This window comes from Cryptomeria japonica, chromosome 1 (genome assembly GCF_030272615.1).
Source record: "Cryptomeria japonica chromosome 1, Sugi_1.0, whole genome shotgun sequence".
Taxonomy (NCBI): domain Eukaryota; kingdom Viridiplantae; phylum Streptophyta; class Pinopsida; order Cupressales; family Cupressaceae; genus Cryptomeria; species Cryptomeria japonica.
The window spans coordinates 399,677,227-399,749,315 of NC_081405.1; positions in this window are offsets into that span (position 1 = coordinate 399,677,227).

Consider the following 72,089-nt stretch of genomic DNA (forward strand, 5'->3'; position numbering starts at 1 on the left):
TAGAAATTGTGCCTCTGTGGTGGATTCTTTCCTTCTTCCTTCAGGCAATGAGCCCTCCTTTTTCTAGCAGTTTTAGTTGGGCAATGAGCCCACCTATAGTGATAAATTTTGGTAGTGATCCATCTTGTAAAAATAACCTTAAGTGATGCCACCCTAATAGGTGTTTCATATTGAGAACTAACATTCTCCATAGTTTTTCCATTCTTGGGTTTTCCATGCCATATCTGGTGTTTCATATGTGTTTTCTTTCATGTTATTATATGTTAATGATTGAAATAATATTAAGTTTAAGTTTCTGGATCTATTTCCATGGGAAAAGTAGTATAAGCTCAATTGACAACTGATTCACCCCCCCCCAGTTGTTCGGGACATTCAATAATTGGTACCAAAACTTTAGTTCCTAGAAAGTGAGACTAACTGGTCAAGGAGATTTGATGGAACATAAATTGACCATTCCCACCTTTGAAGGATGTGACTATAGTTTTTAGAAAGTAAAGATGCAAGGATATTTGATTTCTCTGAGATACAAGACTTGGAAATCTATGGAGATTAAGTATTCAGAATCAGTAAATGGACCTACTACACTGAATGAGATTGAAGCCTATGAAGAAAATGAGAGAGAAATGTATTCTATCTTTAGAGCTTTATCCAAATCTAAATTGATTAAGGTTGTTTCTTTAGATATTTATTATGAAGGTTGGGAAAGAGTCAAGCTATCTGAGATGCAAGAAGGTGAAGGTGAAGGTGAAGGTGTAGAAAGCTATTTTCAAAAGTTTGATAGTGTTGTAAATGAGATAAGAGATCTTGGTGGTTTCTTAGATGAGAAGAATGTGATATTAAAGATCATAAGGACTTTACCTAAGAGTTACAGTGACAAGATTTCAGCTATTGAGGAGACCTATGATCCATAAAATTTCACTAGAGAATAGTTGATTGGAACCTTGACTACATTTGAGATGAGGAAGTTTGGCAAAGACAAAGCAAAATCATAAATGACCTTTAAACCGTCAAAAGATGTAGATGAATATTCAGATGAAGAGGAGAGCCTAGATGAAATGGAAGTAAACTTTGTAAGAAAGATGAAGAGAGGAATTGACAAGTATAAAGATATGTTACCTCTTAAATATTTCAAATATGGTATGATTGGTCATTATGCATCTAGATGTTTGGAAAGAGGATCAAAACAAAAGTATAAGGTAAATAAGGAAAATTCAATAAGCAAGCCTACTATGTTAGAGATGATGCCGGTATTTCAAATGATGAGTCAAATTATGAGGATGGTGATTGTTTGATCATGGTAGAGAAAAATGGACCTAAATCTAACAACTCTAAAGTTGTTGATACTGTTGCTTCAACATTGCATATTAGGAGAGATAGAAATGAATGATTGATAGTGGATGTTCAAATCATATGATTGGTGACAAAAGTAATTTTACAAAGCTTTAAAAATATGATGGTGGTTCTCTTAGGCTTGGAGATGATTAGACTACTCAAATTGTTGGAATTGGTTCTATTATCTTTGATGGAAAGCATATCACTGACAATGTTTACTATGTGAAAGGATTGCATCATAATCTCTTGAGTGTTGGACAAATGTGTGAAAATGGTTATAGTGTTATCTTTCATGATAGTGGTTGTGAGATCCGAAAGAGATCTTGAACTATTATTGTTGTGGGGAAAAAGATAGGTGGAAACATGTATCAATTGGGAGATACTATAGGATATTATTTATTATCACAGATCAATGAGAGTTGGCTATGGCACTGGAGGATGTGTCATATTAATTTTGACACTTTTGTGAAGATTAGTATGATAAAAATTTTGAGAGATTAGCCAAGACTAACTAAAATGGGCTATTGCAAAGAATGTCAAGTGGGAAAATAGACTAAAGGAACATTTAGGGTAAAGAGATAATCATCTACGATATTGTTGGATCTGATACACATAAACCTATGAATTTTGACCAAAACAAGGAGTTTGCAAGGTGAAAGGTATTCCATGCTCTTAATTGATTATCATTCTAGGATGACTTGGGTTGCATTTCTAAGAGAAAAGTCAGAAGTATTATAAAATTAAAGATATTTAAAGCTAGAGTTGAGAATGAAGTTGATAGAAGAGTTAAGTGTCTGAGATCTAATAGAGGTGGAGAATTTATTTATGATGAATTTGATACTATTTGTGAGAAATATGGAATTAGAAGACATTTATCAACTCCTCAGACACCTGAGTAAAATGGCATAGTTGAAAGGATGAACAAGACTATTCAAGAGGTGGTAAGAACCATGATTAAGGAAGCAAATCTATGGAAGGTTTAATAGAGATAAGCTATACACACTACTGTGTATACCCTTAACAATTTTTTAATCATAAAGAAGTTTGGGAAGACATTATAGGAGTTATGGCATGGAAGGTTCTTGTTTGTGAATTATTTCAAATTTTTTGGAAGTACATGTTATACCCAGAGAGATGAAGGAAATCTTGGAAAGTTTGAGAGAAAACTAGATGAAGGCATATTTCTTGGTTATTCTACTAAGATCAAATTTTACAGATGTTATAACAAGAGGTTTAATAAAATCATTGAGTGTGTAAATGTGAAGGTCGATGAGAGGATTTCAAAAGAAGCTATTATTCAAGTGGGGTATGAATCTAATGAAGAAGAAAAGGAAAAAGATGAAGATAAGTAGAAAGAAACTCGGGTTGCTCCAACAATTATATCTAAAAACCCAATAATTCTAAGAGTTAAATCATAGGAGATAAGAACATAGGTGTCATTACAAAAATAAAAGCAACTGAAGAACAAGTTCTTTTGTGTTTACTTTCTAAGTCCAAACCTAAGATAGTTGAAGAAGCCTGAAAAGTGTTGGGACCTCAAAAAAATTTGCCAAATTTTGATGGCCTATGGAAAAAATTTCTTATGACACTCAGAATCACCTCTACAAAATCCTCCTAAGTTTCCCACTTTGATGCCTATATTTTGGCACCAGTTAATCATCAGGCCAAATCAATACTTTTCTATGAGTGTTTTCATCTTTATGAAGCAATGTGTTAGTTGGCATGACCCCATGAATCCATTTGATGAGATTTCAAAGTCAATCTTTTACCCTAGAAAGATTTCTCCAGGACTTCATCTAGTTCCATCGAAAATGAACTCCTTATATGTAGGAAAATCATATCAGCATAGCAATAAAATCCGACTGGATGAAAATAAAGTCTTGCTGAAAGCCAAAGTTAAGCCAAAAAGGGATTATCAAAGGGACAACTCCCATGTCTCATAAAAAAATAAGTATTGGTGTGATAACAATGGTTTGTTAAAGCCAAAGGAGATCCTATCGAAAAGTATAGTCTCACCAAAAATTGACTCGTCGATGAGACATGTCTTCCATATTACCAAAGTAACAATTTAAGTATGATGGTGAAAGTCTACCATGGAGATAGGGAGTCTTGTCAAAGGTTGATGTCATACCAAAAGCAGTAGTGTCAGAGAAATACGTGAAGGTCATACCAAAATATTGGAGTTCAGTATAATAGTGAGTCTTGAACAAAGGAAAGATGGGTCTCATTGAAAGGGCATCTCACAGCGATATAATAAGTCACTTCTCGGGTGGACCAGTGAATGGTCACCTCATTAGTACTACTGACACATGGGCAAAGTGGGCCTGGTATTCCAATAATATTCACTGCATTAAATGAAGAGCCATTTTCATCAATCTAATGCTCATGTAATTGTGCAATTGATTGAAGATGCACATAGAGCTTAATTCTACAACACAACAATGTCAATGAGACACTTTTGAATCTTGGTGACAACATGAATTTTGGTGTGACTTCAAGTTTTGGTAAGTCTCTTCATGTATTTAATTGAAGTCATATTCCCTACCAATGAGCCATTTTTAGTATAGCTTCTGGTGGTCTTGGTGATAAGTAAGGGAGTTTGATGTAACATGGAAGTTTGGTAAGATATTCTAAGGGAGTTTTGAAAGTCATAATTCTTGTTGATAAGCAATGACATAAAGTGGGGACCATGGCTGACCCATGCTGACATGAAAACCAGTGGTTAGTCCATGTTGGAGTAGCATGGCACATGGGCCCAATGCCCCCTCTCTTAAGTGAAGATAAATAGAGATAGCTTGGTAGAGGATCAATGGATGTGATTCACACATGGTTGTGCAACTAAGTAGAGATTTGCGACCAAGCTAATTTTGCTGCCAGGAGAGCTTAAAGGAGCAACAATGAATAAAAAATAATAAATTTTCTACATGTTGAGTTCTCATTCACTGTCAATTGATCAAAATCTTGTTGTTGGGGGCCCCTATGTTCAAATATAAATTGTAATGACTCTCTCCTACCATTACAATACCCTATGTGCATGTAGTTAATCAACTCAATTGACTATTATGATCTAGACTTCCCTAGCTACATCAGCATCGTCTTTGGTCAATCTTACATTTACAGTGCTCCGGATATGCTTTGAATCTCTCTATAATTTATTGCTATCACAATTAGGGTTTATGTGATAGGGGTTGTCGCAATATTATCCCTTCATTTTACATATCATACCAATTGTCTTCTATGTATTCCCTTGACTATGTATAAGTCTTTAAGCATTTAGATTGAAATCTGAGCTTGAATTCTAAAGTCTTAATTTGTTGTCTCAACAAGTTCATGAAAACCCTAGACCCAACATGGTAGAATCTATTGGCCATTTGGTGGAATTGATTATATATTGCATTGATTTTTGTTCATTAATGTCAACACTAGCTATTTGGATTCTTTACCGACACCCTTCTAGTCCTAGTAGGTTAAGTGGTTTCTGGTTGATTTGGATCCGGCATGATCCGGTAGGCTCCAATATAGTTTGGTGATAGAATTGGAATGTTCATGATACTCATGCTCATATTTGGTCACTTCATTTTGGTCTGGTGATCAAATGCTATCCTGCTTTCTTAGAAGCTTAGTTTCTGGTTCTGGCGAGGGTTTCACCGATAGAGCTTTTGATGAAGATCTTTGATGAATTGCATAAATGGTGTTGGTGCAGTTTTTGGTGGATTTTCAGGATGTTTTTGGTGATCATGTTCGATACTTGGCGAATGGAGATCATTGCTATAGCGTGTGGACCTATATTGGGTCTCGGCTGATCTAGGTTATGGACCGACTTTAATATAACGTGTGGATTGGACTTCTCAATGTATTTTTGGGATGTCTTATGTGTTGGATATTATTTGTTTGGTCTAAGGCCAACATGGTTTGTAAATATGTAATTGTTTTATTGTCTGGTGGCCGACCTAATTGTTTATGGTCGAGGGTTTGTATATATAGATGTAAGATCTCATTGTAGATCATCATGGTTATGTAAGAGGTCATGGTCAAGGAATGTAATGTGCGAATAATGTAATATCATTCAAGAAGAGGATTTGGTTGACCATTGGAGATCTAATTGGGTATATGTAAGAGGAATTTATTCCTTCAATATTGAGCTTAACTGGAACTATACTCGGGCATAGGAGATGCTATCTTTTGCAACTCAACACTTCTCCAATTGTAGTCTAGATTTATATGTAGTCAATGAGGCTCCCTTTGTGATGAGCAGAGTGCTCTAGGTTGTTGGCCTTCCTGCAAGTATAGGCCCCTCAATTGTAATTCACATACTTACTGCAGAAGTATTATCTGACTATGGGTAGGCTTCCCACTGTGGTTTTTCCCTTTACTGGGTTTTCCACATACAAATCTTGGTGTCATGTGGATGGTATTTATTTTGTGATTATTGTTTATGCTTAACTGGTTTAACTGCTATTCTAGTATTTGGTTTAAGCATTCTGGTATTAATGTTTTGGGTTTCAGTATTAAATTTTAAATTGCTAATGGTTTCAGTAATCTATGACAACTGATTCACCCCCCCTCTTAGTTGTCTTTTGGTTATTTCAACTGTCTAACAATTGGTATCAGAGCCTTGGTCCTCTCTACAGAAAGCTTAACCGATTGAGGAAGATCCTATGGCATCTAATAGTTCAAGCTCATCTAGTTCTTCTGGAGCTATCTTTCAGAGGGATATTTCGAGGTTTGATGGAATAAATTACACAGTATGGAAGATTCAGATAGAGACTCATCTAAGATGTCTTGGAAAGGATATTTGGGAGATCACACAAAATGGTGTCAAACCTTATAATTCAAGATCTGGAAATCCTCCTCCAGAAAACCTGGACAAGGAGGTTGAGATTGATTGTAGAGAAAGAGAAGCCCTCTTGTATGCACTTTCTAATTAGCAAATAATGGGATTAACCGATAAATCATCTGGAAAGGCTATATGGGATAAGTTGGAGACTCTTAATGAAGGTGACCCTATGGTAAAGATTGCTAAACTTGATGGTTACCGGGTGAGATATGAAAACCTGAAGATGGAGGAAGATGAAAGGATTACTGCATTCATGGAAAGGGTAAATGAGATTGTTATGGTAATTCAATGTTGTGGTGGAACTCTAAGCGAAGATGAAATTGTTTCTAATGTCCTGAGAGCCCTACCACCGACTTACAAAATGAAGGCTATTTCTATTAATGAGTTGAGAACAATGGCTAATACATCTGACAATAGAGATAAGGGTTGGGAAACTATCTGCTTTTGAGCTTAAAGAATTTGGACCTTCTAGAACTGTGAAGTCTGAACCTTCTTTTCATGCATCTACATCTACAACCGGTAAGAAAGATTGGAAAGCTTTATATGCAAAGGAATTAGAAGATATGAAGAGAGAAGATGATAAGTTTTAGCAACTTGAAGCACTATTTTCTAGAAGAGTACCTAAAGGATCGGTAGGAAGTAAGTATGAAGGAAAAGAACCTTTTAAATGTTTTGCATGTAATAAGATTGGTCATTTTGCATCTAGATGTCCTGAAAGGAATTCAAGATTTGAAGAAAGAGTTAGAAGACCATTTAAGCCTAACCTTGGATATCAGGACAAGTAGAAGTACAAGAAAATCAGAGACAAATCATGCTACATAGCAAATGAGGAAGGCATTACTGATTCTGATAATGAACCAACATAAGATTCTGCTAGTGGTTCTGGCAATGGGAAGGAATGGGTGTTCCTAGCTATCAAAGAAGATGATCCAACATTGGAAGAGAATGTACCTGAAGAGAAGGCACTTGCTGCTAAAATTGAAGACATGGATGAATGGGTAATTGACAACAGTTGTTCATATCATATGACTGGAGATAAAGGGAAGTTTATGTCTTTGCAAGAATTTGATGGTGGTCTAGTTAGATTTGGAGATGACAAAGAATGTATGATTAAAGGAAAAGGAACTACATCATTGGATGGTAAGAACAATACTGACAATGTTTAGTGGATGAGGAAGGCATTATTGGTTCTGATAATGAACCAACATAAGATTTTGCTAGTGGTTCTGGCAATGGGAAGGAATGGGTGTTCCTAGCTATCAAAGAAGATGATCCAACATTGGAAGAGAATGTACCTGAAGAGAAGGCACTTGCTGCTAAAATTGAAGACAAGGATGAATGGGTAATTGACAATGGTTGTTCATATCATATGACTGGAGATAAAGGGAAGTTTATGTCTTTGCAAGAATTTGATGGAGGTCTAGTTATATTTGGAGATGACAAAGAATGTATGATCAAAGGAAAAGGAACTACATCATTGGATGGTAAGAACAATACTGACAATGTTTAGCAGATGAGGAAGGCATTACTGATTTTGATAATGAACCAACATAAGATTCTGCTAGTGGTTCTGGCAATGGGAAGGAATGGGTGTTCCTAGCTATCAAAGAAGATGATCCAACATTGGAAGAGAATGTACTTGAAGAGAAGGCACTTGCTGCTAAAATTGAAGACAAGGATGGATGGGTAATTAACAATGGTTGTTCACATCATATGACTGGAGATAAAGGGAAGTTTATGTCTTTGCAAGAATTTGATGGCGGTCTAGTTGGATTTGGATATGACAAAGAATGTATGATCAAAGGAAAAGGAGCTACATCATTGGATGGTAAGAACAATACTAACAATGTTTATTATGTTGAAGGTTTAAGGCATAATCTTTTGAGTGTAGGATAATTGGTAGATAAGCGATTTCAATTACAGTTCAAGGATGGAAAATGCAAAATCATTAACAGATCTGGTTTGGAGATTGCAACTGGTACACAGACAAAAGGTAATATATTTCATTTGAACTTTGGTGAGAAGACATGTTTGATTACACAAATTGATGAGATTTGGCTATGACATAAAAGGCCGTGTCATGTGATTTTTTATAGCATTGTGAAGATCAGTTCAACTAAGGCAGTAAGGGATACACCTAAGATTATGAAGCCCCATAATCCAGTATGTAAAGAATTTCAAATGGGTAAACAAGTCAAAACCTCTTTTAGGAGTATACAAGATAAATCAAATGATGTTCTTGATCTTATTCATACTGATTTGTGTGGCCCTGCTAGAGTTAAAAAATTTCAAGGTGATAGATATTTCATGCTAATCATTGATGATTATTCTAGAATGATGTGGGTTACTTTTCTAAAAGAAAAATCTAAAGCATTTGAAAAGTTTAAAATATTTAAGGCTAAAGTGGAAACTGAGACAAGATTGAAGATTAAATGTTTGAGGTTAGATCATGGTGGAGAATTCACATCCGGAAAGTTTCATAACTTTTATGAGAAACATGGTATAAGAAGACAATTTTCTGCTCCTCGGACACCTCAGCAAAATGGAGTTGTGGAAAGGAAGAACATAACTATCTTGGATGCTGCTAGAACAATGATGATGGAAGCTAGTCTACCTCATATCTATTGGAGAGAAGCAGAGAGCACAACAGTTTATACATTTAACAGAGTACATATCAAAGAAGAAACTGATAAGACACCTTAGGAATTATGGTTTGGCAATACACCTATAGTTAAGTATTTCAAAAATTTTGGAAGTAAATGTTATATCAAGAGAGATGATATCATTGGGAAATTTGATCCTAGATGTGATGAAGGTATATTTCTTGGCTATTCTAATGAAATCAAAGCATATAGATGTTATAACAAGAGATTGCAGAGAATTGTGGAGAGTGCTAATGTCAAAGTAGATGAGCTGAACAAAAGTTAAATCAGAGTTTATGAGAAGGAACTGACAATGGAAATGATTATATCTGAACTAGTAGCACCTTTTCCAGAACAGAGTGTTGAACCAGTTACTCTGGTAGTATCAGAGAAATACACAGTAACTAAAGAACAGGGAAGAGGGATAGAAAGTCAAAAGACTCCTAGGTATGTGAGATTGAATCATTCAAAAGATCAGATCATTGGAGATAAGAGCAATGGAGTGATGACAAGAAGAAGACTAGAAACTAATGAGGTATGTTTAATTTCACAAGTTGAACCAGTATCAGTAATTGAGGCATGTAAAGATGAATATTGGTTGAAAGCTATGGAAGAAAAATTAGATCAAATTGAGAAAAATAACACATGGACCTTGGTTCCTCGACCTAAAAATAAAAATATTATTGGAACTAAATGTGTTTTTAGGAATAAATTGAATGAGGATGGTCAAGTTATAAGGAATAAGGCTAGATTGGTTTTTAAAGGATATTCTTAGAAGGAAGGAATTGATTATGGAGAGACTTTTGCACCTATACCTAGGATTGAAGTTATAAGATTATTTCTTGCTATGTTGCTTATAAAAACTACAAGGTTTATCAGATGGATGTTAAATGTGCATTTTTTAATGGGGATCTTGATGAGGAATTTTATATTGAGCAACCTGCTGGTTTTTCACTATTAGATGATACAAATATTGTTTTAAGGTTAAGGAAAGGTTTATATGGATTGAAACAAGCACCTAGAGCTTGGTATGCAAGATTGGATAAATATCTTTTGAAGCTTGGTTTTACTAAGGGTAGTGCTGATAGTAATTTATATTATAAGATCACTCATGATGATATACTGATTATTGAAATATCTTTTGATGACATTATTCTTGGAGGTGAAGATAAGTTATGCATAGAATTTTTTAAGAATATGGAGAAAGAATTTGAGATGTCTATGATTGGTGAGATAAAAAATTTCTTAGGTTTGTAGATTAGTTACACAGAAAAAGGTATTTTCATCTGTCAAACTAAATATGCTAAGGAATTATTGAAGAAATTTGGTATGGGAGATTCTAAACCAGTAAGTACTCCTATGGTTACAAGTGAGAAATTGACAAGAAAATATATTTATGCACCAGTAAATCCTACAAGATACAAATCTACGATTGGAGGTCTACTTTATTTGACTCAGACTAGGCCTGATATTATGAATATTATTTGTATTGTTTCAAGATTTTAGAGTGATCCTAGAGAAAATCATGAGATTGCGATGAAAAGGATTTTTAGATACTCGCAAGGTACATCAAAATATGGCTTGTGGTACCGTAAGGATGATAACTTTACTTTATGTGCATATACAGATGTTGATTGAGCTGGAGATGTTGATGATCAGAAAAGTACTTCCAGTGGAGCTTTCTTTCTTGGAAGTTGGTTTCATGGATCAACAAGAAATAGTCATGTACCTCTTTATCTACTACTGAAGCTAAGTATGTTGTTGTTGCTACTAACTGTATACAAGTTTTATGGATGAAGCAAATGTTGAAGGATATAAAGGTGGATTGTAATGCAATGATAGTTATTCACTATGATAACTCTACTACTATTGATATATCAAAGAATCTAGCATTTCATTCTAAAACAAAGCACATATTTATCAAGTATAACTTTTTTAAGGAAAAGGTGGAAGAAAATGAAGTTAGAATGGCTTATGTGACCACTAAAGAGAAGATTGTAGATATTTTCACTAAAACTCTACCCAAGGAATCATTTGAGTACTTGAGAGACAGATTGGGAGTTTCTGCCCCTTCAATAGAGAGTTGATTGATGTGGTTTGGCATCAGTTTGACATGCATTATCATAGATACTATTCATTTTGACATTGATGTGGGATGCTACTGCTCAGGGGGAGTAGTCAGCTTTGGGATTCAGTGGTTTATGTTCTTGCTTTGATATTTTTTTCAGATTTCTGGCATTGATATCAAAGGGGGAGAGATATTGATGTGAAAAAGACAAAGGAAGAAAAAAAAAATTTATAGGGGGAGAGATATGAATAAGAACAGTAAAAGGAGAGATATTGACATTCAAAGCTATATGTGAGAGATTATTGGTTGTCTTCCATTGGGGGAGACTTGTTTGGCATTTCTTCTTACTTAGATGTTTTTCACATCTAGTGTTGTCATTAATGCCAAAGGGGGAGATTGTTGTCTTTCGATTATTTGAATTGTCTAACAAAATCTTCCAACTTGAGAAAAATAATTTTTTTAGAAGAGAAAATTTCTCAACTCCCTGGCTCAACTAAAACATAAAAGAGGTTGAATCTAGGGTCTAGGCTAGATGAGTTTATCATTGACTAGTTAGTCAAAATTAGGGATGCACTAATTCCACCATGGGGTTTTAGCAAAATTCGATGAAGCTTATCAAAATCCTCTGGTAACAACTGTTGAATTAAAGAATGTAGCTAAGGAGGTTGGTAATGAAAAGGGAGAGGATACAAAACAAGATGTAGAAAAGGCAGAGAAGGAGAAGGGTGGAGACAAGGTTGAACAGGTTCTGACGGCAAGAGACTATGGATGAGGGCAAGCAAATTATCAATGACACAGATATCACCAAAGGGCCTATTGATCTTAACTCACTATCTCCTATCCAAGAGCTCAAGCTTGAAACACTTGCATAGGCTAAAGCTAGTGAAGACTTATTAAAGTATCACTCTAAGGATAAAGTGCTCATATCCATAGCCACAAGCGTGCTGGAGAAAATTATGCCATCTTTCAAGTAAGATACAGTAGACTCACCCTCTTGTAAGCTAAGGAGAATGCTAAAGTCAGTAGATTCCCATTTTGTATCTTTAGTGAAAGTTTTTGAAGGAAAGGGTCTTAGACAATTCAATAATAAGTAGTTAAGGATGATTTTTAAAATGGTTGAAGGTGATAGGGTTAGTTTGATTTCTAGTTTGAAGGTCATTCAGGAGGCACTAGACTAAGGCAGTAAGATTTACAAGTCATGTCTTCTCTTTCCTAAGTTCACAATTGAGATTGATAAGAAGATCAATGAATGTGAAGGGAAATTAACTGGTATATCTCAATCTTATGCCCCCCAATCAGTTTTTGCTAGCAATCTTCAAGCTTAGGTGATGGCTCTACTTGACAAAATCAACAACCTCAATCAAGAAAAAGATAGAGTAGTGGGTAGAGTGTGAGAACTAAGGAACTTAATTACTCTTCGGTTGGATACCTTGCTTACCAGTCAATGGGATGCAATGAATTCTCTAAATAAGAGTGTTCCATCATTTCTTAGAGGAGCTGAGATGCATGCCTATCTATTTAGTTCTCAAATAAATATTTTGAAGAACTTTAACAAAGGTTGGGATGATCACCTACAACCCCTAAAGACCATTTTTGCAGACATTTTTATATTTTTATAAGTTATTGAGTATACCCTTGTACAGCAAGACGAAGGATTTAATCTATATGAGCATGATATTAAGCTAAATGGATGCAAGATTGTACTAGATGGATGAATAGTAAGCTATATGAATTCAAGCAATCATAATTGAACTAAATATGCAAAAAGTTAAACTAAGATACAATAATCTCAAAAGGAAAGCACAATATCTTCAATGACTCCAGAGAAAAAAATGTATAATAACAATAAATCTCTAGGGTATTTTGAATGAGAGATGAAGGCTGAATTTATAGAAAATCACAAGAGAGACCAACAGTCAAGATCAATTAGAAACGATCGATTGATATTATTCAAGAAAAAACACAATTTAGAATAATTGAAATAATTGAGAGATCAGATTCAGTTAACCATGAGATAGATTCCAATTATAGTTTGATTGAAATGCATTCAGATTATAAGTTCGAGTTTGCATTGGAGATAAATTCAATTAATTCCATGCACTTGAGATAAAAATAGGTAATTCCATGCATATTTCTTTGATTTATTCAAGAAAAGAGTCTTTTCAATGCAACTGAACTTCTTTTCTCAAAAGCTTTGAGTTCCAATTTTAGAGAATGATTAATAATTCAATTAATTGCTTTTCTGATTTCAAGTTCCCAATTTAGAAGAAGAAATAATATCTCGAGTTTGATTTCTCTCTCAATTCAGTTATTTTATTTTATTTTCAATTTAGCTCTTGCTTTGCATATTGATTCCTCTTTTGTAATAAATTAATTCCTTTTTTATGATTAATGACAAACTTATTAATTAATTAAATATGCTATGATATTTAATAAATTAAATAGGATAATCGATCAAAATGATTTACTTGGAATGATTTAATAAATTAAATAAATATTTAATTAATATAGAATAATTCACTTGCCATGTGACATTTAATGGTTGAATAATTAATTAATTGTGTGCTCAAAGTTGATTTAATTTCCTTTGGTTAGGACCTTGGTGATGTTGTCGAGATTAGGGGCCCATGGTTTAGGTGACCAATTTTAGGGTATTACATTTGCCCCTCTTTGAATTAATGTGCGAGCAATGCGTTGGTTCAAAAAATATGTTGATGTCTAGAAGATACCAGTTTTGAACTTGCTTGATCACAAACTATATGAAGAGTGAGGTGTTTAGCTTATTTGAAGCGATGAAACTGAACAAAGTTGATTAAAGCAATATCGATCCCAAACTTGATTGAACTAGGACCAATGAAGAGCAAATATATCGAACTTGAGCTTGATTGATCAAGAAGCGGATCTTACTGATATAGAACTTGATTGAACTAGACACAGTGAGCGAAGATAAAATCAATCTTGAACTTGATGGATCAAGACATGATGAGTGAAGATAAACTATCCATCTTGATTTGATGTGATGAAACTGAACACCTTCTTAGATTGAGCATGTGATCAAAGATACTCTTTAAAATTTTGATTGATTTCAAACAAATAATCAACTTGATGAAAAGTGATGAAACTAATTAACGTTAAGAGACTGATTCAGATGAAGGCAATACTAGCTTGAATTGAAGCGATGAAATTGATATGCCCCTAGAGATTGATTTGATTCAGATGATCAAGAAATCTCAACTTGATATAAAGCGATAAGAATTTGTTTGATTCTTTAGTTGAAAAGATTTTTGCTCAACTTTTGATGAAGATTTTAAAATTTTCTTGACATTGAAGATGTGAGGTCATGAGTATACCCCCCTCGGGAGCGAAATTGAAAGATAGCAAGGGTACATGATTTTAGGCAATTGTTGGCAATGATAATGAATTGAGCACAAAGATTGAGTCAGAGGATCATTTGAAGATTTAGCGATGATTGATGTGAAATTGAGCGCACATTAAAGAAAAGAATGAGAATGTGATGAAAGTGCTAAGTGGTCGTAGTTGTGCAAAATTGACTAGAAGAATGATCTTGGATTTTGATTTTGATCCCGAAAATGGAATTACGATGAGCAAATTAGCTAAGGGTACAATTTTCATGTCCATCAGAGCAAGTTGAAAAATTAGGGTTGTGGCTATATAAGGGTCCAAGTGTCATTTTCAATTCAATTTAACCTCTTCAAGTTTGAAATTTGAAAAGCCTTCTATGAAGAAAAATGGTCATTCTGATCCAAGAGCATCGATTCGAGTGCCAGAGACATCACAATAGACCACGAAACTATGAGCCAATGGTAAGTGACTAATTTTAAGCCTTTGCATTTCATCAATTTTAAATTTTTGATTGAATTTTTCACTTTTTCATATCGTTCAAAACTGGTCATTGTCATTTTGTCATGCGAGACAATACTGTCTCTCATACGACAAATTGTTCTTTTGTGGTTTTTCCTAATATGCCATATTTTTTGTCGTTTGGGGTCATCCCATGTATCGTACGAGAGTTTGCTTGAAAGACCATTTTATCATGCGAATGCATGTGTTTTATCGTATGGTAGTCTTTTAATGTGCTACATAAATTCCTGACTCGTACGTTTCTTCTTACTCTGTGAAATGTCTTTTGAAAAACAGTGAGCATTTTTAAGGGTCAAAACATGAAATTTTGATTTGGCATTTTGTGTATTTGGATTTGTGTGATGTTTAACATGTCGTATAGCATAATTTAAATGACTTGCTAATGCTTTGTTGTTTGATTCTTGCAGGTTTGACTATCACATATCTTGTTTCGGTGTGTCTATCATCCTACAATGAGGCTAGTTTGCGAGTTATCTGATATAGATAGAGCACATATTGATTTGTGTGGCTTTATTCACCTTTTATAGATGTCAGATATCCATGTGAATCACAAAGGATTTTAAGGATTCCATTTGCTGGGGATAAGGTTGACTATGATTCTGCTCAGTGTCTTGGTATCTTAGCCTTGAGACGCATTTTTAATGATGAGGACATCCTTGTGCGGGCTACCAATTGGGATGATATGATGGCTAGATACAATGAGTAGTTTTTGCTGGCATGTGTATTGGCAAGATTCATTGGTTGTTTTGTTATGCCAGACAGGGGACAACGGGGCTTATTAAGTAGTTGGGCGAGGATGCTAGAGAGACTATTGATTCATCCCAAGAGATTAGGGTGGGGATCATGTTTGTTAGCCCACCTATATCATGAGATGCATGACATTGCATACAGGGATGGGAGAGCATGGCAATAGGAGTGTTGGTTCTATAGATTTGGGCCTGGGAGCATATCCCAGTTTGTAGACCTATTATGGATGATGCCAAAGATCCACACCAGTCGATTGTTTATAGGTATTCTGGATATGTTATTCAGCCCCATTTGGGAAAGACAGAGTATTGGCGATGACAGCTTGATGATCTGATAATTATTGTATGGAGAGCGTACAAGGGTCTAGAGTTGTGGGATGACTAGAGAGATTAGCAGAGAGATATGTTCATGACCCGTCCTCTTATCAACAGATCTGTGATGGTTATTGAATGATTTGTTGTATTTTGGGTTATGAGGTAGTATGGCAGGCCTCAGGGGATTTCACAGGAGTTCACAGCCTATGCCTATTATGGGGATGAGGAGAGATGAGGATGGGCCCCTAGGTTGTCATACGCATTGAGCATGCAAGTGTTTGCTGGATTGAAGCGACTTCAATGGGACTATCTGGAGGATATTGTAAATGCAGGGGTATTGCCTCAGTATAGGGATTGGTTTCAGAATCATCCCTTTCCTAGATTTACGGATCCAGCTGAGCATATGCCTCTCATAGAGGAAGTTGAGGATGAGGACCCTACACAAGAATAAGTATAGGTATAGGCATAGGGATGGAGAGCAGAAGGTCCTAGGCGGTTAGGTGGTGATCTTGGTGCGAGCAGTAGTAGGGTACCAGCTAGGGGGAGACAACAACAAAGAGGAGAGGGTGGATTCCTTGGAGCTATTAGTGTGGGAGCTAGTGGTGCTAGGACAATGGAGGGTGGAGGAGAGGAGGAGAGAGAAACTCCTAGACAGGTGCGACAGCGGAGGGATGAGAAGGGTGGATGTGGAGATGGAGGTGGAGAGTTTGTGAGGGAGTAGGGGGCAGCTGATGTAGCATGGTCTATGAGATCAAGATTAGCAGGTTTGCAGTCATAGTTGACAGTGGCTCAGAAACAACTTGCAGAGCGGGACCGATAGCTGACGGAGTTCAGATGTGAGCATGATCGTCACCTTGCTGAGATGAGGGCAAAGAGAGATCAAAAACTAGCTGAGGTCAGGGCAGAGTGAGACACTCTTCAGTGGGAGCTTTTGCACTAGACGAGTCGGGTGACTTATTATGTTGCAGCTTATAGCATAGTAGTTCCTGTAGCGCATCAAGTTGTCCCATATTCCCAATTTATGGCTCGATTTGAGGGAGCTCGTACACCTAGGTAGGATGCTGGTCAGCAGCTCCACCTCCTCCACCACCTGGCGATGAGGGAGAGGCAGAGAGCTAGATTTTTATAGCTCTTAAATTTTGTTATATACTTGATTTTTTTGTATTCTATACGATTCTTGGTCTGATGTGAGATTGTATATGACAATTGATATCATTTGTACCTTGAGATGTTTACTTGTACTCCGAGATATTTATGATAATATATACGAGATCTTGATTTGATTTCATTGTACTTGTGTTGATTGAGTATGATATATTTTTCTATATGCTTTATTCTATATGTATGCATATTTGTTCAGTGTGGATGTATGTAATGCAAATGAATATGGATGTTTGTTTTTGTTTCTTTTCATATGCAAATAAATGATGAAAATGAGTAACTAGTAATGCAAAAAAAATTAGTTTTTTAATGCAATAATGTGAATGCAAACAAGTATATAATGAAATTTATGGATCTATATAAGATGCTTATGTATGCAGCTAACATCTCAATACACAAGTACTCAATTGGAGAAACAATGAAAAAGAGACCACTTAGCTGAGAAATTATGATACTTCAAACTCTCATTCAGAAGATAAAGAGATCATTGTTATCATGCAAAAATCACTCGAAATGCACAAAATGTAGAATGAATGCAACTTAAAACTAGTCATTGGATTTGAAATGCTCAATTTTCATCACCGAGCATTTACAAACATAGAAAGAAGAATAGAGTTCCTTCTTTTCATGTGCAATATTAATTATCTTGTCTGCAATGACCCTTTTTTCATTCATATCCTTGGAAAAATTAAGCATGCATCCGGATTGCACATTTAAAGAAATTCCCTCAAAATAGACAAATAAATGATGCCAACCTCCCTGTAGCATACAAATAAGCGGAGTCGAGGTATGTGTGGTGATTTCACCTTATTGTGAAGGCACTTATCATAGACACCCAACTAATTAGATGTTTCCAAATCATCGGAATCATTCCTACAAGTAGAAAACAAAGAAATATTACTCCCCCAATCTTTGATTCTTTTAGTCAAGATAGACTTCCTCAAGTTACTCAGAGGGAGTAATAATCAAAAACCAATATAAAAGACAACACACAAAGAAAATCCCAATCATATCTCAAACTATTTAGTGATTATTTTCAGTAATGTTGTTTTGCTTGTATACTCAGTGATAAAACTCTTTAGTTGTTAGGAGATAGGTGACTAAATTGGATTGGATGATTAGATATCACTGAAAAAAAGATGAATCGGTTGATACTGCTTAGGACATGTAGAGTGCTCAATCAATTACCCTAAGACTAGGACATTGATCAATTTCAAGCCATGAGGGTTCTAAAAGAACCAGGATGTCACAAAAGTGACTAAATGATATGTACAAGTGAAATCAAAGATGCAAGAAAGTGGGAAATGCCAACATTGCATTGATAGATGGAGTGCTTGACTACAAGAGGTGCCTATTTTCCAGGTTTTCACCTACTTGACAAAGATTCCTTTTCTCTCTTTTTTTTCTTTTTTTTTCAGGACTTTTTAGCTGTATAGGTTGCTGGAGTAGAGAATACTAAGTGAATAACTTTTTCAAGTGGATGGTGATCGGTTCACAGAGTTGTTCTCCTTTTGATGTTGAGAGGTGATAGGCACTAGAGCCAAAGGCTGCAGTAACGATGTAGGGACCCAGCCAGTTGGGTTCAAACTTCCCTTTGTTGTCCTGAAACTATTGATTTTTAGAATTTTCTCTCAAAAAAAAGTCACCAACCTAAAATTCTCATTGTCGAACCTTCTTGTTATATCCTTTAGACATTCTCTTTTGATACACTCTCAAATTATCAAACACCACTTGGCGACGTTTATCCAGTAACTTGAGTTCTTGCAATCTAGTTATTCTATAGTCTTTATTTGTAATAAGACCTTGCAAAGAAACTCTCAAAGACTATATTTCCACCTCAATAGGTAAGACTACTTCAGATCCATACACCAAAGAAAAAGGTGTAGCCCTAGTAAGTGTTCTAATACTTGTTCTATAAGCCCATAATGCAGGATTGAGTTGTCGATGCCAATCCCTCCTAGATTTATTTGTTGTTCTGTGTAAAATAGTTAGCAGATTTTTGTTACATGCTTCAGCTTGTCCATTACCTTGAGGGTAATATAAAGATGACCAGTGCTTTTTGATTTTAAATTTCTCATAGAGCTCGTCTAGATCTTTATTCTTGAATTGTCCTCCATTGTCAGTCATAGTGGATGAAGGTATCCCATACTTGCAGATGATATAGTTAAGGATGAACAAAGCTACTTGTTTACTGGTTTCTTTGATGAGTAGAACCACTTCTACCCACTTAGTGAAATACTTAGTGGCAGTTATAATAAACTTATGTCTGTTAGATGATGCAGGATATATTTGGCCAATGAGATCAAACACCCATTGCTGAAAAGGCTAATGTGTAATGAAGGGTATGAGATCCCTTGCTGGAGCATGTATGAGATTCCCATGTAGCTGACACTTCTCACAAGTTTTAGAAAACTTTATAGCATCTTTCTCCATGTCTGGCTAGTAGTAGCCATCCCTTAGTAGTTTCTGAGCTAAAGTTAGACTATTTGAATGAGATCCACAAATACCTTCATGGACTTCAGATAATGTGCATTGGGACTCTTCAATTTTTAGGCACCTAAGAAAATTACTATCCAAACCTCACCTAAATAGATCATTAGCGATGATGACGTACTATGATGTTTTTATTATCAGGTTCCTTTTCTCATTACAGGTAAGATTTTCTGGGATATTTTGGTCTTGTAGATAAGGGTAAATATGGTTGTAGCAAGATGAGTCATGTCCAATAATAAAATAGATCATCTGGGACTCAGAAGAATCATAGGTAGGTTAATGTAACTCTTCCACCAGGAATTCAAAGAAAAAATTAGATTCTTGTAACTTTGGTATAGATGCCAAGGTGGCCATAGCATCTGCTGCTCTGTTTGTTGATCTAGGGATCTGTTGAAATGACACAAAAGTAAAATATTTCTTGAGGTCATCCACCATTCTCTTATAAGGCATCATTTTCTCATCTCGAGTCTGATATGTATCATTGATTTGGTATTTAATTAGCTAAGAATCTCCATAGATGTGTAATTCCAGAACCTTCCATTCAATAGCCAGCTTGATCCCATTTACCAAAGATTCATACTCTGCAATGTTGTTTATGCAAGGGAAGAGAATCTTGTAAGCCTTTGGGATTGAATATTTTTGAGGAGTAATAAAGAGTTTTCCAACACCCTAACCATGTTGAGTGAAAGACCCATCAAAGAACATCTTCCATGATTGTTGAGTAAGGTGTATGATAGATTCATCTAGAAATTCTATATGCAAAGTTTGAGTGTCTTCAAGTGGAGCATCAACAAGTTGATCTGCAATTACTTGTTCTTTGATGGCTTTGCATTCTACATATTCAATATCAAACTCTATAATAACCATGACCCATTTAGCCAATCTTCTAGTAAGTGTTGCTTTGCTGAGAAGATATTTGAGCAGATCAACCTTAGCCACTAGCTTGATGGAATGTGCTAGCATGTAGTGTCTCAATTTTTGTGATGCAAAGACTAATGCCAAACAAGCTTTTTCTATTATAGTATAGTTCATTCCATAAGACACCGATGTTCTCTTGATGTAATATATAGCTCTTTCTTTTTTATTTTCATCCTGTTGTGCCAGAAGTGCCCCCAGTGATGAATCAATAGCTGATATGTATAGAATCAATGGTTTACCTTGAATTGGTGGCATCAGTATTGGTGGATTAGACAGGTATTCTTTGATTTGTTGAAGGTTTTGTTCACATTCTTGATCCTAGTTGTATGTTACTCCTTTCCTTAATACTTTTGTGAAGGGTTGAGCTTTATCTACTAGCTGATAAATAATCTGATTGACTGGATACATCCTTGTAAACTTCTCATTTGACTGATATTCTTTGGAGGTGGCATTTATATTATAGCTTGGACCTTCTTAGGATCAACCTCAATTCCTTTCTTTGAAATGATGTAACCAAGTAATTTTCCAGATGTCACTCTGAATACACTTTTTAGGATTTAGCTGGAGCTGGAATTTTTCCATTCTATCTAGTATGAGTCCTAGCTCTTGAATATGTGTGGATCTCTTCATAGTCTTTACTAAGGTGTCATCAACATAATCTTCCATGTTTTTATGCTTCATATCATGAAATATAGTTGTTACTGCTCTTTGGTAAGTTGCTCTTGCATTCTTTAGCCCAAATGGCATGACATTCCAATAGAAGGTTCCCCATGCATAGGTGAAAGTTGTCTTTTCTTGATCCCTAGGAGCTATTTTGATTTGATTATAACCAGAGAATCCATCAATTAACAAGTACATCTCATATCTAGTAGTCATATATACTATCATATCAATGTTAGGCAATGGAAAATCGTCCTTCAGACAAGCTTTGTTGAGATCTCTGAAGTCTATGCAAACCCTAATAGATTTGTCTACCTTTTATATAGGTATTATGTTTGAAATCCATCCTGCATAGTCTATAGCTCTGATAAATCCAGCTTTTAGCAATTTTTCTAGCTTAGCCTTGACTAGTAGTGCCACATGAGGGTGCATCTTACAGAGTTTTTGCTTGACTAGTTTAACTCTTGGTGTAATAGAAAGATGGTGCATGATAAGATCAAGATCTAGGCTTGGCATATCAGAGTATGTTCATGCAAAGTTGATCTTCTTTTTAAAAAAAAGATTGCACAAATATTTTAACTCTTCTACTGATAATGATTGAGCTAAGTGGATGATATGTGGTGTCTCTTGACTCCCAATATTTACTGGCTGAGTTGGTTCAATCAATATAGAAGACCTTTCCTGGAAGTGACTTGGTAGTATATCAAGTATCTCACCTTCAGGTGCCTCAAAGAGGTTTTCACCCTTAGGTACGTCCTTTATTTTTTCTATTTTTGATTCTGACACCTCCACAATGTGGTTTTCACCATCAGATCTTTTATTTTTCTTTTGATTTTTGTGACTAAGATACTTGATATCTATTTTAGTCATGTTCTCATTGTGTTCGCTGGTGGAAGAGTCCATTGGTTCAACTGCTTTAAGGTAGTAGGCTAATGTGTAGTCATTGGCAAAGATAGGTACATTCATAGGTTGGTTTTGGAGACTACAATCAATTAGTTCAGGATGTACCAAGGATAAAGTTTGAACAGGTTTGAGGGAGTTCACAGTATTATTATCATAACTTCAGACCGACAAGTGGAGTTCTAGAAGACTACCTTGCGTAAATGTCTAAAGACCAGGAAGAGTTACAACATGATCATTGAAGTGCATGTTAATATTTAGTTGACCAAATCCAATAGACCTACTCATAACACTATTTTCTATGCTAGACTAGACTACATATTGTGGTTCGATAGTAACAAGATTAGTAGATAGATTCCCGACATCTGTGATAGAGGAATCAAAGTTTGATGTTGAATAGGTATTGTCATCAATAGGACTATTGTCAGATTCATCAGAGTCATAAGAGGAAGTTTGTGACTCTTCTTCATGCGATTGAGTAAAAGTATGTATAGTGCCAATACCTACATCTTTGATGCTGCAAGTTCCTTTGTGATTTGGTTCATTTATCACTTGTATCTGATATACCTATTGACATAGCCTTGATGGCTCTGTGAATGTATGTCTTCTACTCCATTCAACTTCTTCTAAACTAATGACTGGTTCTGTTTCCGTAGCTTTCAATTCTTCTTGTGTAGTTCCATACCTGATTTGTTCTATCCTATTAGAGGGAGATATAATAGGTGAATAATTTTCTTGTTTTCTTCTTTCTTTCAACTTTTGTTCATAGTCTTCTTGTCTTTTTAGTCTAATTTCTTCTATCTTCGTTTGTATTTTTAAGCGTATCAGCTCTTGTGTGTCATCTATGATATCATTGGACTCTTCTGGAGTTTCTATACTAGATGTATCTGAGAGATGATCTAGACCCCATTCATACTCATTTGAGTAAGTTTCTGAATCATCTACTTGTTATCTATTGGTGCATGTAACTAGAATTTTTCAGTGGTGCAAAAAATTCTCTGATTCTTTCTACCTCTTCTCTCATATCCTCTGGGACTTCTACTCCTTGTAGTGTTGTAGTTAATACCAATGGAACTTGATTATTGGTTATTTCCTCTCTCTTTATTGCTAGTTCTTCTTGTTATTTTTCATACTCTTCTTGAGTCTATTGAGTGTTTACTTCCTGTGATGTTGAAGGCAGTATCTTTTTCCTCCACTTAGACTGATGATGGGAAGTATGTTTCTGGTCTGATGTCTTTCCTGGATTGTATCCTAGTCCAACTTTATCATTTGTAGACTTAGTTTTTAGATGAATAGGTTCAATAATACCTTCTTGATTTTTGCCTAGAGGACTAGTACCTAAATATCCCATGCATTGAATCATCTTATATCCTGGACCATATTGTGTTGGGGAAATCTCACAATGTCTTACTTCTTTGTTTTCACTATCTTCTTTGAAATGTCATTTGAGAACATCATCCTCTATTAGGATTCCCAAAGATACTGAGAGGGGGGGGGGGGTGAATTAGTATCTAACCGGTTAATGGATTTTCTAAACTTATTAAATGAATTGCATGCCAAAACAGTGTACCGGTAAACCAGAAATAATACAGTAAATAAGATTAGTAAACACAACATAGAAAGAACACCATAACACAATATTTTTAACGAGGAAACTCGGTGTGGGAAAAACCTCGGTGGGATTTGTGACCCACAATATTCACTCACTGGCCAATAAGTGAATATTACTGATACAATAGGGGCCTGCACATGTAGGAAGGCCAACTGCCTAAAGCTCACTGCTTAAGTACAAAAATGGAAGTCTCACTAACTTACAAAAGTGGATTATGTAAATCCAATGTCATGTAATGCTTTAGGTCAGCATCCGCTATGTCAGGTTCAGTGTCGGTTTAAGCTCAACAACTTCTAAAACCCTATTCCAAGGTTTGCCTTAATATTCGCATTTGCCTATTACATTCCTTCCATGTATTCCTCTCTTCTTACAAATGATTTACAAGATCTCATACTTATATGAGTCCTAATACAATTCGCCTTGTCAGTTTACAAAAAGATTTTATAATTAAATACAAAATACAATAAACAAAATCCTATCGTTCATGGTGCCAGTAAACATCTTTGTCGTTGCTACTGCCGGTGTCTGTGCCTGTGTCAGTGCCTATCAGTGCCATAGGATTGTAAGGTTGCCATCAATGAAAATACCTTCAATCACCTATAATTTCTCATTGGAGTGTGCATTTTCCAACATCCTCTTCAATTTCATCTACAAGGGAAGTAGAGGATTGTACAAAGAGATCATCATATATGACATTTGGAGTGGAAGTTTGTGGCTTCATAACCTCTGATGGTTTTCCTAACTATCTTAGTGATGGAAGAAGAGAGAGTAGTGAAAGTACTGGTTCTATCTTGTATCCATCCATGCCAGTATTTGTGATTTTCAATTTCTTTTCTAAGTCCTTCATCAAGATTTTTGAACTTTTAGCTATGGAGGTTGCTTTATTATGAGGCACAAAGGTATCAACAATCTTTATCAATGCATTATAGGGGGAGAGAGATGAATGAAAAATGAAATGATGTATATTCTCAGTGGGAGCTTGTTGAGTTGTTATAGTTTTGAATTTTTGCAGTGTATGTCATTTTTGATCTTACAGTGTCATTTTTCATCAAGTGTTGCCATCAATGCCAAAAGGTGGAAAGAGACACTATATAGGTAGATATTAGTGCATGAGGAATGTTTTAAGGTTGTCATTGATGGCAACTCAGATCAAAGAACACATTCGGTATATGTAGAATTATTCGACCGAAAGTTTGATATTCATTTTGCTTAAGTCTAGAAGGTAGAATACATAATATGGGTACATTGAGAAGATCTCAATCTTGGTTGCATAGTTTTGGTTGTAGTGGAAAAGGTTTTTTATTGGATTTTTGAGACAACTTAATTTGCAATCCTAGCCTTCGATATTGATTCTCGTGTAAGATAGAAGATCCGATATCTGGTATTTCAGGAAGCACGGGGTTATTTTGGTGTAGCATGTTATGCAGAATCTTTGGGATGATTTCAGTGATTGGTTTTGAGTTTGAGGTGGTTGAGAGAACATTTGTGAAGCTTATTATCAAATTTTTAGGGTCTACATATGGATTTGTAATTGGATTGAGCCTTATTGTTACACGTTTCATGCTGTGTATCATGTAGTTTTTGGGCCGACATGGAATTGATTTAATTTGATGGTGCAAATATATAAGACCGATTTGTATGAGAATTTTGGAGGTAGATGTGAGTGTGTGAAGGTTGTATGAGAGTTGGTGTGTAGTTTCATGTGTGCTATCTTTGATTTAGTGCTTTGTTGTATGACAAAGCAACAAAGAAGAGCAGTAAGATAGGACAGTGAAGTAAGTCACTTTGTGTTTAATCAAAACTACATTTTTGCATTTGTAGATGCTACTCATCAGTTCAGACATTCTTTTTGTCATTGTAAATCATTTGTAGGACATTGAGTCCTCTGAGGTTGTATCCCTCTTTTGTAATTAAGCATTGAGCTCTAGGCAATGTCCCTAAATGCATGTGCATTCCCCTCTTGTAATATTATTATACTCCTGATCATAGTATTATAATATTGTGGGTCTCAATCCCACCATGGTTTTTCCCTTTTTGAGTTTCCACATAAAAATTCTAGTGTTATGGTTTTGTGCTTGTTTGTATTTAGTTTCTGCACATTAATTTTATTCATTTGTATCTAGTGGTTCAAGAATCAGTTTAAGAAACTTTTAATTGCAGTACATTGATTCACCCCCCCTCTTAGTGTTCATTGATTCCAATAGTTTTACTGAAAAGGGGATGGTAAAAACTAAAGCTCAAGTCTAATTAGACAAGAATAAGAGTCAGGAAACCCTAAGACAAAGTTGGGTTCCTAGGCAATTAGGTCAGTCAACACCTCCTAATACCCCTAACCTCACAAGTCAGAATCCTACTTTGACCCCAAGAATGGAGCACCATCAGGAAGTATACATGAGTAGCGACATGTCTCACATGTCTTCTTTAGGGATGCATATAGGGGTTGAAGTTATTTCAAACCCTCAAAGATGCTATAAATATTTATTCACTACCATTGGAAAATCTTGTCCCTAATATTACTCAATCATTTGAATTGTCAAGATGGCTGCAACAATCCAACGATCCTTTGTACATAGTTCATGGGAAGTATCAAAATTTGAACACTCAAATGGTGTTTCCACCACAAGATCCAAGCTCTTCTTCCTACCATGTGCCTTTATCTCAAATCTCAGCTACAAATCAAGCCCAAATAATTTACCTCCTTGCTACTTCACAAATTACAAGTGCTAGTCCTTGTCTAACTTATGCACCCCAATTAACTGATGATAAGTTGAAGATACAAATCCAAGCTTTGAAGGACCAAGTAGAGAGGATTAGACTTGAGAAAGAAAGGGAAGCCCTTTCTTGTCAATTGATGGCCTTGTTACCTAGAGGAAACGCAAATACTAGTGCATCTTATCCTAATATATCCATTCACTTGACCCAAAGTATTGCTTATATGGGGAATACTCAACTAGGACCTTCAAATGCACAAGTTTATACTTCTATCATATGAACCTCAGTCATGGCTAGTACTCAAGGATGGCCGACTTTGTTCAACCATTTTACCTACTCCAATTAGGGTTCTACATCTACTCCAACCTTCAGTATGAATCAAAATATTCAGGCTACCATTGTACCTTTGTACACCACATCAATCCCTATGAGTCAGGTCCCACAAAGTGTTGGTATGCCCCCTTTTGGTCATTGGAATACAAGATACAATATGTTTGCTAGCCAAAAAAAATGTATAATCAAAATTGGCAGTAGATTCTTGTTCCAAAACCCAAAGTACAACAACAAATGCCTCAAGTTCAAGTAGGACAATAATTTCAACAAGGGAAACCACAAAAGAAAAAAAATCAAGGGTTTCATCACCAATAACGATGAGAAAATCAGTTTTCTAGGGCTCCAATACAAATGGATAGATATAGACAAATAATTTTCAAGGAATTCCTAGATTCCCAAATGCAATCAGTAATGAGGCTAGATTGCAAGTCCCCAATTTCTCTACCAATAATGCCTTAACAGGGGAAGATCGTCTAAGAGCATTTGAAAATTTCATCGATAACTATGAGTTGGAACATGAGGATGAAATAATGAAACTTTTTATGCACACTTTGGTAGATGATGCTAGGGATTGGTATAAAAGTTTACCTGATAACTTTATTAGCTCATGGAGAGAGTTTAAGTACTTGTTTAAAGATTGGTATGGGGATCATTCTGAACCTAGTTTTTCTCTAAATGATTTTACAAGCATTCAGAAGGGTACTAATGAATATCTCACATCCTTTAACAAAAGCTTTCTCAATATTTTAAATAACATTCCACCTATTTTGAGTCCTACAGGGGGCCTATATGTCAAAATCTATATATAAGTGCATATGATCCTAAAACTGGATATGAATTGAGAAATATAAATATCCCTGATTTAAGGGAAGTTTTTATGGATGCACTGAATATTGAAAATGTTGGTAAGAACAATGAAGAGAATTGAGAGGGAGGGTGAAATAGTTTTCACTGGATCTATAAACTTAACCACAAAAATGTTGGCAATTTGGAGGAATTGATTATGTGTTGCATTGATATTTTGTCATTGATGCCAACACTAGTTGTTTTGGCTGTTTACCGGTATCCTTTTGGTCCCAGTAGGATGTTTGGTTTTTGGTTGGATTAGATCATGATGATCTAGTATACTCTGGTATGCTTTGGATTTTGGAAATGGCTTAGATATTCTATTCATGCTACTCAGATACATGTTTAGTCAGTTGGTTTTGATTTGGTGATCAGATGCAATCTTATATGTTGGTAAGCTTGGTTTGTTGATCCGGTGAGGGTTTCACCAAAAAAGATTTGTTGAAGATATTTGATGTTATGCATGAGTGGTGTTGGTGCGGCTTCTAGTAGAGATTCGGGACGCTGATGGTGATTGTGTTCGAGACTTGGTTGATTGGGATAATTGCTTTAGCGTCTGTGGACCTAAATTGGGTCTGGTACTATCTAGGTTTTGGACTGGCTTAATGTAACATGTTGATTATAATTCTTGATGTGTTTCTAGGATATCTTATGGGTTGGATATTATTTGTTTGGTCTCAGGCCAACTTTTTTTGTAATTATGTAATTTCTTTATTGTCTGGTGGCCAACCTTATTATTTATGGTCGAGGGTTTGTATATATATGATGTAAGATCTCATTGTAAATCATGTATGGAATATAAGGGATAAGGAAAGGATGTATGCAAGTGAATAAAGTAATAATCATTCATGTAGAGGATTTGGTCGGTCATTGGTGATCGAGTTGGGTTTATGTAAGAGGATTAAGTCCTCTCGTATTGAGCTTAACAGAAACTGTATTCAGGCATAGGAGATGCTATCATTGTAGTTCATTCTTCCTTCCGAATTGTATTCTAGATTTTTATGTAGTCAATGAGACTCCTTTTGTAATGAGCAATGTGCTCTAGGTTTTTGGCTTTCCTGCAAGTGCAAGCCCCTCAATTTGTAATCACATACTTACTGCAGAAGTATTATCTGACTTGGGTATAGGCTTCCCATCATAGTTTTTCCCTTTACCGGGTTTTCCATATACAAATCTTGGTGTCATGTGGATGATATGTATTCTCTAATTGTTGCTTGTGCTTAATTCATATATCTTCTATTTCGGTAATTGGTTTATGTATTCCGATATTGATCTTATGTGTTCTAGTATTAAAGTTTTAATTGCTTAAGGTTCTAGTAATCTAGTGACAACTAATTCACCCCCCCCCCCCTCTCAGTTATCTTCTGGTTATTTGAACTATCTAACAAAAAATAGTTCTAATAAACTGCAACAATAACATAGATAGAAAATATAAGACAAACACACAACACCAAGATTTTGATGTGGAAAACTCGGTAAGGGAAAAACCATGGTGGGAACCTACCCACAGTAAGATGATACTTTGCAATAGTATGTGAAATATTACAATGGGGAATGCACATGTATTCAGGAACATTTTCTAGAGCTCACTGCTCAAAAGATAATGACTCAGAAGGATGCAAACCTCAAGGAAGTCTCACTGACTTACAACAAGATTCAGACTACAATCCGAAAGAAATGAACTGCAATAATAACATCTCCAAATGGCTGATGATAGTTTTGGTTAAGCACAAATGTTTGCCCTGAAACACCAATCTCTACTCAATCACAATACCAAAGAATGAATCCTTGTTCAAACATAAACCTCTCTCTGATAATGTAGACACAACCTCAGCCTCTAAAATACATGACAATATCAACAATATACACAAATCATCAACCTTGACAATAAGGTTGGCTAAACCCTCAACTCACAATTACAAAATTACATCATACAATTTAAAGATCGACCAACGAACCAATATAATGATTTACATGAATTAACATGGACCTAATTCAAATTCCCAAATGCTCAACTCCACCGGAAACTATGCCAAGATCAACCGCAACATGCTACACCACCAGAAAAACAACATAACACGAAAATCATCACCGGTTCAACAAAAACACCAAAGAACCCACACAATGATCAATGTGGATCATCAAAAAAAATAGGAAACAATTAGGAAACACCAACAAGCATGTTATAATCATCAAAAACAACTGCACCAACACCACTTATCAAATCTTCATCTGTCAACGTCTGAAACTCAAGAACACAGCCAATCAGCAACTGTCACGAAGAAAGATAACTTTGGGAGCACCAAATAATGAACCATCTGAAATGAAGATACACAAGACCATCCCAAACAATATCCCAAAATATTATCTCAATATTTTATCATATCAGAATATATCGGAGGAAATACCGAACTCTGCAAAGCACCAATACAGCAAAACAAAACTGCAAACCGGATCATAAGATCTACCCAATTTGCAAACACTAGAGAAAATAATAGGAATATGTTAACATCAATGACAAAAACATATCCTAGCAGAAACAATGTCCAACAATGACCAACAATCTCCCCCTTTGGCATTGATGGCAACATATGAATGTGAAAAATAGTCAATGCAAAGAAATAAGATATCTCCAACAAACTCCCCCTAAGATCAAGACAGATAAATTAGTTTTTCACATGATCTATCTCCCCCTTTGAAAATAATTCCAAAGATCTCAAAATCGATAACCAAAATCACTTTCCCCAAAATAGAAACATGAATCTCAGGAACATCTCCCCCTAAAACACAAACTACTCCACTAGAAGTGTAGCACCAACTCATCAATCCAGATAGAAAGATAAGGCTCTGAGATCCATCGAATTGATGCAATTCAATTCATCTAGTTTTCATAAGGAGGGGTAGATACTCCTAACTTGTCTCTCAAATAGGCAAATGTATCTACAAGAAAAGGCTTAATAAAAATATCAACAATTTGTTCCATTGTAGATACTATAATGTGACCAATGTGTATTGGTGGGTGAAAAATGTGTGAATGAGAGATCAAGAGGAAAACTACCCTTTCCCTCTAAGAAGAGATGAGAGTTTCACTACAGATTTCCCTTCAAACACTTTTCACCTAATTACATTGGAAGAGGAGAGGATAATTCACTAGATCCAACCTCTAAAGAAGAAGATAGAATTCTGAGTGAAATGGGAATGATAAGCTAATCCCCTCTTCCTATTTGAAATGGAAAGGAAATGATTGAATTATGTAGTGCAAAAGTAACAAAGAACTAATTATAACTTGAGATTGAAGTATGGGATGAATCTATGCACCTAGATCTGGCAATAATATGTCGAGACGAATCCGCCCTATGAATTTAAGGAAAATTTTCCCGGACCATGGTGGGAATGTACATGGTCCTCCAAAAAATCCGCAAAATGAAAAGGGTTTTTCCACCTCTGTAAATGGAGCCTGAATCCAAAAGTATAGTTGCGAACCTACAACCTACACATAGAAAAGAGAGAAAAATGAGTTGGGATTGGGGGTTTGCCTTCAAGTCAAACCTTAGTTTTAGAATTAACCAAGTAATGAAAGAAAGTACTTGCAAGTAGATGTAAATGAAAGAATGAAATGTAAATCACCTCAAGGGAGGTTGTGATAGCAATGTTGATAGAAATTCTTGTATGGAATTGAATGTTGGAATCAATCTCCTCTTCAATGGTTGAATCCTTGACTTGAATGCAATACCTAGCCTTGAAGGGAGACTTGAGATGCTCAATGCTTTAAAGGGATGCTTGAATGCTTGAATGCTCTTGAATGCTTGATCGCAAATTTTCACCTTATTGAACTTATCCAACTTGACTAAGTTACCCAAATGAGAGGGAAAATGCAACTTAAATACATGTCAATTAGGGTTAATGAAACTGATTTTCATCACAGGCAAACATCAGGGAAGTTTCTCACTCACTGCACAACCTACAATGCATGCTTAGGAAAGGTCCTGCCCCAAAATAGGGTAGGGACAGAGGTGCCACACCCCTATCTTGGGAGGAAAAGGGTACCACGCCCCTATCCTAGGAGGGACAGGGGTGCATGCCCCTGTCCTACCCCTTTCTCCATGGCAGAGTGTAGACAGGGTGGTGCGGAGGCCAAGGGAGAAGCAGATTCTGAGGGTTGAGAAGTCTCCAGTCTCCGATCAGGTTAGGAGATTCAATCTTGCATGCATGAGGAACCTAATGTGGTCAAAAATTGCTAGGGTTGAAATTTTATGACACTGATTTTAGCCCCCACTTTAGCAGGAGTATGAGCGTATGCCAATACTATCAGTAAATTACAAGGAAAAAAGCTTGAAAGACTTTTACCACGTCAAGGAGGCAAGATGCACCAAGGCCTTAGTGGACTTAGGATCTTATGGCTTTGATTGAAAAATTAAAAGGGAAGATTGAGAAGGGGAGAACCATAACTGCAAGTAACAAAGTTCCCCTCACTATGAGTCATGAAAGCAAGTATACCAAAGATTACAAAGAAAAACAAAGTTCACTAAGTAATCTTAAGTATCAAGAAGGAAAATATGAGTGGAGTGTATGACCCCACATTAAAATGATCATGCATGCCTTATCAAGAGAGATTTATTTAAGGTAAGATACACTCAAGAGAGAGAGAAGAGAGGGAGCACGTTATCGCAAGGATTTAGCCCCCAATCAAGGAATAAACCCAAGGATAATGAACACAAAACATGAGGTATGAGGTAGTTTCACTTTCCTCGGGGTCAGTATGCTATATAATAACTCATGTATATCATGTATGTATATGTGCATATAATAATCGTCATTAACCAAAGAAAGACACTACCTTGGAAGAAAGGGAAGAGAGGATGTCTTTTGAGTCAACATGAAAGAGACCAAGAAAAGATCTCAATGCTTTGCAATGTCCCCAAGTAGACATTAAGGGAACAATAGAAGAAGTAGGATAAACATAGAAGAATGGTCACAAAAGAGAAAGAAAAGAGAGAGAGAGAGAGAGAGAGAGAGAGAGAGAGAGAGAGAGAGAGAGAGAGAGAAAGAGAGAGAGAGAATATCTACAACACTAATATTGCTAATCTAGCACAACATCTGCCTCCCGATCTTGCTGATCACTATTTCAGGAAGGCAAGAAACAAACCAGAGGAGAGACATCAAGTACAATAGATGGAGCTATCACAAGATCCAAACAAGGACTATGCTCATGTCGTAAGTCACTTTGTTCGATTCTAGGAGATAGGATGAGGGTTTGTGAAAATTCAATTGATATATGCTTGTCCACATCAACATATTCATACTCACTATCAGAAGTATTAGGAGTTGTATTGCCATCATGAATAGCATTTTCACCCATTTCTTCATCAAAGTTTAGAAAAAGAGGAGTAAGAACATGAATAGGAGTAAAACCATCACATGTTTTGTGCAACATATGATTTGGAGATGTAGGTTGAACATCTTGCTTGGGAGAAAAGGGAAGCATGTCAATTGTTGGAGTTTAAGGAGATTGAGTATTTTGAGGGATAGCTTCACCAGCTTGAATACGACATCTTCGTCAACGTTCTCTCGTACAATGATTCTATTGAGTCTTAGTGGAAGGTTGGGAAGGAGTAGTAACACTTGAAAAAGTATGAATTTTCTCTCCTTGATAGTTGAAGGTTTAGGTTGAGGTATTTTAGGTTGAACAAGAGGAGAATAAGGCCTCTTCTCTTGATAAGAGGAAGGAGGTGGAACTACACCATAGAAAGGAGGAATGTTAGGTGTAGGAAGAAGACAAGGTCCATCATGATGAGGAGGTATAGGTCTAACCTTAGGAAGAATATTGTTGTTCTTCTTAGGAGAAGGTATAGTCACATCCATAGGAATAGGTTGATGATCTTCCTTAGGAGGGAGATTAGTTCTATCCGTGAGGGGAAGAACCTCATCTTGAAGAATAATATGAATGTCAAGTGTTGGGGATCTAGGTTGAGTTAAGGATAAAAGCATATCTTTCTTCCATTTTTGATAAAATTAAAAAAGTGATGAATACTAAGAGGGGGGGGTGAATTAGTATGCCTAAGAACTTAACCAAACTCTTAAACAATTTTCCAGCAGATCGGTGTAGTAGTTTAAACAACAAACTGGTTAAAACATAAATAATCCAAATAGAAAATAAAGAATTCACCCACATAAGCACAATCACCATAAGACAAGATATTTTGGCATGGAAACCCAAATGGGAAAAACCACGGTGAGTAAAACTCACAAGTCAACTATCTGCAGAATAGTAACCAGAACAGTTAAGGTCAGACAGGTTAAGGCCTTACAATGTTCTTCACCAGAATAGATCCTATTAGGAATCTAGATCTCTGTTAGGAGATAAGTCCTATTAAAGACTACCCTATTAAAGGATTTTAGATCCATGATTGTGAACCACCTTGTTAGAGGATTTACAATAGGCTTGGCTAGGCCTACCTAGTTAAGGGTTTCAGACTTGTTGAAGATATTAGTAATCAACAAGTGAATGATCTAGATAGTAGCACATAATGCTTGATTAGATCCTTGACAACTCCTTGTTAATGCATTCAAGCATTACTTCAGTCTTCTATGATTTGCACTCTCAATCTCAGTCACGAGATACCTTTCCTCTCAAAGGCTCACATAGATCAACTTTTATTCTATATATAAAACCCTAGACATGATGTCCTTATATAGGAACTTGATTTCATGTCGGTCCAATAGGATTAGACTACAATTTCCTAGGTATAGTGCATCTAGACACATTTGGTAACATGACACAGAAACACTGCTAAAGTGTCAATGGATGATAACTCATCACAAATTACATGTATACTAGTTAATTAAATATACCAATCATCGGTTAACAAGTGAAGACTGGAAAACTAGATCATAGTTGATCTGATCAAAAGATTAACTGCCGCTCAGGGTCTTCGTTCCGCTTGAGGTCTTGATACCACTTGACCGATAAGCTTCTTCTTTAAAAGACTGATAGTCTTCAACAAATAAAGACTATACATACAAAACTAGTTAGAATAGCTACCGGTTAACAATAATTCATTAATCAAATGTCCATCAATGACAATCACAACTAAACATCATCAAAATACCAACAATATCCCCTTTTAGCATTGATGGCAACACTTAGGAAATTTTTTGACATCCAAGTGCTAACAAACAAAAAAGATGTCATGAGCAGAATTATACCCCCTAAGCATATACATGACTCCCTTTACAAAAATTACAAGTATGTGCAAAAATACTCCTCAAAATTTGAAGCTAGATACACTACTCCCCCTTTTCCAACAATGACAAAGCAAATACAAAATTTTACTAGGTTGCATAACGTAAAAATAGAGTATGTGTTTATGACAACAAAGAATAAATTTTCTCAAAAAGAGATTTAAAGTTTTTCAGAAAAATCTTCATGTCTGAAGACCACGACTCAAGAAGCGCAGCAGCAACTTCACTCTCATTCTTCATTTGGAAGGCTAATTCTTCCATCTCATCTATGGTGCTCAACTCCTAGGTCACAGTGATAGATTCTAAGTTTAGAAAGAATTGCTAAAGAACATGCAATTTTGGCAATAGAAGCAACTGAAGCTCCTGTAAATCTTGAGTCCAATTGTAGATCTCTGAGTCAAGCTTGGCAATTTGATGTTGATACTGATGAACAAAGTGTCCATAGGCTGTGAACAGATCATAGGGTAGTTTGAAGTTGTCGATGTATTGCTGCAACTCTATTTGTAATAGTGTCTTTTATTCTAGAGCATCTTCATAGAACAGGTGAGGTTGACATATTTTGTTTAAGGCAACTACGAGTGCCTTTTTATGGCTTTTCTTTATAGTGGCCTGGGAAACATCTTCCAAACATTGTACTTGGTCATCGACTACTATGCAAAGTAATTTGAGCTTAGCTAGCAAGGAGTCACTATTGGGGAGATTAGTACCGGGAATTAGATTGGAGAGGGTGTGAATGGCAAACTGAATGACATCCTGCTCTTTCTTTTTCCTTAGTTCTTCCAATCTCTCCTGCGCTAAATGAATGCTTCATAGTAGCTCAGTTTCATCAGCCGATTGGGTCAAACAGGCAAGAGTCAAATCAGTGGAACTGGTGGAATCAACCTGCTTGGCTTGATCTCCAGTTGCCTTAGGAATCTGTTCTCCTTCTTTGGCTTGGACCTCCACTTTTCTTCTCTTCTTCTCTTTCTTGAGCTATCTTGGCAGCCTTCTCCTCTTGTTTCTTCCTCTCTTCTTCTCTCTGTTTCTCCTCTTCCTTCTTCTTCTCTATTTCTTTCCTCTTTTCTTCTTTTTTCCTTTTCTTTTTCTCCTCTTCTTCCTTTTTCTTCTTCTCCTCTTCCTCCTTTTTCTTCTTTTCCTCTTCTTCCTTTTTCTTCTTTTCCTCTTCTTCCTTTTTCTTCTTTTCCTCTTCTTCCTTTTTCTTCTTATCCTGTCGTGCTTTCTCCGCTTTCTCTTTCTCTTGTTTTTCTTTCTTTTCTTTCTCTTTTTCAAGTTTCTCATTTTCTTCTTTCTCTTCCTCTTCTTTCTCTAATCTTTCTTTTTCAACTTGCTCCTTGTCTAGAGTGGTATCTTCTATTTCTAGTGCATCAACATCAATGGGGTCATTTTGTTCTGCTATTCTTTCACCCATACTATCAAAGACTACATCAGGTTTGGCTATGGATAGATCAGGCTCTTGTTCAGCCAACCGATTAGCTTTGTGTACTTTTTGCATGTTGACAATAGTTTTCACCTACAAATGGCTGTCTTTTTCCACTTCAAAAAATTTGCCTTTGAGTAGTTGAAGTCTTCTCCTTCGCATGAAGAAAATGCCTTTGTTCTTATTAATGAGTTCAAACAATTTTGAATTAGAGACATCTGGAAAATATTGAGCAAAATTTTTTCTCCCTGATGTCTTGCTCTATGTCAATAGCAATGCGCCATTTGTTGTCCAAAGAATCATATAAGGATTTAGATGTAACAAATTTAATCTTAGAAGGTGACCAATCATTTATGCATAGATATTTAATAAGTTCTTGTTCAACCTCCTCCTTTTCATTATCATTGAAATTATCAAAATAGTCTTTTAAATCATCAAGAAATTTTCTTCTAATATTCTTTATGGTCCTTTGACAATGTGTCATAGGTTTGTAAGAAGAAATATCTAATTTTACCGGTGCAGAGATTGTTGGTACATTACCGGTTGACTTCATTTTCTTGGTAGATTGCCTTGTCTTCTTTACTTCTACCTCTAATTCAGAGTCTTCTGGATCTAGTGAGTTGTTCCGAGTTTTCCTCATTCGTTTGAACACCTTTGCCAGAATAGCCTCTGGTTTCTTTTTAGTAGGTGACCTTTTGGTCACTTTGGGTTTAGCAGCAGATGTAACCGGTGCCGATGCTGATGGTACTGCATTACCTTTTATCTCCTTTGGTTCCTTAGAAGATTTGATCCTCTCTAAATAAGTACCAATCCTCTTCTTTTTGGGTTCCAGTGGTGAGGCTAGAAGGGTTGAGGCATATCTTGTCAATATATCATTTACCACCTCATAGCCCATAGGCCTAACTACATCTTTTCTGGGTTCAACTGCTTCCATTATGCATTCATCTATTTTGATGGTGAAACAAATGTCATCTTCATATTTCTTAACTAAATCACTAGATATTCTCATTCTCTTCTTCATTTTTAGTTTGAATTCATCAAAATACCTATTCAAAGTCTTCGGATATGCAATTCCTACTGCTTGCAGACTCTCCTTTATCTATTTGGAAATCGGCAAATCAGATGACCATTGAACATCACTAACTCTAGGAAAGTAACTTTGAAAGTAGAAAAATAAACCAATAAGTAGTTGACCAAACCTGAACCTTTGAGTTTTATCTTATTTGATTGACTTTAGGTTATCTATGAGTTGTTTTTGCATACATGTACATATGTCACATTCTGCATTTTCTTTTATCATTCTATAAATGGCATGCACCGCAGCTAAAGGAACATAATTTATTCTGATAGCATAGAATATTTTGTATCCAATTACCATACATGCGTATTTTACTAAGTCATCTTTAATGGTGTCGACAGTCATTGCTCGTTGGTCACTAATAGAACCGGTGAGCTCTATTACTTTGGTTTTGGGGATTTTTCAAAGAACGTACACTTCCCCAATATTGCAGAATCCGGTCACGGCATGAATTGCCTCCAATGTAATATCATGAGTTTGTTCAAGGTACATCTTGTCACCGTGAACCCTACTGAGGATGATCCTGATGTGTTCCTCAGTAAATTCTTTAAGAAAGTATACTGCATTGTATAATTTCTTCTTTTTTAGTATGCTATATTCAGGTTTAATATTTTTATCCTCTCCATAGAACAGACTCAATTGGGAGTGAATTACTAGGGACCCTAGGTCTTCTAGTTTGCAATCAATGTATCCTGAAACATCACCTTGGACAATGACTCCGATGGGAATTAGGGATAGGGCATTATATCTCATCTTAAGAAGCTCAAGCATGTCCTCAGGTTCAGTAGAACTAGAGGGGACATTAGATGCAAATGCCATATCAAACGAATTCCAAATGATAAGAATGTTTTAGCGAGAAATACCTTTATTCTCGGAGCTTTAGGGTTTTTCGATGACGAGAAAAACACACTTCTCTAGACGCTTGATTACCACTTTCACTTTCACATTGATAGTATGAAGTGGTTGCAAGATTTTGTGCAAGATTTCTTTTTGAATTATTTTTGAATGCGAGATGAATAGCTCTGGTTGCGCTTCTCAGCTTAAACAAAGTTTCTCGGAAGCTAGGTTAGTAGAAATGATGACAAAAGTCACTTTTAAACATGCTCCCACCTACCATAATAAATGCACCACTATTAGGGTTCAAACCCTAATTTCACTTTTTACCGCTTCAATTCTTCTGTTAGTTGACAAGTAACAACTATCAATAAAAGTGTTTTACCGATATACTCCAGGGGTTTCTAAATATTTATACTGATATGTTCTCCATAAGCTTTTTGAAGCTCAATTGACTGATTTAGGGATTTCCACACTTGCTGCGGAAACTAGTTCATCATGTGGCTTCACTTCAGATTTCTTTTTCCAAGTTTTGTCCATATCCACTTGAATGGTTTCAACATCAATCTTCCCTTTAGTGTTGATCGGTATGTCCCCTGATGGATTCTTTCTCAGCCTACATGCTCTAGTGGTGTTTCCTGGTTTGTTGCAGTGATAGCATACTATTCCAAGTGTTCTCCATGGTCAAGTGTTCACATTTCCATTCTTCCTTCTACATGTTGTAGCAATGTGACCACTACCATGACAGATTAGATAGGTTGCTCTCCAACTGGTTGCCGCTTCACAACAATTTGACCGATGGTCATGGATTCTATACTGGTTTGGGTTCCAGTTCATAGGAGGTTTAGGGACAGCTCCATTGGATCTGGGTGGATAATTCCCAGAGTTGTTCATAACTGACCTGCACTCAAAAGCTCTATGCCCAAACTTGTTGCATGTATAGCAGTGACCATTAAATCTACCAGGTCTAGCCACATTGTTTTGAAAATAAGGAAAATTATTGTAAGGTTTTCTCCTACATACATTGTTAGTATGTCCTTCCTTAAAATAGTTAAAGCAAACAGGTTTAAACTTTTGCTTACCTTTACTTCTGTTGTTGTCCTTAGGTGTTGATTGCTTCTTCAGTGCATCATTCTTGGTTCCAGGGGTCTCACCTTCCTCGTATCCAGAGAAACCAAGTCTAGTGGTATCCTTTGATGACTTTACCAATTCCAAATTTTGTTCTAACTTGACAGCACTCCGGTTGAACTTAGCAAGTATTTCTTTTGTCTCAGCAAGTTCCTTGGAAAGAGCATCATTGGTCTTCATCAAGGTTTCATTTTGAGAGATAGCTACATTTAGTTCAGCTTGCATTTCTTCTTTCTCTTCTTTACCCTCTTGTAGATAAGTGGTAATGGTATCGATTTCTTGCTTTAATTTAAATATTTCATGCTCCTTGTCTTTTACCAAATCTTTAGCTTTTCTCCTATTTTCCAGTTCCTGACTCATCCTAATAGTCAATCCTTCTAACTCCCTCCTTAAGTTAGTTTTGGATTCATTTAATTTCTCCACTTCTCCAACCAAAGCATCCATGTCTGCTTCATTAGAAGAGCTATTTTTAGTAAGTTCCATCAACTGCTCAGCAAGCTCTCTTTTCTTGGCTAAAGAGTCTTTAAACTTGATCTTGAGTTCATCATAGGCTCTTTCAGATTCAACCAAATAGTAAGTGAGTTCCCTCATGCTGTATTCCCCCATATTTCCTTCCAAGTGGTTAAACTAATAAAAAGGTTGGCTCTGATACCAATTGATGAATACTAAGAGGGGGGTGAATTAGTATGCCTAAGAACTTAACGAAACTCTTGAACAATTTTCCAACATACTGGTGTAGTAGTTTAAACAACAAACTGGTTAAAACATAAATAATCCAAATAGCAAATAAAGAATTCACCCACAGAAGCACAATCACCACAACACAAGATAGTTTGACGTGGAAACCCAAATGGGAAAAACCAGGGTGAGTAAAACTCACAAGTCAACTATCTACAGAATAGTAACCAGACCGGTTAAGGTTAGACCGGTTAAGGCCTTATAATGTTCTTCACCAGAACAAATCCTACTAGGAATCCAAATCTCTGTTAGGAGATAAGTCCTGTTAAAGACTACCCTGTTAAAGGATTTCAGATCCACGACTGTGAACCACCTTGTTAGAGGATTTATAATAGGCTTGGCTGGGCCTACCCGATTAATGGTTTCAGACTTGTCGAAGATATTAGTAATCAACAAGTGAATGATCTAGATAGTAGCACATAATGCTTGATTAGATCCTTGACAACTCCTTGTTAATGTATTCAAGCATTACTTCAGTCTTCTATGATTTGCACTCTCAATCTTAGTCACGAGATACCTTTCCTCTCAAAGACTTGCACATATCAACTTTTGTTCTATATATAAAACCCTAGACATGATGTCCTTATATAGGAACTTGATTTCATGTCGGTCCAATAAGATTAGACTACAATTTCCTAGGTAAAATGCATCTAGACACATTTGGTAACATAGTACAGAAACACTGCTAAAGTGTCGGTGGATGATAACTCATCACACATTACATGTATACTAGTTAATTACATATACCAGTCATTGGTTAACAAGTGAAGACTGGAAAACTGGATCATAGTCGATCTGATCAAAAGATTAACTATCGCTTGGGGTCTTCGTTCCACTTGAGGTTTTCATACCACTTGACCGATAAGCTTCTTCTTCAAAACACCAATAGTCTTCAACAAATAAAGACTATACATACAATACCAATTAGAATAGCTACCACTTGAGAATAATTCATTCATCAAATAAGTGTGTGTCCATCAATGACAATCACAACTAAACATCATCAAAATAAAAACAAAAAGAGCATCGCTCCTTGATGGAAGAGTTTGAAATTGTTTAGGCCAAAAGAAATCATTAGGAACACCGGGGCTTCTTTTCAGATGGACTAAATAAGTTATGGTTCATGGTTATGATTTCTCCATTGTGAGTAAATTTTGGACACTTGTGGATTGGATAAGCAATAGCCTTCATGGAAGATAGCCAAGGATAGCCCAACTTCACACGGAATTCCTCAGAAGAGGGTATGATAACAAAGTCAACATCCATGGATTTAGTATGAACTTCAACAGGAAGGGTGATAAAGCCAATGGTAGGACAAAAAAGCCATCAAATAACTTCACAACCACATTAGAGGTAGCATATGTTGGTTTATGCAATCGTAAAGTGAAAAGATACTCCTCAGTCATGATATTAACCATGCAAGAGGGATCAGTAAGGGCACCACAACAAGGTATATCCTTAACCTTTGTAAATATGTATAAAGGGCCATCGGGTGCTCTAATGGTCTCACTAGGGTCAAATGTAATAAAAGGATCCTTAGGCGTATCTTGTGTTTCTACCATATTAACCAAGTTCGGAGCCATAGAGGTTAATTTCTCAGAAGAGAAATAATTAGGCACGATCTCAATAACGTTAGAGGTGTGGGAAGGCAAGGGATCAGTGAAAATCTTAAGATTTTGATTAGAAGGAACTATTGATTTATTCCCTTTATCATTCACACCTACCACAAATATAGTATTATTATCAATCAAATCTTGAATATTATTTTTTAATGTGAAACATTTCTCAGTATCATGACCAGCCTGACGATGAAATTGATAAAATGAATTGTTATCAAAATAAGGGGATGCAAGTTTAGAATGATCAACTGGTTTTATAGGAGGAAGTTTGATAACATTTCTTTGCAACAACTGAGATATAATACTATGTAAAGATTCATTCAAAGAAGTAAACTGTCTTTCTCTTTGGGAAAATTTAGAAATAGAAGGAACACCTGTTGTAGCATTCACATTGTTGTTATTGATTGTATCATTGAACTTAATGAAGCTTTTTGTTGGTTTAAACTTCGCAAATGGTTGTTGAACACTCTCCCCCTTATCACTCAAAGCCATAGGAGTAGATTGCTCCATTTGACTCATAGCCAATTGATAATTGTGGAGTGTTGCGCATAAATGACAAAAGGAAGTAAACTCAGACAAAAGAAGCTTTTCCCTGATATATTTTTGTAAATTAGAAATGAAAATTCTTTGCATATCATTATCAGGTACATAAAAAGAAATTTGAGCACACAAATTCTTATATCTACCAATGAAATCAGTCACTTTTTCTTTAACACCTTGTTTACAATGCATTAAACCAATCAAAGTGATTTTAGGACCAATGTTGTTTTGAAATTGTTGGATGAAAGCATTTGCCACTTGTTGAAAGGAAGTAATAGAATAAGAAGGCAAAGAGCAATACCATTGTAAAGCCTTATCTCTTAGTGTTCTTGTAAACAATTTTGCAAGCAATCTTTGATCATAAGCAAAATTGGTACACAAGGTTTGAAATGTTTTGACATGCATAAGAGGATCACCTTTTCCATTATAGAGTTTTAATTGAGGGATCTCAACATGTTTAGGTGGCACAAATTTAACAATATCGAGAGAAAGTGGGCTTGCAACATTAAAGGTGGGAACACTAAACTTGGATTGAATCATAGAAGCAATTTGTTGTTGTAAGGAAGACACAGTTTGAGCAAGATTATTAATTGTCGCTTCGGTAGAAGAATTGATATTCGACATTGTTGATTGAAAAGGTGGTGTGATGTTATTGAAGGAAGGCATGGATTGAGAATAAGTTGGTGGGACATTATGATAAGTAGGCATAGGTGATGATTGGGTAGGAAAAGGGACACTTAAAGGAGGAACAAAGTTGTTGAAGGAATTACCCCCTTGTGTCACATTGATTGGTTGATGAATAATAGGAATACTTATGGAAGATATAGGTAAAGATGGAGGATTAAACGAGGAAGAGGGATTGCCCCCATGAACAATGGTTGTAGGAATGAAATTTTGAGTTGATGTAGCCATGATGTTGGAGGTAAAAGTAGGAATACTAGTCATAAGAGTAGTCAAAGGAATTGAAGGATTGACTTGTGTTGAAGGTTGTGAATAACCTAGGGTTTCGGCACAACTCTTGATAGGAATGACATTAGAATCAACAATATGTGCAATGCCACACAATATATCAATTCTATTCTTATAACTCCAAATCATGCACTTAAGGCCTTCAATTAATGGAAGAGATTCACTATTAGGGTATTCTTGGGACATCCATTGTTGAAAGTTATCAAATTGATTGTCCAATATGGAAAGTTGATCTATATAGACCCTAGTTAAAGCTTCTTCTTCATCATGGGTTTCATCAATGGGGTGAATATGCACATGATTAGGATGGGAAGAATTATCATGATCCTCATTAAATAAGTCACCCAAATTAGCCTCCATCTCCTTGGTAATTAAACCTTGGGAGGCCTTAATTCTAATGCTTCATCTAACAAGGATAGGATAGGTAGGACTAATAGTGGTAAAACTCATGCACTAGAGGAAAATTTTGAATTTTAAATTTTGGAACAAAGTTTACAAAATTGATTAATGCAAAATTTAAGAAATTAATGATTACACAATTTGAACTTTGTTGGGGGAAGAGGATGACACAATTTCCAAAAAAATGAAAGGAAATTGGAATTTTAAAATTAGGGTCAAGGGAATACCACTTAATTTTAAAATCAAAATTTTTAAAATTAGGGTAGACTATAATTAACCTCTTAATTTTAAAAATTTTCTTAAAATTTGAAATGTTGAATTTTGGAGGTATTTCCAATTCTAGAGGGATAAAAAATTGACAAAATCAGCCAATCTTCTGGATTTAGGCTATTAAATATAGTCATAACAGTCTCCCAAAATTTTGAGAAAAAAGATGAAGACTGTGGCGAGAATGCACATGGTCCGACCAATTTTTTTGAAATTCAGGGATAAATATTATGATTATTTCAAAGCTAACCCCCAAAAATTGACGAATTTTACAACCTCTAGATGGGTGAAATGAAGGTTGAAATGTAAAAATAGGACCCTATTAGGGTTTTGAAGAAAAAGAGGAATTCAATTGCAAATTTGAAAAAGGTCAAACCTAATGGATAGGGACACCTTGGAAATGTTTAGAAATCTAGGTTTGAATGAAATTGATTAAAATTTATACAAAATCCAATTAAATTTAAAAATTAGGGTTTTATGACCTAACCGCTTAATTTTGAAATTTGAATTTTGGGAAAAAGGAGGGAAATTAAAAATTTGAATTGTGGGAATGAAAAAAAGTCTGAGAACAATCAGAAATCTGAAAATTAAATGGAAATCCTATTTTTGCCAAGTTCAAGATGATTTTTGAAAATTAGGGTTTTAACAAGTAACCTCTTAATTTTGTAAATTTGATTTGCAAATTGAACAAGACAATGATGAAATTGAATTTGACAAACAATTTTTTCTCAGATCTAAGATAATCAGAAGCAATTTTTACAAATCACAAGTTCAATTTTAATTTTAAAAACCAGGGTTTTTTAATGCTTTAACCACTAAATTTGTAGAAAATTTAAACTTGGAAATGAAAAATATGCAATTTTGTTCAAAGGAAAGCATGCAAGACGTCGGGTTAACCAAAATGTAATGTGACCAATGTATATTGGTGTGTGAAAAATGTGTGAATGAGAGATCAAGAGGAAAACTACCCTTTCCCTCTAAGAAGAGATGAGAGTTTCACTACGGATTTCCCTTCAAACACTTTTCACCTAATTACATTGGAAGAGGAGAGGAGAATTCACTAGATCCAACCTCCAAAGAATAAGATAGAATTATGAGTGAAATTGGAATGATAAGCTAATCCCCTCTTCCAATTTGAAATGGAAAGGAATGATTGAATTATGTAGTGCAAAAGTGACAAAGAACTAATTATAACTTGAGATCGGAGTATGAGATGAAGTTTTGCACTTGGATCTAGCAGTAATATGTCGAGACGAAGTCGCCCTACAAATTTGAGAAAAAGTTGCCCCGACCATGGTGGGAATGTACACGGTCCTTCGAAAAATCCATGAAACGAAAAGGGTTTTTCCACCTCTGCAAATGGAGCCCAAATCCAAAGTTATAGCTGTGCACCTACAACCCACACACATAAAAGAGAGGAAAATGGGTTGGGATTGGGGGTTTGCCTTCAGGTCAAACCCCAGTTTTGGAATTAACCAAGTACTGAAAGAAAGTACTTGCAAGTAGATGTAAATGAAAGATTGAAATGCAAATCACCTCAAGGGAGGTTGTGATAGCAATGTTGATAGAAATGCTTGTGTGGAATTGAATGTTGGAATCAATCTCCTCTTCAATGGTTGAATCCTTGACTTGAATGCAACACCTAGCCTTGAAGGGAGACTTGAGATGCTTAATGCTTGAAAGGGATGCTTGAATGCTCTTGAACACTTGATCACAAATTTTCACCTTATTGAACTTATCCAACTTGACCAACTTACCCAAATGATAGGGAAAATACAACTTAAATACATGTCAATTAGGGTTAATGAAATTGATTTTCATCACAAGCTGACATCGGGGAAGTTTCCTGCTCATTGCACAACCTACAATGCATGGCTAGCAAAGGTCCCACCCAAAAATAGGGTAGGGATAGGGGTGTCATGCCCCTGTCTTGGGAGGAAAAGGGCACCACGCTCCTGTCCTAGGGGGGACAAGGGAATCATTCACCTGTCCTACCCCTTTCTCTAGGGAAGAGTGTAGACAAGGTGCTGCGGAGGCCAAGGGAGAAGTAGATTCTGAGGGTTGAGTAGTCTTCGGTCTCTAATCAGGCTAGGGGATTCGACATCGCATGCGTGAGGACCACAATGCAATTGAAAATTGCTAGGGTCACAATTTTATGATACTACAGATACATACTCCAACTTCACTTTCTCTTCACTGACTTGTTCTCTTAAGTAATGATATTTGATTGACAAATGTTTAGTCTTTGAATGTTGTACCAGATTCTTTGACATGTTAATAGCACTAGAATGATCCCAATATATCATTATAGGCTCATCATAGATAACACTAATATCCTTCAACATTTTCTTCATCCAAACCACCTGAGTGCAATTACTAGCAGCAACAATGTAATCAGCTTCAGCAGTAGATAAGGACATTGAATCTTGTTTCTTACTAGCCCATGAAACCAATTTCTTACCCAAAAGAATGCTCCATGAGTAGTGCTCTTCTGACCATCAATATCACCAGCCCAATCAACATCAGTGTAAGAACATAGCATGAAATAATTATTCCTCGGATACCACAAACCATAGTCCATAGTACCCATCAAGTATCTAAATATCCTGTTAATAGTAGTGACATGCATCTCTTTCAGATCAGCTTAATATCTAGCAGCCATGCGCACAACATGCATAATGTTCGGCCATGTCTGAGTATAGCAGTCCACTAACCATAGATCTAAACAAAATCTGATTAGCTTTCAGAGATTCATCATTCTTAGAAAATTTACAACCAGTCACCATAGGAGTTCCAGCCAGTTTGGAGTCATCCAATCCAAACTTCTTCAACAATTCCTTCACATATTTAGTTTGAGATATAAATATACCTTTTCTAGTCTATGAAATTTGCAAACCTAAGAAAAATTTCATCTCACCAATCATAGAGATCTCAAATTCTTTCTGCATATCATCGGCAAACTTCATGCTCAAGTCATCATCTCTTCCAAAGATAATATCATCAACAAAGACTTCAATAATGAAGATGTTATCATTCTCAATCTCAAAGTACAAATTATTGTCAGCAACACCTTTATTAAATCCCAATTTCAACAAATATTTATCTTATCTAGCATACTAGGCTCTAGGGGCTTACTTCAATCCATAAAGAGATTTCTTCAGTTTACATACCATGTCTCCATCATGTGATAATGAAAATCCATCAGGTTGCTCAATGTAGACTTCTTCTTCAAGATCACCATTCAAAAAGGTAGATTGGACATCTATCTGATATACCTTGAAATCTTTGTAAGAAGCATATGCAAGCAACAGTCTAATAGCTTCAAGTCTAACCTCTAGAGAAAAAGTATCCTTATAATCAATTCCTTCTTTTTGAGAATATCATTTGCATACCAGTCTTTCTTTATTTTGGACAGCTTCACAAGATTCATTCAATTTTTTCCTAAACACCCATTTAGTACCAATAACATTCTTATCCTTAGGTCTAGGCACAAGCTCCCAAGTGTTGTTCTTTTCAATTTGATCTAATTCTTCTTCCATAGCCCTCATCCAATTTTCATCTTTGCAAGATTCAATAACATCTGTAGGTTCAATTTTAGAAATCAAACATACTTTTGCAATAGCTAACCTTCTTCTAGTCATCACACCTTTATTTTTATCTCCAATAATCTGATTTTAAGAATGATTCAATCTTACATACCTCAAATTCTTCTGATTGTTCTGATTTTTAGGTTCCTACACCTCTTCACCAACAATAGTAACATTTGGATTAACAGTGTCTATCGGATTATTCTACTTTAGCTCTTCAGCCTTAATAGGGTTTAGAACAATATGATGACCATCATCATATCCACATGCTCTGATCTCTTTCCCAAGGTTCTCACTCACCTTCACATTTGCACTTTCTACTATGTTCCTCAGTCTCTTATTGTAGAACTAGTATGCTTTGCTCTTTGGTTAATATCCCAAGAAAATTCCTTCATCACTTCTAGCATCAAACTTTCCTATATCCTCATCTCTCTTGATATAACATTTGCTACAAAATACTCTGAAATATCTCACAGTACAAAGATGACCAAACCATAATTCATAAGGAGTCTTACCGATATCACCTTTGATATGAACTATGAATTTATAAACAACAGTAATAATAGCTTCTCGCCAATAGATCTTCAGAATATTCCCTTCAATCAACATAGTCCTTGCAACATCCAAAACAATTATATTCTTCCTTTAAACAAATCCATTATGTTGAGGGGTTCTAGGAGCAGATAATTGTCTTCTAATCCCATGCTTCTCACAGAATGAGTACTCACTGGAATAGAATTATCCACCTCTGTTGGATCTCAGATATTTCACCTTCAATCCAAACTCAGTCTCAACCTTTGCTTTGAATATTTTGAATTTGTCCAATGCTTCTAATTTCTCCTTCAGAAAGACAACCCACGTCATCCTAGAATAATCATCAATTAGCAACATAAAATATATATCACCATACACACTTCTAACATTTGTAGGTCCACATAGGTCAGTATGCACAAGATCTAGCAATCCATCAGATGTATACTGCTTTCTCTTGAAAGAAATCCTTGTTTTCTTACCCAACTGACATTCTTTACATATCAAATTAGTAGGCTTAACAATCTTAATCAGATCTCTAACAACTTGAGTAGAACTAATCTTAATCATTGAATCAAAATTTACATGACACATTCTCCTATGCCGCAACCAACTTTCATCAATCTGAGCAATCAAACAAATTTCCTCATCAGAATTGAAGTGAAAAATGTTACCTTCTATATTAGTTATAGATGCAATCTCTATACTGGAGGCATTTAGGATTTTTCATTTTCCATTCTTGAATTGTAGATAATAACCTTTATCAACCATCTATCCAACACTCAAAAGATTATGCTTCAAACCTTTAACATACAAGACATCATCAGTATTATGATTACCATCAAAAGAAATAGAACTTCTACCACATATCACACAAGCTTTGTCATCTCCAAATCTTACTATTCCACCATCATATATTTCCATACTCACAAATTTTCTCTTATCACCGGTCATATGATGTGAAAAAATAATTTCAATCACTCATTCATATTTCTCTTCAACTTTAGTAGGTAAATCTCTCTCCTCAACAACACAACTAGTGGAATCAACAAGTACCGGTCTATCTTCTTTAATGGAAATAAACACAACTTCATCTCCTTCTGATTCTTCATTTGTAACACCTTCATCAACAACATAATAATAGTTCTTCTGATTCATATTCTTCCAGTTGGAATTGTAAGGCTTATCATATTTCTCATGCTTCTCATATCTATCATTTCTATCATGCTTATCAAACTTATCATGCATGTCATATTTAGTCATTCTTTTTGGGCATCTAGAAGCAAAATGTCCTATCTTATTACTAGAGAAATATTTCAAAGGTAGTTTTCCATCATACTTACTAGCTCCTTTAAGAAATCTATGCACAATCAATGCTTCAAGCTCATCCAACTCTCTTCTCTCTCTTTCATATCTGCATATTCTACACTCATCAAGATCATACTTTTTCTTTCCAGATACAGATGCTAATGTTATAAATGTTGTCTTAGACTTTCCATGTGACTCTCCAAATTTGCTTAGCTCAAATGCAACAATCTTTCCAACCATCATATCTCTTGTCAAAGTAGTCACACTCTAGATCTCATAAATAGCAACTACCTTATGTTTGTAAGTAGGAGGCAAAGATTTCAGCACCTTAGCAACAATTTCATCTTCTTCTAGGGTTCCACCAACACATCTGATACCTAGGACAAGGTTATTCACCTTATCCATGAAATTGTTTATGTTCTCATCTTCTCCCATCTTCAGCATCTCATACATCCCTTTCAAACTCTGCAAATTAACAAATTTTACTTGTTTATCTCCTTCATATAGGGTTTCAAGCTTCTCCTAGATCTCATGTGCGATCTGAAGTCCCATTACTTTAGTCATATCTGAAACAGTTAGGGTGCTCAACAATGCTTCCTTTTCTCTAATGTTATTTTCAGCTTCCTTGATCTCGTCAATAGTAATTGGTCCATTCTGAGGAACATAATAGGCATTCTTTGTAATCTTCTAGTAATCTTCTCTAAGACACCTCAAGTGCACTTCGATTTGGTTCTTCCATATAGCATAGTTACTTCCATAAAATCTTGGACTCTCCTTCTAGTTGTCATTCTAAATCTCCTCAAGCGGTTAAGCTTCTTCCAAAGAATCTAGCTCTGATACCAATTGTTGGCAACAATAATGAAGGAAAACTAAGAGGGGGAGGGGGGTTGAATCAGTTTTCACTAGATCTCCAAACTTAACCACAAATACAAATCTGATAAACTACTACAACAAAAAAGATAAGAAAATAGATAGCACAACACACAACACCAATATTTTGACGTGGAAAACCTAGTTAAGGGAAAAACCACGGTGGGAACCTACCCATAGTAAGATGATACTTTGCAGTAGTATGTGAAAATATTACAATGGGGAATGCACATGCATTCAAGAACACTACCTAGAGCTCACTACTCAAAAGATAATTACACAAAAGGCAACAAACCTCAGAGAAGTCTCACTAACTTACAACAAGATTTGGACTACAATCCAGAAGAATTGAACTAAAAGAATAACATCTCCAAATGCTTGATGATAGTTTCGATTAAGCACAATTGCCTTCTCTGCAACACCAAGCTCTTCTCAATACACCATACCAAAGGATGAATCCTTGTTCACACATATACTACTCTCTAATAATTCAGACACAACCTCGACACCTAAATTACATGACAATATCACCTATTTATACAACTCATCAACCTTAACAACAAGGTCGGCTAAACCATCCTCTTATCTAGGAAAATGGAGAGCTCGCATGGAGGTGGAGAAGGAGACAATGGAAGAATTCAAAAAGGAGACAATGGAAGAATTCAAAATTCAAATTCCCTACAAGGCAGGAACTCTGGTTCTAATGGTGGGAGCAGCCAGATTGATGGAGCTGGCCCTATGGGGGAGAAGGACAAGCCTCCGGATATTCTTGAGGATAATGGTACTCTTCTAGAGAATAATGTGGGTTCTAGAAACATTATGGGGGGTCTAGCGGGGGGTCCAACCCACGTGAAGAGGTTTTGGAGAATGGAAAAGAATCTAGAAAGTGGTCATCCCTCTTTGGAACTAGACCATCTGGAAAATCCTCCTTGCCTCCTACCAAGAATATATTGGACCCTAATGGTGGTAAGTTCACCATTTCTATCACTGATTCGGTTCTGGATCATAAAATAAGTAGTATTTCAAACTCTCTGGTGGGTAAATTCATGGGACCATGCCCAAACATTGAAGTTGTTAGGGCTTATGTCAAATGAAAATGGTCTTTGAAAGGTAATGTTGAAATTCTAGCTCTGCCCAAAGGCCTCCTCACCTTTGCCTTTTCATGTGAAGAAGATAAAATAAGGATCCTCTATGGTAGTCTTTGATTGGTTGGAAAGATAGGTCTGATCCTTTAGAAATGGCATGTGAATCTAAACATTAGTGATTCTCTTCTAGTGCAAGTCCCAGTTTGGGTTAAGTTACCAGGTCTGCCTCTTGAGTATTGGGCAGAAAGCATTTTCTCAGGTATAACAAGCTCTTTTGGTGATCTCCTCTCAATATATCCAGTCATAGCTTCAAGAAGGAGGCTCACTCATGCTAGATTTTGTGTAGGGATTGCCCACGATGTAGATATGCCTAAACAAATAGATATAGTGTCAAAGTTGGGAACATGGAAACAATAGATTGAATATGAATCCATCCCCTTTACTTGCTTTCATTGCAAGAAATTAGGTCACTCAGCCAAGCATTGTCCTCTCAAGCCTAAAGGGGAGCACAAGCAAGCCAAACCTTCAATAGAAAGTAAAAAGGCTCCAGAGAAAAGGTATGGCAAGTCAAAAACTCAGAAAATAAGGAAACTGACCTTGTTGATACCAGCTATTTTGGACCCCTGGGGGAAAATAAGGAAGTGGTCTCCTCAACCTCTATCTCTAATCTCCCCCCCCAGGAAGCTCTGAGGAAGGAACAAATGAAATCAAACAACTCCTTGGTAGGGCAGATCCGAATAGAGGAAATAAAATATCAGAATGAATCTTCAAAAGAAAATACCGAGATGGTAATCACTGACACTTTGACCAGTAAGGAAGCTCCCAATGAAGAGGAACAGAAGGATGAGGATACTAAGGAGGCTAAACAATCTGAGGAAGGGGAGATTACCAGCTCACAAGAAGAAAAGACTGACTCTTCCCCTCTCACGATCAGGTCTGATATGCAAGAAGCCCATAAATGTACTATATTGGGTATGAACCTTTCGGATTTAGACCAAGCTTCTAAAATAGTCAATAGTTCTTCACATGATTCCAGATCACCTAATTGGGGTAATGAAGAGGAAATTTCTAGAATTCTTAGTAACCCTGAAGTGGTTCTTGAGAAAGAAGCAAATTGGAAAATTCCAAAACACAGGAACAAAAAAGGATCCACTCCCTCGGCTGCCCAATTAAGGAAGTCTAGTAGAATTGCTCAAGTTGATGTTGGGTATGTCTCCTCATCCCCGAGATGACCTTCAAACCATAAAGTCAGAGACAAGGAGGCCAACAAGAACATAGCAGATGGGACTGAGAAGACTCTAAAGGAGTTAGGAATTGGTAAGTAATTATGAAGATTGTCTCTTGGAACATTAGGGGACTTAATAATCCCCACAAGCATGATATTATTAGGAATATGATTAGGGATAGTAAACTTGATATTTGTCTTATTCAAGAAACAAAGATGAGTAGAGATATGGTTGAAGCTTTGAAATTCTTTAAATCTGGGAGTATCAGTGGTGGTAGCTCGGAAGGTGCCTCTGGAGGCATTGCAACTATTTGGAATCTCAATAGTGTTAAAGGTCATGTTCTTATTCAAGAAAGCAATTTCTCTTGCATTAAATTTGAGCATTTAAAAGATGGAACCTCTTGGGTCCTCACTAATATTTATGCTCCTAATACCTTGAAAGAAAGAAGCATTTTTTGGAAAAAACTTATGGAAATAAGGGACAGATTCAAGAACCTTAGCTAGCTGGTCATGGGAGACTTCAACACCCCTTTGAGAGAGGAGGAAAAATTTGGTGGAAGCCCTTCTCAGTTGGAAAGCAGACTGGCCCTCATGGATTTTATAAACACTCAGGCTCTTAATGATGTGGAGATGCAGGGTTGCAATTACACTTGGACTAACAGGAGGGCTGGAAATGACCTTATTCAAGTTTTCCTTGATAGGGCTCTTATTTTTGATGATTGGTACAAACATTATTTATATTCTCTATCTGCCCACATCCGGGTTGGGTCTATCCACTATCCCATAACTCTTTTTGCTGACCCCATAAATAGAAGAAGGAAGTTTCCTTTTAGATTTGAAAAATGTGGACTCTTCATCTGGATCTCACCCATAAAATTAAAGAATGGTGGAACATTCAAGTTGAGGGCACTGCCATGTATAAAGTTGTGAAGAAACTCAAAAGCATAAAAGACAATATAAGGAGTTGGAATAAATCCAGCTTTGGGAATATTTTTTAGGCCAAAGGAAAAATTTAGGAAGACCTCAATAAAATATAGGTCCAAATCCAGAAGGATGGATTCTCTACTATTACTATTGCTAAAGAAAATGAGATCCTCAAAAGATACCATGAAATCATTGCTAAAGACGAAGCTTTTTGGAAGCAGAGGTCTAGATGTATCTAGCTGAAGGAAGGAGATAAGAATACTATATTCTTTCATATGTCGACTATACAACATTTGGCGGCTAATAGGATCCAAAAACTAATGGTGGACAATGGGGAGGTGGTTAAGGAGGAGGAGATAAGAAATGAGGCCAAAATATTCTTCACTGATCTTCTTTGTAGGGATCAAAGCCTGGTGTTGATGTTCAAAGTTCTTTCCTTCAGAACATTCCTTGCCTCATTGATGAGCAGAAGAATGCCTCCCTAACTTCAATACCTTCAAACTTGGAGATCAGAAATGTTGTCTTTTCTTTTGATGGTAACAAAGCCCCTGGACCTGATGGCTTCCCCATGTTCTTCTTCCAATAATTCTAGGATATTGTTGGGAAAGATGTCTCCAGTGGGGTCAAAGAATTTTTTGGGGATAGAAAACTCTTGAAAGAGATTAATGGCACCTTCATTGCTTTAATCCCAAAAATTGAAGGTGCTGACTCCATGGATAAGTTCAGGCCAATCAACTTATGCAACTCTTTTTATAAGATAATTTCCAAGGTCCTAACTTCCAGACTCTTGAAAGTCCTTCCTTCTTTGATTAGTCATCAACAAAATGGTTTTGTGTCAGGTACATAAATTCTTGATTCCATCATAACTATCCATGAGAATATCCATTCCCTTGTTATGGCTAAGAAACAGGGTTTTATCCTCAAGCTTGACCTTTCTAAGGCCTATGACTAGGTTGATTGGTCTTTCCTCATGAAGGTCCTATTGGCTTTTGGATTCTCTAACAAATGTGTGGACCTCTTCAAGCAGCTCATCTCCTTTGTGTCCTTTTCTTTTCTTGTTAACAGATCTCCCTCCTCCTTCTTTCAAGTCTCCAGAGGACTAAGGCAAGGGGACCCCATTTCCCCTATCCTCTTCATTATTATGGCTGAATGTTTTGGTAGGTCCATGGAAAGTATGGTGAATAGAGGTATTTTTAAAGGTCTCCAACCTTCCTCGGCTGATCATATTTTCTCCCACCAACAGTTTGTGGATGACACCACTATCATGGGGGACTCAAGCATTTCGGAAGCCAAAATCCTGAAGGACACCCTTTGTAAGTTTGCTTATGCTTCTGGCCAGCTTATCAACTAGGTTAAAAGTGAAGTGTTTTTCATCAACACTTCTGAGAGAAGACAACATAGAATCAACAGAATTCTAGAATGTCAAATTGTTGATCTTCCTACTACTTATCTTGGTCTCCCCCAGGGAATTGCTCCACCTGATTCCTTTTGGAGTTCTCAGGTGGATAAATTTCAAAGAAAGCTTGCTGGTTGGAAAGGTGCTCTTTTAAGTTAGGCTGGCAAGCTTCAACTTCTTAAAGCAACCCTTCAAAGCATACCTATTTATGCCCTTAGCCTCTTCAAAATTCCAGTTAAGTATGTTGATGCTATTGAGAAAATTAAAAAAAAATTCTTTGGTTAGGGGTTGAGGAAAAGAAAAGAATGGCTTTAGTGGCTTGGGACAAGGTGTGCAGATCAAAAAGTAAAGGTGGTCTCGGCCTGAGAAGAATCCAGACCCTCAATGAAGCTCTTTTGTCTAAACAGCTTTGGAGACTGTTTCACTCTGATAGTGAATGGTGTAAAATTTGGAGAAGTAAGTATCCTCTCTTGTCTTCTTCTCTTCTCTCTTTCATCAATTCTAATTTCAGTATAAATGGGTCGCATATCTGAGATCATGCCTCTAAGTGTAAAGACAACATTGCTAAAGGGGTGAAATGGAGAGTTGGTAATGATAGGAAAGTTAGATTTTGGGAGGATCCCTAGCTTTTTGATAAGCCTTTGATTGAAATCCCTGATTGGGCCCCTTTTCCTGCCCCCTATATTAGAGTCTTTGGCTCCTTGGTTGAGGGGTATTGGATAGGTGAAAAATGGTAGAACATTGAAAATATCCACCCTAACCTTATCAATCTTAAGAACCATCTATCTTCTTCCTGGTTGTACAATGAGGAAGATTCTCTTATTTGGAAATATGAACCTAAAGGCAACATTATTGTCTCTTCAATGTACGGTTTTCTTTCCTCTGCCCGCTTAGAGAATCCATTTTGGTCTAAAGCCTGGATAAAGGGTCTTATCCCTAAGATCAATTTTTTCTATTGGACAATCCTTCAAAATAAAATTTTGACCTTAGATAATCTTAAGGTTAGAGGTTTTTCCTTCCCAAATAGACGTGCTTTATGTCTTGAGGAGGGAGAGTCTGTGGACCATTTGGCTATCCACTGTTCCTTCACTGTTTCAATTTGGGAAAGATTTCTTAAAATGTTTTGCATGGAATGGGTGTTCCCTAATACTATCAGTGAATTGTTCCATTCTTGGAGTTATCATTGGTCTAACCCCACTTTGAGATCTTTGTGGTAGCTATCTCTCCCTCACATTTTGTGGGGGATTTGGAAAGAAAGGAACAACCACATCTTCAGGGACACTTCTCTCACCCAGGCTGTTGTTTTCCAGAAAATTCAAAGGGTTATTGTGGAGAACATTGGGATCATTGGGGATCCTTGCAATTCTGCCAACCCCTTGGAAACTCACATTTTTAGCTCCTGGAATCTGAAGAGTGTTGGTAATACTGATCCCAAACAAAACAAGATACTAGAAGCCAGATGGTACACTCCCCCTCATGGTTGGATCAAAATAAACTTTGACAGAGCTTCCAAAGGCAATCCTGGCCCAGCGGGATGTGGTGCAATTCTCAAAGATGAAAATGGTAGTTGTAAGGAAATAATTGTTGTTCCTATAGGTTGCCAAACTAACCACATGGCGAAAGCTATGGCTTCTCTCCAAGGCATTCTCCTGGCTAAAAGATGGAACTGTCCCTATCTATGGATTGAGGGGGATTCTAATAACATCATCAAGTGCCTAAAAGGAACTTCTAAGCCTTCATGGACTATCAACAACATAATAAAGGCTGCTAGAGATTTCATCAACACTTTTGAGAAATGCTTTATTTCCCACATTTATCATGAAGCTAATGGTCAAGCTGACTAGGCAGCCAACATGGCGGTCAATCACAACAATATGGTTACTTGGAAGGGTGAAGAGGGTCTCCTCGATGACGTCAGATTGATCATTTTCATCGATCAATACAATAGTACCCCAAAGATCATAAATGGACAAAATAATGATTAAACAGATTAATAGGAGGGCTACGAGTAATTATAATAATGTCAATACCATTAATTACAAGACAAAAGACACCTTTTCCCATGCTGTTTGGGTATATGTGGTTGCTTCGAGAAATTTCTTGCCTATAGCTCTCTGCAACTCTCGGCCTTCTATTTTGAAAAGCAAAAAAATGGGAGGAAATAGACGTCGCTATCAACCCAGCAACTATAAGGAATGGAAACAAAAGGAGGTAGTTTGGAACATCTTGTAGAAGGGCGGGTTTATGAAGTTTATGGAGAAGGTCCATGAGAGGGACGCCACAATCACTAACTTTTTCTGCAAAAACTGGAGAAAGGGCACCTTGAAGATGGGAGATCAAACAATCTCCATTGATGAAGACCTCATTGCTCAGGTCACGGGTCTTTGCAGGGAAGGAAGCAATTGCTACAGAGATAGAAAATTGAGCAAGGAGCCTATTGAGCGATACCCCAAAATGGCAAAGGAGAAGAAGCACCTGGTAAAGCTAAGTAAAACCTACTACCCGCTAGGGCATTTGTTAAGCCATGGAGGAGGTCTTGTTTGCTATTATGTGTTATATTACCTTGGATGGTAGATTCACAAAAGTGTATGGCTATCATTTTGTATTGCTTAATCATTTCAGGTATGATGAAAAAGTTAATATTCCATATTTCCTATTGTGTTCAATGAATGCTACCATTAAATCCCATTAAGAGAACCCTAAGGGTGATGCAACCATGCATCAAAGTCTTATGGTGTTAATTTATGACCATCTAAAAGCCAACCAAATTGCTTGTCCTTAGCCTTCTATCTCTGAGTCTGAGGAGGAAGGGTCGGATTCTAGTTTTTCTATGGGTGAGGAGTCTGAAGTGATTCAATGAGTGAGCTAGAGGAGAGTCTGGATGACTATAAAGCTAAAATTGGTAAGAAAAGAAAATAGGTGAGTACCAGGCCCTCCTCCTTGAAGGATAAGAAAAAATCTAAAGAAAAGGTTTTCTAGATCCGCTCCTCCTCCTCCTCGGAGGTCTCTGAGGATTCTGAGAAGGATGAACCCCAATCTCCTTGGAAAAAGAAAACTAAAACTTCCATTCAGATAAGGAACACACAGAAGAGGGAGGAAGATAATGATATGGAGCTGGAGGAAAAAGTGCAGAGAAAGGATCCTGACGTCGACCAAAAATTGGAGGAGGAGATCACAGGGGAAGGTTTTGATTAGAGGGTTGATGGAAATGTTGATAAGATCACTAGTGGCGATGTCTCCAAAAATGAACACGACAATTCTAGTGAGAAAACACCCCCTTCAAATCCTCCCACTGAGGGATTGAAAGGTTTTGTGGACACCATCGATTGGTTAATTAACAATTATAAGAAAGTTGTGGAGGATAATAAGAAGTTAAGCCATAGGGTCCAAATTCTGGAGACAATCAGTATTGGTGAAGGCAATTCTATGGCAGAATATGTTGAGGATTTGAGTAAAATTGTTGCCAGAGCCGAAGAGATCATAGATTCCTTCAATCCTAGGTTTGAGAAAATTGAGAAGGCCCTGATAGAGATAAAAACCAATGACAATGCTATGGACTAGAGAATGGTGGAAAGTGACAACAAATTCAACAAAACTAAAAAATGCCTCAAAAGTATTGTTGAACAAAGCTATAGTATTCTGAAGGCCTCGACCGACAACACCAAAATTCTCATCAGCAAACTGGAGAACGAGAAGGATTCCCTGGAGCTGGAACCTGACATTGAAGGTATAGGAGAAATGCAAGGACCTAGAATAAGGACCAGAGGCAAAAAGAAGGAGAAGAAGCCAAACAAGGATATGGAAGAACTCAAATTTTCTTTGGCAACTATGACTAGCTGGTCAATAAGGCAGCTGGTCTTCTTAAGTCTTTATAGTTGTTGTTTGTCTTTTTGTCTTTTCTCTGGTTTTTCCACTTTGATGTTCCTTTCTTTAGTTGTCCATTCAGTTTACTGGCCTTTTTGCCAGTCATTTTGTAAGTTGTTTCAAGCTGGTCTGGATGCTTTTTGATGAACTATTTTATGCTTCTATGTTAAAGGTTTTGGGTCCTTAAAACCTGTTTTTCATATTAATCAGAACAAGGCCGGCTAAACCCTCAACTCATAGTTACAAAATTACATCACATGATACAAAGATTGACCACTAGACCAATATAGTGATATACATGACATAACATGGACCTAAATAAAATCTCCAAACATGCAACACCATAGGAAATCACGCCAAGGTCAACCGCAACATGCTACAGCACCAAGAAAACTGCATAGCACGAAGAACATCACCGGTTTAGCAAAATCACCAAGAACTCACAAAATGATCAATGTGGATTATAAAAAAAAAGACACAATTAGGAAACACTGGAAAGTATGCTAGAATTATTAATAACAACTACACCAACACTAGTTATCTAATCTTCATCTATCAACGTTTGAAAACTCAAGAATACTCAAATGACAACAATTGTTGCAGAGAAAAATTACTTGTGGAGCACCAAATCATGAACCATTTGAAGTGAAGATACACAAGACCATCCCAAACAATCTCCCAAAAACTCAGCTCAAGGTCTGATCACATTGGAATATATCGGAGGAAATACTGAACTCTGCAAAGCACTAATCTAAAAAACAAACTGCAAAACTGGATCATATAATATGATCAATTAAGCTTCCCAGATCACCAAAACCAATAAAAAACAATATAATGATACTATAAATACTCCATACACCAAACCAAAATCCCAATAAACCAATCTGCAAGCACCAGAGTAGGAATATGTTGACATCAATGACAACAACATATCCTAGCAACAACAATGTCCAGTAGGATTTTTCTATTTCATAGAACTCATACCCCACCATATTAAATAGTCTATGAAATAGCGACTAAGGTTTCACTATGGGTTGATGATGCCACCATTTCATGGGTCTCATATCTTATTATATTTGGTAGGTTACAAAATTACGATGAAGAAAACAAGCTTGTAAAGTATGTCATTATTTTGCTAGCAAAGAAAACTAAGGACTTTCAAAGAGCGTGATACAACAATAACTCAATAATATTAGTATATCAAAAGGAGGACATATAAAAAAATAAAATATATTGTGATAAGTGACAACAATGTTAATTGGTTTGTCCATATCATGGGAGCTAAAAAAAAAAGGAGGTGTAGCAATATAGCGATAAGAATTGTCACTATTTCACAACAGTAAAACAAAATTAATAAAGCATATTTGTAATACGATAAAAATAGTGAGCTGAGACAAGTTGAAAATGACCTCAACCTTATATTGAAAAGGGTGGTGAAGCTGTTGGTGGCACGAAGGAATTAAATGTAGAAAAGACCCCAAAGGTCACCATTAATTGTCAATTTTTAGCTCAAATTTTTCATTTCAAACTTGAGAATTGTGTGGGTCGAGCTCTGTGATGAGAAGGAAAAAAATCCAAAATTGCACAAGATAATCACAAGTACTTAGTTGCCTCCTTAAGCTGCTACATTTGTAGAAGTGTTTGAATTTCAAGTAAGGAACACAAAATTTAAAAAAATGTCTAAGAGAAAAGGAGAAATTGGGGAGGGAGAAAACTCTAAACATGATGAGGGTTCAAAAAAGAAACCTAGGGTAGTAAACCTAGTCAAAAGGACTTCGCAAAAGTAATTGTTAGATGCATGGCTTGGCTCAATAGACATAGGAGCCAAGAATAAGTTTAAATAAAAAATGGAGGGTTGTAGAGATACTTTAATTCCTATTTTAGGGAGGGATTTATATTGTTATTTCTATAAAAATAAAGATGGGAAGGTTCTTGTATCAAATCACTGGACTTATGATGTTTCTAAGTTGATTGTGCCAAATGTTTTTATGGATATTGAGTTAATTCATCTTTTAGCAAACAACTATTATCCTATTACTAGAATAGTTAGGATGTCAAGTGGGAACCCTCTACTGGTGATTACAAAATCTACCATTGTTGATTGCTTTATGCTCAATAAATAAGACCTAACTAAAGTTGACCTAGAGGAGTTTAATATGTACAATAATTGGAAAACATAAGACATTCAGGAAGGATGAACTCCCATCCTATAGGAGAAGGGGCATTAATAATAAGCCTTTGATAATACAAAGCAGTGAGCCCTTCTTGGTTGAAGATTTCCTTGGATACTTTTAGATTACTTACTTTTCCTTGTGCTAGATACTAGGGAAGGATGCCAAAAATAAGATGCCTATATCACTAATGTACATGGCAATGAGGGTACAAAATTCTAAGGTGAACCTCAAATTTTATTTTGCCTCTGAGATTGAAAGAAAGATACATGAACTATTAGTAGCTTGGAAGGAGAAGAAGAGAACCGACTTCCGTCATTACTCCCTATTATATTATCTAATCCCATTTCAAAACAAGCAAACCTTCAATCAAAGATTGAATTTGGGAGTAGTAGATGAACATGGAAATGGGATACGAGTGCAATTTTGGTGTTACATATGGGAAAGAAGATGCAGGGATGTAGACTACAAGGTTTTACATGATTCTTTTGTTGTCACGATATTTGGTGTTTTTAATCATCTTGTTGAAAGATTGTCACCTGAGATAAGGAGGGTGTTGAGGCCATTGGTCTATGATTTTGAAAAGGGTTGTATACACATAAAAATTGGCTATGAGAAATTCAATAAATATTTTATATTTATTTAATATTTATTCTTCTATTAAATAGTTAATTTGAAAAGATTAAATTATTTAATTCATTTCATGTCTTTGTATTAATTAATTTAATTAAAATATTTTATTAATTAATTCATCTATCATATTCCTCTAATTAATTAAATATCTAATATTTAAGTATTCTTCCAATCAATTAAATAAATATCTAAATATTTAATTATTTCCTCCATTCATTTGAATATCTAATATTTAATGATTATTCTTCTATCCTATAGTCTCAAATATTATTCAAATCCCTTTTCCAACTCACCTTCCATCTCCACTTCATCTTTCCTTTGCCAACTCATCAAACATGTGGCTAAAGATTTTAATATTTCTTAAAAATTAATTTATCATTTATCTCCAACCTCCAAATTTAATGAAATATTGTGTACGTATACATATTTCTTAAATTTTCTTCTATATTCTCTCCAACATCCCTACAACTTAGGAAGGACTTGAGTCCACATGTCCTCTCATACCTAAATCTTCTCCAACCATCCCTAGATTCCCTCAGTCAGCAACCTAGTCAAGGTGAGATGAGTGACACTTGTCTTCTCCTTCCCCCTTTCTCTCAACCTTCACCTTTTCTCACAGCCATCCAAATATGCAGATTTGATCATGACCATTGATCCAGGCCACACCATCTTATCCTCTCAAAGTCTATAAAATCAGTAGTTTGAGTTGAGAAAGAGTTAGTCTTCAAGTTCAAGATAGCCATTTGTGAAAACTTATGCATCCGCGAGTTTTAATCTTGAAGCAATTTAGCATTTATCATTTAGCATAATCACTTAGTATTGCATATCATAGTATCAGTTAACTATCAATTATTAGTCCATTCTTTATATGCCATCTTAAAAGCTATCAGTGCTTGTCTGAGATAAAATCATCTACAACCAAGAACAATGGAGTTAGGACACAATGAGACTTAAATCATGAAGGTAATAATAGTTTTTTTATTTTATATCAACTTCATGTAGTTTCATTGGTTGAGTTTGGAATTCCTGTAGCATTTCCTTTGTATTTTGTGAAACTAATATGTTGCAGGAGGTATTCTGAAGATGAAATTCAAGTCAACACCATTTTGGCACCCACTGTGGGGCTCAAAGCCTCACATATTCTTTCTAATATCTTGTTTAATTCTCATAAAACAAAATTTAACACATTTGTAATATAGATTCACACCTGTGTGAGTTCCGACATCGCCTTTATTTGATAGGTTGGCACTTTTGTCCTATAGGTTAGCATATTTGTCATTTAGGTTAGTGCTTTTGTCTGTAAATCAACACATTTAATCTTCAGAACAATGCTTTTGTCCTTCAGGTTAACACAATTGTTAGTTTGGTTAATGCTTTTGTTAGTGAATTCTCGCTTCTTAGTCCACAGAATAGCACTTTTGTATTCCAAGTTAACACTTTTGACCTTTAGGTTAGCGCTTTAGAGGTGAAAGACAACATATTTGTTAGGATAGCGCTTTTATTTGCAACTGACAAAAATTTCTTGCAGGTCTGAATGTCCAAGAATTGAAATTTTCAAACTACTGACATGTCTATGTGTAGGATTCTTTTTAAGAAAATTTCATGTATTTCCTCACCTTGTTAATTAAGAGCTTTATTTTGGAAAGTAACACATCATATCTTGCTCATTTAGCTTAACTAAGGGGATAAATTGATAGCATGCAACTTGCATTTTGAGTGACTTCTTTAAAGTAGTTGCACATAGATTTTAGAAGGCTAAAATAAACTTGTGTTTTTTGTGCTTGATGAAGTAGTAGGTAAGTATGCTCTCACCCTCATACGGTGATTAGAAAAATAGACCTACTTTATTTTATGTATAACCTTTAGAGGGCCTACCTTCCTGAGTTGCCTTGAGGGGGGCAGTGAGAAGGGAATGACCCAAAGTGGAAACGGGCTAATACCGAGTCCTTCCAATCCACTCTAAATAAATCATGTTTGTGATGAAAGTCACAAGCAACATGTGCTGATAAGTTCATACTGACACTATGTTTCCCCATAAACCCTATGGAGTGTAACCTCTATAGGTTTGGAACCTTATGTATATACAGAGCTGAAAGTGCCACATGTATGGCCACATAACCAGAAGCCTTTACTAAAAACCACTTGTACTAGTTGCCAAAATCCTTCTAATTGTTTGCGCAGGAGGTCGGACCTCTGGAGTGGCTCACACACATATGATTATTAATAGAGATATAAATTTTTCCATGGGGATTTTTCATGGAAACTGGTGCTTGGCTACCCCGGAGAAGTGTGTGCTAAGGGTGGAGCCAATGGGGTCAAGCATCTAAATATCCACTTTGAATAGCGTAGCCTTGAGGGAAACCCCATGTGAGATTCAACAATTATTGTCTCAACCTACCATAGGATTTGTACTTTCTTATGCATTTTTTTTTTCAAGATATTGTGTCTTTTATATCTATGACATGTTCAAAATGGTCAAAAATTGAAGAAAATCATCATCTAAAAATGAACAAAAATCCAACAACTTGCTGAAAGATTTGAAAAGAATCCTTGAAACATAGTCAGAATAGCATTTTCAAGCAATAAAATAGCGCTTTTATCCCATAAGTTAACACTCTTTACCACAAGAGTTAGCACAAAGTATTTTTCACATCAAAAATAAAGCATATCAAACCAAAATTTCAGAATCAGTATCAAAACACTTCTTGAGTAGATTTGTCTTTAAACTATTACACATTTTCAAACTAGTTCAATAACTGGGTTACTAATCCAACAGGCTATTTTTGAAAGGTTTCCATAATCATAAACATTCAACAAGCTATTGATTCAAACATTTTAACTGCAAAAATCAACATCACTATCAAGTTTCTCATTAGGATATATCAAATCCTCTATCACGAAGCTTGATCAATTCATCTTGTGTTCATTATCTTGGATATATCTTTCCTATTTTGAACCTAGGTCATATCAAAATCAGAATTGCACCAAAATTAGAATCAAACAAACTTATAAACTATTAGATGCTTATATGACTTTTAAGTATTGCCTTAAGAAAAGAAAACCCATTTATAAAGCTACTCAAAAAAGAATAAGATTCTTGTATATCAATCGCAAGATCTTATTAAAATATAGGACATTCCTACACCATTTTTGTCACTATTTACATGGTTGCGGGACAAAATTTGATGGAGAAATTTTGCAAGGACATTCTTTTCAACAAAAAGATGCTTTATCACAACAAACAAACAATAGTGGTGAAATCAACAAAGCATATCTTCCTAAACCAATAATCACCTATTGAGTTGTCTTTTGGAAACTTCAAATTTTTTGAAACAATCACATGCTAGTTTGGACTAGAGCTCAATACGAACAACTTAGAAAACAACAAAAACAAATGAAGGAAGAAGATAATCTGATGTTCCAAACTTTTGGGTATACGGCTGTTAACGAAGAAGCAGTCAATAACACCATTAGAGACCTTGAGCAAGATTTCAAATTTGATAGACTAATGGAAAAATTATTGGCAAAGCAAAAAGAGAAATATCTTTTGATGGAAAAATTAGAAGCTAAATTGCCACAAGACTTTAACATAGAAATCTTGAAACAAGATACAGAGGCAAGTAACACCCAAAACACAGATGATCCAAATAACAAAGATGTAAACAAAGAAAGTCATGAAGACACAAGAAAAGAACATGATGACACAAGAAGAGAGCATAGTGATAAAATAAATTATGAAGAAATAAGGAGAAACCATTGGATAATCCATTGTTAAATCTCACTCAACAAATGCAAACTCTACAACAATAGATACAAGATATGCAAAATGGAACAAGCTCCAAGAAGTATTCATTGGAAGATATCTACCCATATCTTTTCGATAAAAAATTGAATATGATACCATTTCCATAACATTGCAAGATCCCTAAATATGTTAAATGCGATGGAAAATATGATCCTCGGGATCACATTAGGGAGTTTTGTACCATGAGTATGGAATTTGCGCATGATGAAACTTACCTGATGTGTCTTTTCCCAGAGAGTTTAAATGGACAATCAATGGAATGGTTTTCAAGATTACCATCTGGAACTAAATCTTTTGAAGAACTCGTGAATAGATTTATTTCACAATACTCTTACAATGTAAGGAATGAGATAGCAATGCTGGATTTATGTAATGTTAAACAAAAGAATGGTGAATCTTTTATGATCTTCTTGCAGTGATGGAAACAAATGTTTAATAGGTATCCAAGAGATGTACCTGATCAAGAAAAGATGGACATATTCATCGATAATCTTATCAGTGAAATGAGTTATTGACTAAAAATGCAATGTCCTCCCTCTTTTGCCAAGATGATTGAGAATGGTCTGAAAATAGAAGACGCGATGGTAAAGAAAGGAGAGATAAAACTTTACAATAATTCTTACAACAACAAAAACAACAACAACAATGGCAACAATAACAAACCCAAGTTCTGGTCAAAGAATAGGAATGCCATCAATGGAGGAAATGACGACAATAGTGCTATAAAGAAACAACCAATCTTTAATCTATCAAGTCAAATCCCAAACAATAACAATCAAGAAAGCAATAAATCCAGGTCTTTCTTCTCCAATCCTCGCAAGAAATTCACAAGCATTGGAGAACCCTTGGAATCAGCTTTAAAAACTCTTCTTGCAAACAAACTGATTATTTTACCAGAAGAAAGAAGTTATGAACCACAAGTAAAGCCTAATTGGTGGAATGACAATTATTTTTGTAATTACCATCAGAATAAAGGACACCAAACTAATGATTGTCAGAGATTGAAACACCTTATCCAAGATCTAATCGATAATGGAACTATCACAATGGATAACCATAAGACAAATGAATCACACCTAGCCTTCAAAACTCCACTTCCAAATTATGAAAAAGGTGAACAATCCCAATTAAAATATGACAAAGTAAAAGCCAAAGTGAACTACACTTATACATATGATGATGTGGTAAATGTCATCATTGTTAAAGATAACACACCTTCAGAGCCAATCAATGTCATTATGAGAAGCAAAGAGAAGGTCACCTTTCCGGGTATAACAAAAGAGTCAACATCCACTTCACAACAATACAATTTAGTAGAGCAATTACAAAGAATACCCGCTCAAATATCAATTTTAGAACTTCTCAAAGTTTCACCTATGCATAAGGAAATTTTGGAAAAAGATTTAGTAGAAACAACAGTTTCAAAAGACTTGGATGTGGATCAGTTACAAAACATGGTGGGACACCTTATAGCCTCTCATTGCTTATCATTTTCTGAAAAATGATGACGCGTCCTTGCAACATCCTCACAATGCTCTCTTACATGTTGAAGTCACCATTAATAAAACTCCTGTCAAACGCGTACTCATAGATGGTGGAGTAGGCTTAAACATTTGTGCATTAAGTTTAATAAAGGCTTTGGAATATTCAGAAAATGTAGTAGATCCAAAGAAGAAAATAACCATTAAGGCTTATGATGAAGCAAAGTGTTCTTCTAAAGGAACTATGGTGTTACCAATCAAAATAGGACCTATGGAAGAATACATTATGTCAGGTTTTAGATTTGAACCTCTCTTATAACATTCTTCTAGGAAGGCCATGAATTCACAACATGCAAGCAGTTCCTTCTACATATCATTACTGTATAAAGTTTCCTCATGAAGGACAAGAGGTCACTATAATTGTAGACTCTAACCAATATTGCAATAATCTGAAGCCAACACAAGATAAAAGAGTTCCACATAATAGAGAATCAGTATATCCTACCAAAGAAATTCAAGAAAAGTTATGGGAAACCTTCAAGAAAAAACTCAAATTAAATGATGAAGGAATGGGAAAATATTCTTTGCATAATTTTCCACTTTCACCTAAATCATATGGAAAGCCTACAAATATCCAATCACAGACCTCGAAGAAATCAAAAGACATGTTTAATGGAGCACTTGTTAGAGATGGAACACTTGAAGAAGAAACTGAAGACAAGGACATTCTTGGTTGGTTGTACAAAGATGAAAATGAAACTATAGCAATAGCTGCAGAAGTCAATATTCCCATAGAACAATATGGAAATGGTTATAAGATCATGCAAAAAATAGGATATGAAGGAAAAGGACCAATTGGTAAGCGATATCAAGGTATTTCAGAACCTATTTGTCCTCACTCGCAATCTAAAGAAGATAAATCAGGACCTGGATATCTAAAATCAAATCAAAAGCACCATAATTATCAACAACCAAAGTGGAGAAAGAAATTAGTCTCTAAAGAAGAACAATGGCAAGAAAAGCTACATCAAGTAGTAGAAATAGTAGCCAATAAGAAGAAACAAGAAGAACATGAGAAACAAGAAGAGGAGATTGCAATCAAAATAAAAGAAGAATCTTGTCAACTAGTTCAAGGGATACGAGCAAATGCAAAATATGAACAAGATATTCCAGAAGTAGTGAAAGTAGAGATGGTAGAAATCAGGGAAATTTTTGCACCATACAACATTCCTGTGTGGTATAGTGGTGTAGTCCTAGACAATGGTTCAGAGACAGATTCAAACGAATATGAATGGGGTCCAGATGTCTCATCTAGTATATCAAGTGAGGAAAAAAATGAAGAGCGAGCAACTATCATAAAGGAAGACTTCTCTATTACAAAACAAAATATAGAGTTAGAAAGGAGACAGGAAGAACTCAGAATCTAGATAAAAGAGGCATATACAAGACAACAAAAGAAAGAGGATGAAAAAGACCAAGAAGTAACACCACAAGAAGCACAAATGGATATGGATCAACCATCTCAAAATATTAGATTTCTATCAAATGAGGAGTGAGATGTACCAAGGTATGGTAGAACCATAGAAGAACTAAGAGATAGTCAAGTAGGATTGACTATTAGTCCAAAAGAAGCTAAGTTTGAAAGAAGACAAAAGCTAGCAAAAGAATCCTCTATATCATGTACCCAAGTATGTCAACTTCAAAATACAAATGAATTTATTGAAAATAATCAAGAAGGAACTTGCAGTACTAAAGACGTGTGTGCTGATATAATCCATTCGTTTAAGGGACAAATGTCAAATGGAGAGCCATTTGAGTGTGAACTACAAAATACTAATACTAATTTTGTTAGAACTAATTGGAGAACACTTGGGAGAGACTATCCTCAAGGTCATTGTATCTATGACATTACCTACTCTACGCCAAATTATGACCATTATGTCATGAACTTTGAAGCACCTAATAATGACGATGATTATGAATTACCCCTTCTTCATCCATAACTAATTGATTGGGATAATTTAGAAAACCCTGAATTGGATGTCTTTTCCAATGATCATGACTAGCTGTGTATCTTAATGTTGTCGAACCCATAACACCTAAGATATCTTCCATTGCAGAATCAAGTAAAATTTCTTGTAGTCAGGAGAATGCCAAACTTTCCAGTCAAAAAATTGAAATAAAACAAGGAAGGAGACCTAGTGTTGAAAACCATTTCATGGCAACACTAGATCAATCAAGAGGAAAAATAAAGGACGTATCTGACAGTGAAAACCTCTTTGAGGCACCAGAAGATGGAAAGTTTGACATCCTCCCTGCATATTTTCAGGAGAGATATGACTTTCTAATAGAACCAACTTAAGTAATAAACATTGGCACATCAAAGGATCCCAAGATACTTCATTTTGTTGCCTCATTATCAGATAAAGAGAGGAAAGAATACCTAGAATTCTTCAGACAAAGACAAATAAATTTTGCTTGGTCCTATGAAGACATGCGAGGACGTAATCTAGATCTTATAATGCATCATCTCAATGTGGATTTAAAAGAAAAACCAGTTAAACAAAAGCTAAGGAAGATGCATTCACACATCGCTCTTCTTGTAAAAGTCGAGCTAAAGAAACTATTAGAGGTGGGTTTCATAAGACCTATTTCCTATCCAAAATGGGTTTCAAGCATTGTGCCAGTGTCAAAGCTAGATAAAAGGATAAGAGTCTGCTTCGATTTCAGAGATTTGAACAAAGAATGTCCCAAAGATGAGTTCCCACTACCCAGCATTGATATAATTGTGGACTTATCAATAGGGCATGAGATGTTTTCATTAATGGATGGATTCTCAGGATACAATCAAATAAGAATCGCCCCTAAAGATCAAGAAAAGACAACATTCACCTATGCATGGGGTACTTATTGATGGAATGTTATGCCATTTGGTCTTAAGAATGTAGGATAAACTTATCAAAGAGCTATGACAACAAATTTCCATGACATGATGTATACATTTATGGAAGATTATGTGAATGATATACTTGCAAAATCTCATACAAGACAAGAACGTTTGAATATCTTAAGAAAGATCTTTGATAGGATGGAAAGATATCAATTGAGATAAAATCCAAAGAAATGTGCATTTGGAGTAACCTCTAGAAAACTTCTTCGGTACATTATATCAGCTTGTGGAATTGAAGTATATTCTGAAAAGGTCAAAGCCATCATGGAAATGGAGTCACCTAGGAATATAAGTCAATTGTGATCTTTACTAGGAATATTGCAATCAATCAGAAGATTTATCTCTCAATTAGCAGATAGATGTCATCCATTCACTCACCTTTTACATAAGAATGTTCCATTTAAATGGGATCAAAAATGTGAAGAGGCTTTTATGCAAATCAAAGAATATCTCATGAATCCTCCAGTACTGGTATCACCAATCAAAGGGAAACCATTGTTACTCTATATCTCGGTGACAAAGGTATCATTAGGTGCTCTCCTAGCACAACATGATGCAGAAGGAAAAGAAAGAGCAGTGTATTACATTAGTAGAACACTTGTTGGTTATGAACTGAATTATACATCAATAGAGAAGACATGTCTAGTAGTTGTATTTGCAACTTAGAAGTTGTGACATTATATGCTGACTCATTTTGTGAAACTAATAGCAAAGATAGATCCACTAAAGTATTTGTTGAACAAGTGAACTTTAACAGGAAGACTAGCCAAATGGGTTATGATACTGAGTGAATTTGATATAGAGTATGTTGATCAAAAAGCTATCAAAGGACATGTCATTGTTGATCAATTAGTTGAAGCACCTTTACAAAATGACATACCATTGCACATTGAATTACTTGGTGAAGACATTCTGACAGTAAGTACAAAATTCTGGGAATTGTAATTTGATGGTTCTTATACACAATATGGATCAGGCATAGGAATTTTGTTCATCACACCTCAGGGACACACAATTCCAAAATCATATAGACTGTGGTTTCCATGCACAAGAAATACTACAGAATATGAAGCATTAACTATTGGGCTCAAAATGGCTATTGAATGGAATATCAAGGAATTACATGTTTATGGTGATTCACAGCTTATCATCAACCAAATAAATGATGATTATCAAACTAAGGATGACAAGCTCATGCCCTACAAATAGCTGGTAGAAAAGTTTAAACAAAACTTTGAAGAAGTATCATTCACTCGAATTCCAATAGATGAGAACAAAGCAGCAGATGCAATGGCTACAATAGCATCTCTCTTGCAGAATCAGGAAAATCAACAATGTTACGAATTCCTCGTGGAAGATATCTTAACCCCTACCATTCAATCCCAACATACCTACATGATTTGCCATATATCAGAAACCAGTCAATCCTTATACAACCAAACTTATCAGTACTTAAAAGAGAATATCCTTCCTCCTGACCTATCCTGCAATCAAAGAAGAAATTTTATCCGTCAGTCATCTCACTATACTATTATTGTCGATACCTTATATAGGTGAGTTCTAGATAGCACTTTATTGAGATGTCCTGAACAAGAAGAATCTGAGAAAGTTCTTAACAAAGTTCACACAAGTATTTGTGGTACACACTCAAGTGGATTAACACTAGCTAAGAAACTTCTTCGTATGGGTTACTATTGGCCTACTATGGATAGAGATTCATTCACATATGCCAAGAAATGCAAACAATGTCAGATCCATGGGAATCTCATTCACGCACCAGCACAAGAATTGTATCCTATGACCAGATCATGGTCATTTTCTCAATGGGGCCTTGATTTGGTAGGAAAGATAAATCCTTCATTCTTTAATGGACATAAGTCCATTCTGATTGCTACTAAATATTTCATTAAATGGATTGAAGCAGTACCTTTGACAAAAGTGATAGGAAAATAAATATCATCATTCATCTTGAATTATATAATCTTTCGCTATGGAGTTCCTATGACCATTATCACTGATAATGGAAGACCATTTAAGATTAAAGATGTGAAGGAACTATGTGAGAAATTTCATATCCAACATAGGTTTTCTACTTCATATTATCCACAAGGAAATGGTCAAGTTGAGGCATCAAACAAGACTATCTTGAAAATCTTGAAGAAAACAGTCAATGAAGCTGGAAAAGACTGGCACATTTAGCTAAATCCTGCTCTTTGGGCATACCAAACCAACATCCGCACACCAACAAGGGGAATTCCATATTGCTTAGTCTATGGATCAAAATCCATATTACCCATACAAGTAGAGATACCTTCTTTATGGGTTTCCTTGAAAGGTCTTATACTAGAGGAAGAACAACGAGTCTCTAGACTTCAAGAACTTGAGTTGATCTAGGAACGTCGCCAAAATGAAATAAATCATTTGAAAGTATATCAATAGAGAATGGAAAGAATTTATAATCATAGAGTCAAGCCACACAATTTCCAGATTGGAGATATAGTTCTAAGGGAGAATCCAAGAAATCAGCAAGACTGAGAAAAGAAGGGTAAATTTGAACCAAATTGGTTAGGT